The 72,089-nt window shown below is 33.3% G+C and overlaps 2 protein-coding genes across 8 annotated transcripts; both read left to right on the forward strand.

Annotated features, from left to right (window-relative positions):
• Positions 1-1,766: 1,766 nt before the first annotated feature.
• Positions 1,767-28,120, forward strand: LOC123205479 (tRNA threonylcarbamoyladenosine dehydratase-like). Of its 6 annotated transcripts, none has more exons than XM_044622430.1 (12): positions 1,767-1,925; positions 2,032-2,060; positions 2,527-2,632; positions 3,565-3,712; positions 8,023-8,235; positions 8,862-8,996; positions 9,280-9,414; positions 9,645-9,860; positions 24,556-24,680; positions 26,427-26,484; positions 27,293-27,443; positions 27,773-28,120. In XM_044622430.1, the coding sequence occupies exons 1-11, from the start codon at positions 1,834-1,836 to the stop codon at positions 27,401-27,403; spliced, it is 1,368 nt and encodes a 455-aa protein (XP_044478365.1). In that variant the 5' UTR covers positions 1,767-1,833; the 3' UTR covers positions 27,404-27,443; positions 27,773-28,120. The 6 variants fall into 6 exon arrangements, 4 of the variants coding, with proteins under 4 accessions (XP_044478365.1, XP_044478366.1, XP_044478367.1 ...); XM_044622431.1 differs by having other exon boundaries at positions 2,551-2,632; positions 27,819-28,120; XM_044622429.1 differs by having other exon boundaries at positions 1,768-1,925; positions 27,819-28,120.
• A 21,276-nt stretch (positions 28,121-49,396) lies between these two features.
• LOC123205468 (tRNA threonylcarbamoyladenosine dehydratase-like) lies at positions 49,397-57,513 on the forward strand. Of its 2 annotated transcripts, none has more exons than XM_044622415.1 (8): positions 49,397-49,555; positions 49,662-49,690; positions 50,159-50,264; positions 51,197-51,344; positions 55,655-55,867; positions 56,494-56,628; positions 56,912-57,046; positions 57,277-57,513. In XM_044622415.1, exons 1-8 carry the CDS (start codon positions 49,464-49,466, stop codon positions 57,496-57,498), a joined length of 1,080 nt encoding a protein of 359 aa, XP_044478350.1. In that variant the 5' UTR covers positions 49,397-49,463; the 3' UTR covers positions 57,499-57,513. The 2 variants fall into 2 exon arrangements, with proteins under 2 accessions (XP_044478350.1, XP_044478351.1); XM_044622416.1 differs by having other exon boundaries at positions 50,183-50,264.
• The last annotated feature ends 14,576 nt before the right edge of the window (positions 57,514-72,089 follow it).

Raw genomic sequence — 72,089 nt, forward strand, 5'->3', positions numbered from 1 at the left:
TTTTCCCTCCCTTAGAAGTTATTCTTTGTTTTTTAAGTTCCTCTTTGTAATATTTGCTAATTTTTTTGGCATCTGAAAGTGTTATATCTGAAAGTCCTGCTTCTACCTTATGTTTACCTTCTTTTTTTGAAATAAAGTATTCCTTTTTTATTGCTTTTAAATATAAGTTTTCGACTTTTTCCCAATCTCCTTAGGATACCTAAGCTACAAAGTTTGCATATCTCAGTGATAGACTAGGATACTTACTTTGTAGGTTGACAGTGAATTGTTTGAGTGTTTCCTCGTCTACCATGCTTTTCTTAGTTAGGAAGTAAGATAGGGGATATCACAAGTTCTTCTGGATTTTGAGACCAATATTCTATAACAACCTCTACTTTATCTAACCATTTATTTTGAAACTCTAGTTCATATGTTTCAGTAGTTGTAATCTGGGTAGGTATAAACTGGGATATCATGGCACCTTATCGCAAGACTTTATGAATTGCGTCGAGTAATCTTCTTACTCTTAACCACTCTAAATAAGCTTGTCAAATATGTAGGTTCTCATTACAGATATCAAGAATACACTGTCTAATCTCTTGTTTAGTATATCCTTCAACACAGTATACTTGCTCTATATCACTAAGGGTTATTGTCATAAGGTAATTCTCTATCTTTATGATAGTATCCACAAAAGCAAAACTATCAACGAACATTCCGTATTTACCTATTTAGTAAAATAGTAAGAACACATTTTAAAACTATTATCCTTTATAAATCAGACCCATGTTATTAGTAAACCATAATTAATCAAAATTTAATGATTTAATAATATTATAATTAGATAGAAAATAAAATTGTTTGGGATGTCATTAGTGGACGTTAGAGGACTTTATTGATTTTTTTTATAATAATATTATGAACAATGAACTAAATGGAATCAAATGTTTAAATAAATCTTATTTTCATTTAAATCATGAGATCGAAAATAAATTTGTCATAGGTTTGTTGAATGCTATCATAGATAAATCTAAGGAGTTAAGTGTGTGTGTGTGTGTGTGTGTCTGTCTGTCATAGGTTTGTTGAATGCTATCATAGATAAATCTAAGGAGTTAAGTGTGTGTGTGTGTGTGTGTGTGTGTGTGTGTGTGTGTGTGTGTGTGTGTGTCTGTGTCTGTGTCTGTGTCTGTGTCTGTCATAGGTTTGTTGAATGCTATCATAGATAAATTTAAGGAGTTAAGTGTGTGTGTAGAAATTAATGATTTTAAAAAGTTTAAACTATAATAGTCGAATCGTGTATTAAAAGTTAAATTATCATATCATATGTCGTGTATTGTATCGTATGATATACTTTTAAAAAATAAAATAATTAAAAATTATAATTGACATGCAATCATTTAGAAAAATATTACAAACATCTTTAATATTTTAAAACATTTTCCATACACCTTAAAAAATTGTCATATCATCTTACTGTATCATATAATATATTTATTGTATCATATTAATTTGATACACTTTATGATACGTATCATTTTTCACTTGCGTCACATCGTATTATAGGATATGTATTATATATTGTATGATACTAATAACTATGATTTAAACTGTAATCTAAACATAATCAAACTGTATTTTTTCAACTTAATTTAGTTTAGTTTAGAAAATTTTTGAACTATTTTTTTATTTTAAGTTAAATAAATTTTCAAACGGTAACAAATTGGATCATGCATATTACTGTGCAGAAATAAATTAAAAAAAAGTGGGAATTCTTATAAATTATGACGGGCTAAAAGCCGCGTGTCGCACAGTTAGGAGTGTTCGGGACGGCAAGATAGTGGAGAGTAAAAGAAAATGGAGGAGAAAGTGAAGTGCTTGGCATTGGTAGGAGCTGGCGCTCTATTGGGCTCCGTTTCAACTGTTATTCTCTATAAACTTCTTTCAAGGTAAAACTAATGGCTTTACATTTTCATTTCTAAATTAATTATCATTTTGTTTATATATCTCTTTTATAATTATAATAGACAGTAAATTTGTGATATTTGATTGCAGATATATGGCAGACACAAGCTCTGAAAATGGTATTCAATTGAATGTTAATTTCTTTCTAAAGTTTTAAAATTTTGATATTCTTCTTGTTTAACTGTACAAAGACAAGTGGATTACTGTTTGATTTCTTCCGTCAATTGTTACTTTGGGTATTGCTGCGCAGATTTCTTTTTCGAAAAAAATGTTCCTTGGATTGAAAAATGGGGAAAAATTAAGAGTGTGCTTGATCGGATAATCCAAAAACAGGACTTTGAGAACAATAACAATGATAATACTTTTGGTCTAGAGCAACAGAAGGAGAGTTCTGTTTTCATTTGTTTTTAGAATCGTTTATTTTGAAGCCACTGAAAACATCTAACACCAGCATTATTATTGATTTTTTTTTTTTTTGTAAAATATGTTTGTGGATTTCAAGAAGCTTTTTTTGGGTAGGTACCTGATGGCATCCCAAATTCTTAATCTGTATATTTTTATTTTTCTAATGATAACTATTAATAGGTAAAGAACTTGTATCTACTACAGCAATTGGTTCTTGTGCGATGAAGGGTGAGATGCCAGGTTTAGATATCCTGAAAGATGAAATAGTTTCTGAACAACTGACCAGGTACCATTCTTTTTCTTTTCTTAATTTAATTTTCTCTAACTTTTTCTTACTGTCAAACTTATTAAAAATAACACTGAAGATGAATTTATCTTAAGCAAAAGAGTGCAATCAAAACAGCTTGATTAGTTACTTGTGACATGCCAGTTTTAGCCTCTATAGCTGGGTTTTGATGCCAACTTTGGCTTGCCATGAAAATCAAATAGTTATTGGATAAGTTATTAGTTAGTTTTATTTATTGCTTAATTACCTTACTATTCTTGATGGGAAAATTGGAAGGATATAATTATGAGAGAAGCAGTAATAGGGATGAAATTTGGTGATAGTGGAGATAGGGAAAATTCAAAAGTATTTCAAAGAAACATGGAATCTTGTGGAGATAGCTAGTATTTATAATGCAGTTCGTATTTCAAGTCTTAAAGAAAACAAATTAGACGTTTAATATAGGCCACGGACCTTATTGAAACAAACCTTAGAAGTAAAATATCATAAAAGTTCAAATTGGCTCTAATGAAGAAAACCCTAAATAAACTAAGCAATATACTTGATGAATTCTATACCATGCGTATTGTTTCTTATATCAATTCTTATACTGATATTAAAAGAATTTGATATGCCATCATTGAATGTTTAGGAGTTTAGTTTTCAATTCTTGTGTGTTATACATCAAAATGTTTGTGTGAACCTAGTTTCACATTTCTTCACTACTAAAGATATTAACATGTGAATATAATCTTTTAAAATTTTTGTTAGAGATCTTAGAAATTTATGGTTTTATCACCATGTAGTTCATGCTTTCGTTAAGTTCTACTTTCTGGTAAATTTCTGTGTTGCATGAATTGAGCTTGAGTCATCCCTTGTTGACATTGGTGTAATTTCAATTTAAAGCTAGTATTTTTAGCATGATTGTAAGTTATTATTTGTTTCAATATTAGGAATATTCAATTCTTTGGCATTGAGTTGCAGCAGAAAGTGACTGCATCATATGTTGTTGTCATTGGTCTTGGAGGGGTTGGGAGTCATGCAGCTTCTATGCTTTTGAGATCAGGGGTTGGCAGGCTCCTCTTGGTGGATTTCGATCAAGTATTTTCTCTATAAGTGTTTTTTTTTTTTTAATCTCTGGTTAATTGAGCTACTAATTTTCTAGTATCCTCCAAGTAGTTGATAGCTGAACTTAGTATCAGTTTTGACTACAATACTATCTTGGACTCTCATCTCATTTATAGAGGTCACTCATCCAATGTTCCCTTTTGCTGATAATATATATACATGTGTGAAGAGAAAAAACATTCTTTTATGTATTGAACTGAATATTGTTTTACTGTATATACCAAAGGTTTGGAGATTATATTCTGATATCTTGGGAGAGAAAATAATACAGGAGATCAAAAAATGTACAAAAAGGTAAGAAGAAAAACAAAATAAAAATCTCCTAAAAATTAGGAATCAAACATAAATGAGATATAATTAGGAATATTATCCCTACGAATCTCCAACAATTTTCAACACTTCCCTCAAGCTAGTGAGTGGATATCTTCTATTTCCAACTTGTTAATCCTTGAAATTGTGGGAAGTCCCTTAGTTAGGACATTTGCTAATTGATCATATGATGACACATATAGAGTGCTAATCATCCCACTCTCAAGCTTCTTTTTATGAAATGTCTATCAATCTTTATGTGCTTAGTTCGATCATGTTGAACTAGATTGTGTTTAATGTTGATGGCTGACTTATTATCACAATAGAACTTCATAGGGCCACTTCTTTTAATTCACAAATCTTCTAGAATTATTTTTAGCCATAACAACTCACAAATCGCATAAGTTATAGCCTTGAATTCAGCTTCAGTGCTTAATCTAGCAGCCATAGAGTACTTCTTGCTCCTCCAATTCACAAGATTACCTCATAGAAACATGCAATAACCTATAGTAGACTTTCTGTTTACATGTGATTTTGCATAGTTTGAATCTGTGTAAATATCTACTGTTAACCTGCCACCTTTTTTGGATAATAAGCCTCTCCTAGGTGTAGTTTTGAGACACTGAAGTATATTCTGAACCGCTTGCAGATGTTCTTCCCTAGGATCATGCATAAACTGATTGCATAGGCTATATTTAGCCTTTTGTGTGATAGGCAAATTAGTTTTCCAACAAGCTGTTGGTAGCTCCCTGTTATCAACAACATTACCTAATTTTTCATTGCCTAATCTGTGGTTTTGTTCAATAGGGACATTTGCTGATTTGCTACTGAGCTTTTTAGTCTCCTTTAGTAAATCTAAAACATATTTTCTTTGAGAAATAAAGATTTCTTGTTTGGTACAAGCAACCTCAATCCCAAGAAAATATTTCAATTTTCCCAATTTCTTAATCTCAAATTCACAGGCTAAGCAATCTCTAAGACTCATTTTTTCAATTTCATCATTTCTAGTAATGATTATATCATCAACATAAACAATTGGGATAATTACATTACCTCCCTTGGTATGTTTAATAAACAATGCTTGGCTCCCTTGACTTTGCTTATATCCTATTTTCTACATAACTTTTGTGAATCTTGAACTGTTTTTGGTATGTTAACAGAATCTAAAGTGGTAACAAAGGTTTTATGTTAAGGGGACAATGAATTTAGTGACACAAAATTAGATATGAGAGGTTGGATGCATTTTCTCGTTCATTTTCTAACTCAATGTGAAGATCAAGGTTAGATTGCTTGTTAATAAATGAGGGAGAAGGTGTTGTTTTAGTACCTAGACTTCGTTTAGAGTCATTAACATGCCTTTTTGGGATTGGGTTCTACATGCCTTAAATAAACTTTCAATTCTTTGGATGGTTGATTTAGTTGTGGTTGCTGCTGTACCTGAGAAATATTTTGAGATTCCAGTTTTGATTGGGGTGGTTTTAATGGCTCGGATTTTGAGATTTCTTTGTTATTAGTTGTGTAAAATGTGGGCTGTTGCATCGGAAGTTCAAGTGTGAGTGTTGGTAGTGTGAGTATGGGCTGTGGTACTGAAATTTTGAGAAAAATCAATTTTGAATCTTTCAACTCATCCAAGCTCTCATCTTCCTTGGAGGACTTTCATTGAAGATGAGAGAATTGAATTGATTAGTATGGATTAGCTTTAAAAAAAGTGACATCCATAGTGACAAAGATTTTACGGCTGGGTAAATGGTAACATTAGTACACAAACTGATGACTATAATAACCAATGAAGACAAACTTTAGTGCTCGAGGATCTAACCTAGTGCGATGTTGTTTATGGACATGAACATATGAAGTACAACCAAATATTTTTGGGGATAAATAATTTAGATTGACATTTTCTAGAGAAAACTGAGACAACATACCTCCAACATTCTTCAAAAATATCTATATCCTATATATATTTACGAAAAACTTAACTTTTTAGGTTTGGATTCTCAACTTAGGGTATCCATAAACCGTTTATGTTATGGTGTTCGGTTGGTGGCTTCTTGTCGAATACTTCTTGTCATAGTCAATTAAATTTGATGATGAATGATGCATAGATATTCTTGTCCTATTTATTATTAAGAATAGAGTTTGATTTGGGTTGCAACTTGAGAATCTGATGTCTGAATAGGGCCACATGTCTTCTTTCTTGTCTAATGCTTCAAATACTTGCAATGCATGACCTTCAAATTAAAGATATGTGCTCTTCTAATTTTCAGGTTTTATGAGACTGTTAATCCTTTTAGATTTCTTCAGTGTTCTGGGCTGTTTAAGAGCTCAAAGATTTGTCCTTACATGTAATTGTTGAAATTTGGTCATTAAGTGCCTAGTAGGAACGCTGGTGTCAAAATTGGAGTCAGAATGAGATTTGGTTTCATTTGTAATACAGACTGCAATTTTGATGCAATGCTGTAGGGTTGTAAGGCTCCAAAATTTAATTAAAGCTTTTGGTTAAACTAGAGAGCGCCTTCAATAAAAATTGGTGCCATTTTTGGACATGTTCATACTAGAGGAGATGTTATTTTTGACTTTATATTACTTTCAATGAAAAGAGTAATTGGAAGCAGCTCAAAAAAGGTAAAGAGCTTGATTTCCTCATCCACCATGTGATCGTGAATAAAAAATTTCATGATCCTTCATTTCTTTATTTTTCTGGGGATTACATGTCTCATACGGCTTACTTTCTATCTGAATTAAAAAAATACTGTGCTATTATATACTAATAATATTATTTTATAATTTAGGTACTTTTTTGTGATAATAAAATAGAATTGAAATATGGTCGGATTTGTTTGGATAGTTCTTGTAAAATTAAACAAGTTATTTCATGATTGCTTTCTGTTTTTGTTGTATGAAAACAACAACATAAATTTAAACCTTTTGTGATGCCAATTTTGACTATGTTGATATATGGAATAACAAATAAAATATTTTGACGATGGGTAGTGTTTTAAATTTATGAGATTCATATGTTAGATATATAAAGAAAAAGAAGAAAAAAATCAAAGTTTAACATGCTTAAGATGGTGTACAGAGTAACTGTATTGTAGTAAAATTATACTTTTATCTCATGTTTAATACTAGAAGAAGAAAATAGGTGATTTTTGATTCCTAAATATGTTCATTGCATTTATTTAGGATATTCATAGATAGCAATATTTAATAGCAGATTCTAATTTAAGAAGAAAATGTACATATCTGGTCTCTTATTTTTCGAGCTTATGATTATGTACCATTAATATTTGGTTCATATAATTATTTTCCTTTTATGGTTTCAGTACAAATGACTTTTTATTTGATATCTTAGGAGCAGATAGGCAGAATAAATTAAGAAAAACTTTGCTCTCACCTGCACTCCTGTGCTTAGTAAAAAATTACAAGTATTTGTTCATACACATGTTTTACTCTTTCTGGTCTTAGTACAAATGACTTTTCTGTTTGACATATTAAAAATGTTTTATTTGAGTAGAAGTAGGAAATAATAAAATTAGGAGAAAATAGGCTCAAGAAATTAGAAGAAGAGCTTTGCTTTCGCCAGCCCTTCTACTTTAAATTTATAGGCACATGTCTAATGGATGCACTGATATTAATTTAATATATGAATTCCTTATAGACCATTCAGCACCGACCAACACATAATAAAAAAGAAAGGACTTCTAACAGTTTCCTTCAGCTTTTTGGGATTTTAATCCTTAATCACCTAGTAATAATATTTTGAAGGTATTGGTAGTAGAAGTGCCGATTTTAATTTCCTTTCTATTTTTTGTTTTTTTTGCCACATGGCAAGAATAGGACTAAGACACCGCAAAAGATGGATAATTTTAAAGGACTTTTTCTTTTTGAATTTTTATTTGCAAAAGTTAACAACATTAGATTTTATTTAATTATTTGCATTTGATATGTACAATTTTTTCTCATGTGAGAAGGTATCACTTTCATCATTAAATCGACATGCTGTTGCAACCCGAGCCGATGTTGGTACTCCAAAAGCTCAGTGCCTCAAAAGGCATTTCTCATTGATCTTCCCAGAATGCTGCATAGAGGCAAAAGTGCTGCTCTATGATGCAAAATCCGAAGAAGAAATTCTTTCAGGCCACCCTGATTTTGTTCTGGACTGCATTGATAACATTGATACAAAGGTACCTTTTCCTGCTTACGAGTATGGTTTTCTTGAAAACTAACTTTGATTATCAGTGAAATTATATCTTTAATTTGGGAAAAGACAGTACTAGTATTTTTCATGTACAAATTACATTTGAAGATTTGTGATATAGGGTGAAAGAAAATCCTTCAATATGCCTTTTAGCATCTTATACATGATTAAATAAGGTCTCATGATCATCTAAAGTTACCATACTTCATGAGTAATGTCTTCTTAGGATTTAGATACTATCTTTTGGCATTTCATGTGTTGAGTTTTTAAATTATGGTTATTAAACATGATATTTGGGCTTATTCAATTTAGAAGTCTTTTGTTGGAACCTAGAAAAACCTCCCAGTTTGTTAATTAGATTACATCTTAGTGTTTGTGTTTCTATTTTTGTGGCAAGCTTGTCAAATAAATTTAGCCAACATTGAACATTATGTAAGGTATAAGCTTAATCTTCTGGAATTATAGTTTTTCAACAAGGCTAAAATAAAGGTATTGATAAGCCAAAAGTATTTCATAACGGTCACTGCTTACTCCTATTATATATTGTTATCTAAGATTATGACATTGGATAGATGCTTAAATTATAAAATACTCGATTTTCATATACCATAGGTAGCACTTCTTGCTGCTTGTGTACGTAGGGGTTTGAAGGTTCTATCTGCAACAGGAGCTGGTGCTAGAGCTGACCCTACAAGAATTCGTGTGGCTGATTTAAAAGAGTCAACAAATGATCCACTGTCTCGATCTGTAATGCTCTGGCTTTTTTATTTATTGTCTCTTTAACTGTGTGGCTCATTTTTAAAAAGTGGATGCTGATTCTTATGCATTGGCTTTAGAGTGTAAGTATTTTGTGTTTCATATGGGAAAAAATCAATAACTCTCCTTCAGTTTTAGAAAGTGTTGGGACAGTGAGTAATTTAAATCAAGTGACTCCCCAAATGTTTAAGTTATTGTATCATGTAAGTATGCAACAGTAGTTATGACTAATTGTGTTAGTTTTAAGGTCCTCATGTTACTGCACTTTTTTCAGGTAAGGCATCGTTTGAAGAAAGATTATGGCATTGAAGGTGGTATTCCCGTTGTTTTTTCCTTGGAGAAACCTAAGGTAAAGCTGCTCCCATTTAAGGGGCCAAGTGGAGCAGAGGAAAATCCTTTAGATTATCAAGTAAGGATTTTGAACTATAAGTTTGAATTAGTTTTTACTTTTTGCTATAATAATATTGATCATTTAACCTTCAGATAATGAAGTTGATATATCTTACATATCAAGGATGAATCATCGAAATCTTCTTTTTGCCTTGCATTAAATTCAAGTTATCTTCATTTTGATTTGCAAAACAAGGTTTTAACATCAAATCTCTTTGTGATTTGACATTCAACTTATTATGTTATCAGATGGTACCTGGGTTCAGGGTTCGCATCATACCTGTTCTAGGTAGCATCCCTGCAATTTTTGGACAGGTCATGGCCTCCTATGTTGTGACACAGCTATCTGGATTGAACGTTCAAACGGAGCCCATAGTAACCTTAGATAGTGATCATTACCAGGTGCTTCACCAACGCCTTATTGAGCATGAAGAATCCCTCTATGGCACAAATGAGGAAGTCCAGGTTTGAAAATTTTTTAGTTAATAAATGGTTGCTGAAAGATGTACTTTTGATAGATTTTATGTTAATTGTTTGAGTCAAATATTTTGAGTTTTCTTCAAGAGTTTTTTAACCAAATACTATGAAGTTGATTCAGGTTTTGTTCATGTATGCTTTGCATGTACTTGGTTTACCGGGCATTTGGTGGATTTTGATAATCTTCTTCACAAATTTGTATGTATTATTCTATGTTTGAAAGGCAACACTGTTCTTAAGATGAACATTAAAATTGAAAGCTCCAGAATTGAGGAAAGTTGAAGAACTTTTTTTCATATGAACCTGAAAGTCTTTGCTACCATGTGCTAAGTTAAGAAATTTGTAATTAGAAGATTTAAGAATTTTATTTCACTTCCTTTTTCAGTGATGATATTTGAACTGTTTCTTATTTCTAATATATATATATGTGTGTGTGTGTGTGTGTTGAGATACAATTTTTCTTCTTATTTAGGAAACCATAGATTATTACTATTTTGTTAGAGATTTATTTCCAATTTTATTATTCAGTTTATTTTCATTTACTTTGTTTTCTACTTTTCGATAAGAAGGTCAATAAAATCTATTCCTAGTTTCCACAAATAGTTTCTAGTTTCAAATTATATATATCTATTATCACTTGTATATAAACCAAAATTATTTCTGTAGAATTAAAAGATTAATTTACCGTTTAATTTGTTTGTTGGTGTCATTGCCCTAAGTTCATTGTTTTTGGACTGGATTTTTTTTTTATTTTAATCTTCAACCTAAACACCTCTCCTAATATCACTTTTAATATTGCAAAACTATTATGGACATAGACTTGACAAGCAACATGTTGGAAACGATGAAGACAACTATGTTCTTTAAAGGAGATGTCCCAATCTAGAGTTGCGAGTTGTAGAACATCCAGATAACGTATAAGCTAAATGAAAAGAACTATTTGAAGTGGTCTCAATTGGTTTGCACATTCTTGAAGGAAAGAGGTAAAGTGGGTCATATACTTGGAATTGAGCTTGAAAAAGGGATCCAAAATTTCTTACTTGGGATGAAGAAGACTATATAGTGATGTCTGGGCTATGGAATTTGATGGTGCTATAGACAAGTGACTTGAGTTTTGTTAGAGAGAGTTGAGAAGTTGTCAAGGTTATGTATTCAAAAGTTCCTGATGTTGCCCAAATTATGAGATCATGATTGAAGTGACAATTACCAAGTAGGGGACTTGTTTGATCATTGCTTACTCCAATCTCTTGCGGACTTTATGGCATGACATGGATTGTTATAATGAATCCGAATGAATTGTAGTGATGATGCATCCCTCCTCAAAAGGTATGTTGAAAGGGAGAGAATATATGATTTTTTTGCTAGTATGAATTCTAAATTTGATGCAATTTGAGTACAAATTCTTGGGAAAGAGGAGTTGCCCTCCTTAATTGAAGCCATTACCATTCTTCGTTCTGAAGAAGGAAAGAAAGGAGTAATGCTCGAGTCACCTACTGTGAAAGGATCAACCTAGGTATCTTTGGTATCAAATGCAAAGAATTTTGGTTCTGATCAATATTTTGACAAATATAAGAAGTAATTTGACCCATTGAAGCCAAACAATAAGTACTTTTTATGGTGCAGTTATTGTAAAAGCTCATCACATGGTAGATAAGTGTTGGAAACTTCATTTTAAACCTCTTAGGAATGGACAATCAAAGAGGCGGGGGCAAATATATGTGACAAATATTGATCAAACGACTGAAGAGAGTTCTCATGCACTTACAGGAATAGTTAAGTTATATAGAGTAGAGATTGAAAAATTGAGAAGTTTTTTAGAGTCATTAGAGAAACCAACATGAATAGGTAGTTGCATTTTGGCATTCACAGGGATGTTTTACTCTTCTCATGCATTTAATGCTTCGCATATAACCCACCCAAAAGTATGGATAGTTGACTCAAGAGCCACAAACTCTATGACTTGTTTTTCCCACAAATTTGTTTCATATACACCATGCCTAAGAAATAGGAAAATAGCTATTGATGATGGTTCAATGACCATTGTTGTTGGTCAAGGAGATGTTCATATAGATAATTATCTCTCTAAAAATAATACTTCATTTGCCTAGACTGTTTACTAATTATGTGTCAATACAAAAGCTTACCAAGGTTCTAATTAAATTGTTATTTTTATTCCATCCATTCCATCCTTGAAGAAACCAGTAGGCAAGTTAATCCAACGATTGCTTCGCCCTTATCATCTAATGTCGAGTCATTCAAATCTAATAAAGACAAAATTTGTTTTCACACCTTCATCTTGATCATTCCTCCTTTGGTATTCTCAAAATGATGTTTGTTTATTGTTCAAAGGATTAGTTATTAACGAGTTTCATTGTGATGTTTGTGAATTTGTAAAACATATGCTAGTTTAATCCCCAATTAGTAATAAAAAATCTCTATGTCCTTTTACAATTGTTCATAATGACATTTAAAGGCTTGATGGTTTGTTCCTTTTATTAACAATTGTACCCGTGTGACATAGTTTTTACTTTTGAAGCATAAATCTGAACTAACCTTAATTTTTTAAGTCTTTCACAATATGATCCAAACATGATTCAATATTGCAATTAAAAATTTTCGTTCAGATTTTACAAAAGATTACTTTATTCAGCCTTTAGCTCTTTATTTTCAAGAAAAAAGTATAATTTATGAGTCATCATGTCTCAATACACTTAAACAAAATAAGGTTGTTGAAAAGGAAAATGAATATCTTCTAGCTTATAAGAGCACTTTTATTTCAGAATAATGTTCCAAAACAATTTTCGTGGAACATAGTTTTGACAGCTACTTATTTTATAAATTGATTACTCTTGAAAAGTCTTGATTCCAAAAGTCTTGTACTCTCCTTACAAAATTTTTTCCCAGTTCTAGGTTATGTGTCTTTTGTACATATTTGCTCTCAAACTAGGGGCAAACTTGACTCATTGGCCCTTAGATGCATCTTTATTGCTTACTTTTTCATTATAAAAGAATATGAGTGTTATCACCCTCAAACAGAAAAATTTTATATTTTTATTGATGTCACGTTTGTTGAAAGGAGCATTTTTTTTGCTAGTCTTTCTCTTCAGGAGGCATATTACTCTTGGAAGAGAAAGAGAATTTATGTTGTCCAAATTTCCAAAGTCTTTGATTCTAGTTTATATTCTCAAGTTTTTTCTTTTGAAGTATAAATCTGAAGTAACCTCAGTTTTATAAGTCTTTTAAAATATAATCCAAACATAATTCAATGTTGCAATTAAAAAATTTTGTTCAAACAATGCAAAAGATTACTTCAATCAATCTTTAGCTCTTTATTTTCAAGAAAAAAGTATAATTCATGACTCATTATGTCTCAATACACCCTAACAAAATAAAGTTGTTGAAAAGAAAAACGAAATTCTTCTAGCTTAAAAAAGCATTTCTTTTTCAAAATTAATATTCCAAAACAATATTGGGGGAAAGCAGTTTGGCAACTACTCATTTTATAAACTGATCACCTTAAAAAAGTCTTGATTCCCAATGTCTTGTGCTCTCCTCACAAAATTTTTTCCCACCTTTAGGTTGTGTGTCTTTGTTAGGTACTTGGAGGTGAGCCTCAACTACGGTTCGTCGCTGTTGTTCCACAGATGTCAAGCAGTGGTTGCTTGCTGGATTTAGTAGCTCCTATTTGGAGATAAATTTGTAATGGTTATAGTAATTATAAAGTGTATATTTGGCTCAACAATGTGATAATAAAGGATTGTTGTATTTGAAATGTAGTAATATTAATGAAACATTTCCATCAGCTTTAGTCTCTACAATCAACGTAATATTCATAAAAAGAAACACTAATACAGTGACTTTCAATTGGAATTTACTAACAAGTAAGCAACTAATGATAGAACCCTCAAACACTCAATACTCAGCTTTCCAGCATTCGAAAGGCTGGGACTCTCCTGATTTCCTTAATACATCAAAAATCTTCTCTCCCTTTTTCTGTTCCCAGCACCTTCTTTTCTTTCCACTCAACATTACAACTTTTCCAATTAAGTGGTGCCACATAAGCATGGGATAATTTTGTGGTCCCTTCTTTAGGCAATTGGTACTAACATGTTAGTTGTTTGTCTGTTGTATATGTTGCATGCTCATAAGCTGAATGAGTGCCATTTGTCTTCTCTTCAGAGTGCCCATCTATGTTGTGCGTTTCTACAGCTTGGTGGTCTAAATTGTATCTTACTCTTCCTTTCCTCCTCTTTATTTATACTTGGGCCCTAACATTACGCCTCCTATCCAAAGGCACCTTGTCCTCAAGGTGCAAATAAGGAAAGAGTTGAATCATATCTTTGTATAACTCCCACAAATTGTCGTAATCGGCCAACCCATGCCATTTGATCAATAGCTCCAAATCACCTTGTGGAGAATACCTGAAACCCAAAACTACTTCAGGTTGCATTTCTAATTCTCCTTCTTCATTTAAACAACTGGGAAGAGGGTGGCTATGCACAGTTGGTCCTATGCATTTTTTCAACTGCGATATGTGGAAAACAGGATGAATTCTCACTGATTCTGGAAGGTTTAATTGATAAGCTACTGCTCTTATCCTTTCGTCAACTTTATATGGCCCATTAAAACGAGGACTCAACTTCTCATTCGGTTTCAAAGCCAAAGAACGAAATCTATAAGGTTGTAACTTCAGATATACTTGCTGACCCACTTTTAGCTCAACTTCCCTTCTGTTTCTGTTAGCCAAATGTTTCGTTCTCTCTTGGGCCCATGTGAGGTTTTCCTTAACCTTATCCAAGATTTTATTTCTCTTTTTTATTATCACATCCACCTTGGCTACCGGTGGAGCTTCTTCCACCAATCTTAAAAGGGGTGGAGGTTCTTACCCGTACACGGCGTTGAAAGGATACATGCCCGTTGATCCATGGAAGGTTGTATTGTACCAGTATTCGGCCCAAGATAGCCAGTTAGGCTAGCTCTGTTGCTTCTCAAAACAGAAGCATCTTAGGTAAGTTTCAAGGCTTCGATTTACTACCTCGGTCTGCCCATTAGTCTGCAAGTGATAGGCTGAACTAAACTTCATTTTTGTGCCTGTTGCTTTAAATAATTCGGACCAAAAGTGGCTCATGAAAATTCTATCGCGATCTGATACAATTGTGCGAGGGAAATCATGGAGTTTAACTACTTCTTTGGTGAACACAACTATGATATCCTTCGCTGTGTAAGGATGCTAGATGGTGATGAAATGTGCATATTTGGTTAAACGATCCACCACAACCAGTAATGTATCAAATCCCCTCATTTTCGGTTACCTTGAAATGAAATCCATTGACAAATCCTCCCAAACCTTGGATGGAACAAGGAGAGGTTCCAGTAGTCCCGTTGGCGATGTTGCTTTGTTCTTGGCATGTTGACACACTTCACATCCAGTCACGAATTGCCTCACATCATTTTTCATGCCTTCCTAGAAAATTACAGATGAGATTCTCTTATAAGTGCAAAAGAAACCCCAAATGCCTGTCGAGAAGAGATGAATGAAAGTCTATCAAGAACTGTTAGATGAACCTGAAATTCTTGGGTAATACTATTTGACCTTTATGCAACAACCCACCATTTTTTAGAGAAATTCTGTATGAGAATTTGGGTTTTTTAGAAGGTTTTATATAATTTGTCGTAGCCTGTCATCCTTCATAGCCTCTGCCTGTATGTCGTCTGTACTAATTGGATTGCCCATAGAAATAGATTGTAACTCCATGCCTCTGGATCTCCGAGATAAGGCATCTGCAGCTTTATTTTCCAAACCTGGTTTATACATTATTTCAAAGTTGAAACCTAACATTTTCACTAACCATTTCTATTGCTTAGACCTTATAATTTTCAACTTTGTTAGGAATTTTAAACTTCGTTGATCCGTTCTCACTTTGAAATGTTGACCTAAGAGGTAATGATGCCATTTCTGCAGTGCCATAACAATGGCCATGAGCTCTTTCTCGTACACAGACTTTCTTTGATTTTGTAGCGATAATGCCTTGCTCAAATAAGCTACCGGCCTCTTTTCTTGCATGAGCACCGCCCTTAGTGATGATCTGGAGGCGTCAATCTCTACAACGAACTCTTTAGAGAAATTAGGCATTGCTAAAACTGGAATTGTCACCATTTCTCTTTTTAGTGCCTCGAACGCCTTTTGTGCCTTTTCACTCCACTAAAATAATTTTTCTTCAATAGATTTGTCAATGGCTCGGCGATCTTCCCATATCCTTACACAATTTTTTTGCAATACCCCATCAGTTCTAGAAAACCTTCTGGTCTTGTATGTCCCTCGATGTTGGCCAGCTTTCCATATCTCGAATTTTGCTAGGGTCAGCTTCTACCCTATTTTTAGACACCATATGGCCTAGATACTCCATTTTGTCGCGTCCAAATTGACAATTTTTTTAAGTTAATTACCAATTGAAAAAGCTCCAGAAGTTTAAGCACCTCTCTTAAATGCCTCGCATGATCATCAATCCCTTTGTTGTAGACAAGGATGTCGTCAAAAAATACAAGTACGAATCTTCTCAAAAATGGGCGAAAAATATCATTCATCAAACTCTGAAATGTGGCTAAAAGCATTTGATAATTTGAACGACATTGCAAAAAATTCATAATGGTCGTGGTGACTCCGAAAGACTGTCTTTTCGATGTCGTCTTCTCTCACCCTAATTTGATGGTAGTCGGATCGTAAATCAAGTTTACTAAAAATTGTTGCACCTACTAACTCATCAAGCAGTTCATCAATTGTAGAAATGAGAAATTTGTCTGGGACAGTGACATGATTGAAGGCCTCGTAATCAACGCAGAACCTCTACCCTCCATATTTTTGCGAACCAACAGTACCGGACTTGAATACGGACTAACACTAGATTGAATTATTCCCGCCATTAACATTTCTTTCACGATCCTCTCTATTTCATTCTTCGGAAAGTATGGGTACCTGTAAGGCCTTAGGTTTGGTGGTTGAGCCCTTTCAATAAGCTGAATAAAGAGGTCTCTATCCCTCATAGGTGGTAAGCCTTGTGGTTCCTTAAATAAACTCCTAAATTCTTCTAATTAGGTCACTAGTTCTGGGTGGATTTCTTGACTATCACTTAGTGGAACATTCGTGTCAACTTACATTTTCAAATAAAAACCATCACCCCCACTATTAACCAACTTCCATAAAATTCCTATAGATGACTCCAATTTTGATAACGAAATGTTGCCTTTAATCTCCATTTTTTGCCCATCCCATTCGAACTTCATCGTTTGATTCCTCTAATTTGATTTCACATCTCCCAATCGACTCAATCTAGATTAAAAGGTAAAAAATCTTGCACCACTTTAATCCCCTGGAATCTCAATTCCACTCTTTCACATTTTTCAGTTTGATTTTTCGATTATCTCCCAATACTACTGAAAATTGAGTTGGGCTCACTAGAATACTTAACTTTACTACAACCATTTTTGAAAGGAAATTGTGAGTTGCTTCGCTATCTAAGAGTACTAATACATTCTTTCCTCTTATCTCCCCAGGAAATTTCATGGTTTTTGGAGAGTCAATCCCTACCATTGAACTAGAGTTCAAATTTACTTTTAGCTTCTTGTCGTTGGATGGTACCTCTACCTCAACGTCAATGTCATCCTCCTTTGACTCCCCTTCACAGGCTATCATAATACGAAGCTGTCGATATCGACAACGGTTCCTCGGAGTAAACTTTGTCACATCTGAAACATAAGCCCTTTTCAATCTTAGATCTATACTCCTTGTCAGTTAAGCGTTATGAATTCCCCTCTCTCTACCGGTTAGTTGACGAAGCTCCAAAATTCGCAAGAGCTCTAATTGTTGAAGAAGCTACTGGGTATTGGGGTGTAATGTTGGATTGCGTTTGTGCAAAAAGGCGTGGGTTGTTTTGTGTTTTTTCTGGGTTGGGTATAAAGGTTGTTGGTTGAGTGGTTTGGCGGGCTGATCTAGTCTGAAGTGGGTTGTTAGGCCTGTAGTTCAGATTGGACTTAGGTTTGAAGAAAATAAGTACCGTGTAGGGTTGCTATAGGACTTCTGGTTGGGTCTCACAGGTCAGTTACTCATCTTGCTGTCTATAACTGCGTTCTTCTTCTCAATTTCCTGTGCTCTTTCCATCGTCTCTTCCAGCGTCGTCGGTTAGAATAATCTCACTTCCTCTCAGAGTTCCTCCGTCAAGCCATTCATGAAGATCACTAACAAAGTCTCTTCCAATAACCCGTCAACCGTTGTCAACAAAAGTTCGAAACGACACCTATATTTATGTACAGAATTGTCAATCGTAGAGAGAACAACTCCTCCTGATTCGTGTGTTCATCCTCTGGTCAAAAATGTTTCAGTGCTGCACCTTTAAATTCCTCCTAGTTGGAGAATGGTTGACGTTTCCCTTTCCATCAAAACTAGTGGAATGCAGATCCTTCCATGCATACCCCATTGCCATTAATCTTTCCTCTTCCCCCAACTGGTTGATATCAAAATACCACTCTACTTTTTCCAACCATTCCAGAGCATTTTATCTGTTAAATAAAGGCAAGTCTAATCGACAGTACTGAAGGTCCCTGTGCATTCGTCCTTGTTGCTCTTCTCTTCCTCAACCACGTTCTGTTGTTTGTTCTTCTCCACCTATCTCCTCCGACCTCTCCAAAAGGGATGTCCAATGCACGCCAAAGGGTGGAGGGTTGGATAGGGAAGGGTCTTGATCCATCGAAGCCTTACCCTTGTCTTTCGTTTCTCTTCCGACCAATGATTCTTTAAGGTCCTGGAGATACCCTTTCATGACCTCTACACTTGCTTCAACTCCTCCCATCGTTGCATTCATCTCGCCTATTTTGGACTCCAACTCTCTGTTCATCTCTCCCATGTGGTTACTCACTTTTTCTAATTTTTCTTTCACTATTGTTAGTTCCTTGTCCATCGTGTCCACCCTCAACTCCATTCTCGTTATGCTCTGATACCAATTGTTAGATACCTAGAGATGAGCCTCAACTACGGTTCATTGTTGTCGTTCCACAAACATCAAGAAGTGGTTGCTCGTTGGATTTAGTAGCTTCTATTCGGAAATAAATTTGTAATAGTTACAGTAACTGTAAAGTATATATTTCGCTCAACAATGTGATAATAAAGGATTGTTGTATCTGAAAGGCCAAACGACTATTTCCCACCCAAGGTTTAGCGTTTTCTCAAAAGTCCCCCCTTTAACTATGGAAACACCAAACACCCACCCATGGCCGGTTAGATTTAACTAAACCCTAACGGTGGTAAGGGTAAAATCGTCATTTTTGCTATAATATTAAAAATAAACTAAAATAGAATCTAATTTTGCCCCCCTAAACTTTAAAAACTGAAATTTTCCCCCAGCCTAAGTTTTAAAAAATTGCAGTTTCACCCTAGGGTTTGGTTTTGAAATCTCCGGCGACCTCTCCGGCTCCGTTGCCGACGGCCGCTCCCTCCCGAAGCAACCTCTCCTTCCGGCGATCTCTTTCCTCCCATTTGGAGGTCCGATCGGCGCCCGGAGAGCGACAAAGTTCTTCGTCTTCCCAGAAGAAGACCTCTGGGAAGACGACCGTCTTCCCAGATGAAGACGACGGCGTCGGCTTCGTCTGGGAAGACGAAGAACTTCGTCTTCCCGACGAAGTTCTTCGTCTCCCACGGTGCCTCCGGGTGTCGATCGGATCTCCAAATGGGAGAAAAGAGATCGCCGGAAGGAGAGGTTGCTTCGGGAGGGAGCGGCCGTCGGCAACGGAGCCGGAGAGGTCACCGGAGATTTCAAAACCAAACCCTAGGGTGAAACTTCAATTTTTTAAAACTTAGGCGGGGGGAAAATTTCAGTTTTTAAAGTTTAGGGGGGCAAAAGGAGATAAAATTTTCAGGCGTTAGGGTTTGGTTAAATCTAACCGGCCATGGGTGGGTATTTGGTGTTTCTATAGTTAAAGGGGGGACTTTTGAGAATACATCAAACCTTGGGTGGGAAATAGTCGTTTGGCCTATCTGAAATGCAATAATATTAATGAAACATTTCCATCAGCTTCAGTCTCTACTATCAACGTAATATTCATAAAAAGAAACACTAACACAGTGACTTTCAATCGAAATTTACTAACAAGTAAGTAACTAATGATAGAACCCTCAAACACTCAATACTTAGCTCTCCAACATTTGAGAGGCTAGGACTCTCTTGATTTCCGTAATACATCAAAAATCTTCTCTCCCTTTTTTTACTCCCAACACCTTCTTTTCTTTCCGCTCAACATTACAACTCTTCCAATTAGGTGGTGCCACATCAACATGGGATAATTCTGTGGTCCCTTCTTTAGGCAATTGGTACTGACATGTTAGTTGTTGGTCTGCTGTATTTGTTGCATGCTCATAGGCTGAATGAGTGCCATCTGTCTTCTTTGCAGAGTGCCCCATCTATGTTGTGCGTTTTTGTAGCTTGGTGGTCCAAATAGTGTCTTGTTCTTCCTTTCCTCTTCTTCACGTATACTCAGGCCCTAATAGTCTTTTGTACATGTCTATTATCAGACTAGGGCGGGCCCTCAAATGCATCTTGTTGCTTACTCTTCCATTATAAAAGAGTACAAGTGTTATTACCCTTAAACAGAAAAAATTTATGTTTCTATCGTGTCACATTTGTTGAAAAGGAACATTTTTTATTGTTAGTCTTTTTCTTCAGTGAGGCATATTACTCTCGGAAAGGAAGGACAATTCAGGTTCCTTGTGTAATTTCCTAAGTCTTTGATTCTAGCTTCTATTCTCATTATTTCTCAGACTTTGACTCCACTTGAGTTTGAATCTCTTGTTTTACTTGAGTTCGAGTCTCTTAATGTTACAACATCCTCTAAGTCAACTACTTTTCACATCAAATCACAAGAGTTGATAAAGGGAAAACAATTAGATATGACTTGTCCACTACAGGTGCATTCAAGGATAAAGGCATTAGATACTTAATTTGGGTAGGTTCAATTGCTTGAATTTGATCCTAATTCTAAAATTGTCGAGGTAAATACTGCTCCCAAATCTAATGAAATTAAAATTTTTGATCCCAATTATTTAGATATTCCTATTATATCATGCCCCAAATATCCTTTAGATTTGTTTTGAATTACAAAAACTTGTCCCTTAAGCACAAAACTTTTCTCACCAACCTAAGCACAATTCTCATTCCCAAGACTTTATTTGACATAATAGTTGAGAAGGATCGGAAATTTGCCATGAAGGTGGAGATGGAGGCTCTAAGGAAAAAAAAAAAGAACATAGGAGTTGGTGAAATTGCCAAGTGGAAAAAAACCTATATGGTGTAGATAAGTGTTCTCCATTAAGTATAAGTCAAATGGAATATTAGAACGATACAAGGCAATGTTAGTGGCGGAGAAGTACACATAAACATGTGGGGTATATTATCTTGAAACATCTGTTTCGGTGGCTACGATGAAGAATACTATACGAGTGTTATTGTTTTTAACTGCTAACTTGAACTGGAAACTACAATATTTTTATGTGAAAAATACATTCTTGCATGGTGATCTAGGGAGGAAATTTACATGGAAGTGTCATCAAGTTTTGAGTAAAAAACAAACAAGGATGTAGTGTGCAAATTGAGAAAAGCCTTGTATAGGCTAAAACAATCTCCTAGACTTTGGTTTGGGAGTTTACTAGGTACCAAACATGCTTGGTATGGGATATAGAGAACGTCAGGATGATCAAAACCTGCTTGTGAAACACTCGGTTTTAGGGGAGTAACAACATTATTGGTGTATGTGAATGATATTGTAATGATGGGAAATGATGCAAATGGAATGAAGAACTTGAAAAAGTGTTTGAAATCTAGGAACTAGGGAGATTAAAGTATTTTTGTGGGATTGAAGTTGCACATTCTCAATAAGGGATTTTTATATCCTAACATTAATGTCTTAGATCTATTGAATGAAACTGGGAAGCTTGGAAGCAAAGTAGTTGATTCACCAATAGCGCTTAATCTTTGACTTGGAGATGTCTCAAATGATACTGCAATAGATAAAAGCTCTAACCAAAGACTTTTTGGAAGACTCATTTAATTGTCCTATACTAGATCGAATATGGTTTATATTGTGAACGTTGTAAACTAATTCATATATAATCCTAAGAAATCACATCTCAAGGTAGTTCACCGAATTTTACATTATCTAAAAAGAATATAGATTAAAGGAATTTTATTCAAGAAGAGAGAGGAATTATCACTTGAAGCCTATACTAATGTAGACTATGTAGTATCCATTATTGATGGGAGACCAACATTCGAGAATTGTATTTTTTTGGGGAGGCAATCTCATAACATGGAAGAATAAAAAACATAACGTTGTAGCTCAATCAAGCATAGAAGCCGAGTTCAGATAAATAGCATTGGGAATTTGTGAGTTATTATGACTTAAACTAATCTTGGATGATTTGCAGATTAAATGGAAAGGTCTATGTTAGGATTGAGACACTTGTCATCAATCCAATGGCCCATTTTTATTATAAATGTATGTTTTGAGTTTTGAAAAAAGGAGAGAAGAAAAATATTAGGGTTTGGGTTTGAGGGCAGCCACCTTTGGCTGATTTAGGGAGGTCTCCAGCGCCTCGAATGGCCGGAAAATGGGAGGTCCCGAACTCCTCGAATTGTTCGGTTTATCTTATAATGTTTTAATTAATGAAATATTTTAGTTTATTATGTTTTTTGTGTTTTGGTTGAATAAGAGCTGGGTTCCTAACAAATGGTATCAGAGCGCGTTCGATCCAACGGAGAAGATAGATGATGGTCGGAAAAGTGATGAGTCGTCGGAAAATGTTCATGGAGGAGGCTGACTTGAAGAAAAATCATCACAGGGGGAAATAAGTCCGAAAGCGCTAAAATAGAAGAAGAAGAAGAAGGAGAAGAAAATGAAACGCCGGCAAAAGCGAAAAAGAAAAAAAAACAGAAGACAGAAGGAAGAAGAAAGAAGGACGAAGGAGAAGAAAGAAGAAAAGAAAAAGACAAGGAGAAGAAAGAGAAAGGAGAGAAAAAAAAGTGGAGGCCAGGGTGTTGGTTTATTGGAAAAAGGGAAAGAGAAATATGGCTGACTTACAGGGGAAGCAAAAAAGAAGGCAGTAGCTTTGGGAAGAGAAAAAGAAGATGTGGGCGTTGGAAAGAGAAAAACAAAAAAAGGATGAAGATGCAATAGGAGAGAGAAAAATATATATATATATTAAAGAAGAAAAAAAAAAAGGACAGCCGTAAATGAAAAAAAAAATTGTTGAAAAGGTAAAAACAGTGGCGGGAAACAGCTTTGGAAGGCAGAGACAGTTTAAAAAAAAAAACTCATTTTGAGGACAAGATGATTTTGAAGGGAAGGGAAATGTAAGGATTGAGACACTTGTCATCAATCCAATGGCCTATTTTTATTATAAATGTATGTTTTGAGTTTTGAAAAAAGGTGAGAAGAAAAATATTAGGGTTTGGGTTTGAAGGCAGCCACCTTTGACTGATTTAGGGAGGTCTCCGGCGCCTCGAATGGCCGGAAAATAGGAGGTCCCGAACTCTTCGAATTGTTCGGTTTATCTTGTAATGTTTTAATTAATGAAATATTTTAGTTTATTATGTTTTTTGTGTTTTGGTTGAATAAGAGCTGGGTTCCTAACAGTCTATTGAGACTTTATTGTGACAATAAATTAGCTATTAACATTGCTCATAATCTTGTAACACGACAGGACAAAGCATGTTAAAGTCGATAGATATTTTATAAAGGAGAAGTTGGATAGTGGCTTAATATGTACTCCATTTATTAGTGGTTAAGTTGCAGGTTTTCTCACAAAAGGGTTGTCTATTGTGGTTTGTTAAAAGTTAACAATCAAGCAGAATGAATGACATCCACTCACTAGCTTGAGAGGGAATGTTGGAAAATACAATTTTTCCTTTTATTGAGGAAAAACGTAGATTGTTACTATTTTGTTAGACATTTAGTTCCTATTGAATTATTCATATTATTTTCCTTTATCTTTCCTATTTTTTGATAAGAAAGTCAATCAAACTAGTTCCTAGTTTCCAGTTCTATGTTTCTATTCTCAGTTGTGTATAAATCAGGATTCCTAAAGAATAATAAGATTTTAATTTACCATTCAATTTGTATCAATATATATATTTCTAGGTAACTAGCAAAGCTTATAATTGTTGGAACCTTTACTGTTATCATCCCAGGAGAACCATTTAGTTTCTTGAGATGGTCAATGAAATTTTCTATTCTAGAAGACATATAAAAGGTTTTTGCTAGGTTGTTTTACCCTTATTTCTGGAAGCATTCAGCAAATTTTAGTAATGACTTACCATTTGATTTCGCTAAATTGTATCTAGTTGCTTGGCTTTGAATGGATGCTCTTATTACAGTGTAGTGTGAATTAACACAGTTTTCATGGTTATGTTAATCAGTATAGCAGTTAATATGTGTTAATTATTCTTATTTTGTTTCTTCTTTGAATACTGTGATTGTTCAATGTTTCCATTTGTAAATAATTTGTGTTGCTAAATATTTAATTTTTGTTATGCTGTTATATTAACCTTTAGCTTTTGGCTCATTGATGGTTCATATTGTCTCAAATTACTGTCCTAGTTTTCCGATGTAACATGTTTTCTGTTGCTGCCACGACCTGTTACAGGTAGATGTTGAGGAAGTTATGTACATTGCAAAAGAACTATGGCATGGCAGAAGTGCAAGGGAGCAATCCGCAAAAGATGTAGGGCGTGGAATGTGGCGATCAGTTAATGAGTTAATGCTTGTGAGGTGTGGTTTGTGTATACTTTTCCTTTGGCAAAAACTCATATACAACAAACTCTCTTGCTAGTGTTTTTGCCTTTCTGGAATGTAGTTTAATATGTTTGATCTGTTGTTCTCTAACCAAGGACTGATATATATGTTAACTGTGCAGTGTGTAATTTTCTGTAGGGAGGAACCTTCATTCCTATTTGAACAGTGTGTTCATGGAATGACCTAATTTGCCTGAGCCAATATGTTATATTAATGACTATCACTAACCCTACAATTTCTCTATTATGCATCCTAACTGCTTGAATTTTTAAGAGATTGATGTTAGACCTTGATTCCTTTATGTTTTTAATTTATCTTGTTCATTGAGATTCTTTTAATCAGAATTATATTTTATAAAATCTGAAGAAATCATTTTTATCCACTGTCCACAAGTTCCTTGCTAAGCCCAAATAAAGATTTTAATCTTTCAACTTAAAAAATCTCATCAAAAGCTTTCTACTTCCTATAAGAATTTGAAATTGTAAGGATAAATAGAGTTTACGTTAATCTTAGTTACACTTGTCAGCTTATTATTCATCCCAAATCTTTTATTCTACGAAGTAAACTTAATCAATTATTTTCTTTTCCTTGTTTCTTCTTTTTAAAAGAACAAAAACCATTAAATGGCATATGTTAACAGAAGAGGCAGCAGTTGTAGCTAAAATTTAAATATTATTAATCTTTTTTTTTTTTTTCTTATTAATTTTATTATTAATCTATTATTCTGTTCTGTGCTGATTCCAATAAGATTTTGTGATGACCTATATTATTTTTTTCAAAATAAACTTAACTTCTAGTGTTGATGTGATAATATAAATTCTAGATTTTCTTCAGTAGTTCTATTACCATCATGTTTTACATCTTTCATGTCAATGTGTTCTTCAATCATGTGTCAATTTCTTAATTTTGTCTAAATTTATAGAAGTGGAAAGGGTTTAGTACTGGTCAAAAGAATTGAGAACTGTGGGACTTTAGCTTTTTGTGGGATGAAGCTTCCTTGTCTTATTTCCTCGTATTTGTGTGATAAGTTGTAAGTTTCATTTTGTTCTTTTATATATCTATAACATTATCAAATATGTTGGGAATCGTGTATTAGTGATATATATATATATATATTTTGGGCAGGTGAATATATGTGTCTAGGGGTTCTTTTGTACATGGTATCTCTATTTAGTCAATGAGTTTTAAATTTAGTAACATAACGTATATGAAAGAAAAAGGAAATTATGAACTTGGTTGTTAGACTGTAAAGTGCACTATTAGGTTACCAAATTAAACAATTTTTTATGTTAGTTTTTATGGTAACTTGTCGGTGAAATTTAATTAATTTATTTATCAGGTTTACATCCTTGATTAAAATGTCTGAGAGGAGAGTTTTACAGTTTAAGTTTGACTATCTGGGCAATCATTAACTCTGGTGTGTAATCTTGTGTATAATATCTTTGTATAGTGATTATAGAGGCATGTTATGTTGTAGATTTAGTATGCTGTGGAAGTTTGAAATGCACTGTAACTTCAACAGTTAAAGCCTAATAACCAAGCTTGGATAGCTGCATCTGTCCTTTTTGCCGTTTTGTTATTTTCTAGGGTTTCATCTGTTACATTATCACTAATCATGCCATTCATCAATAGCTCAAGGAATGACCTGTTATTGGATCAAAGTTGCCTTCATAATAGTTAACTCGTTCTAATTTTAGGGCTTTTATGCATCATTTTCTTCAGGTGGGACAGAACGAAGCCTGCATCTGTATCAAACTTGATTCTTTTGAAATTTAAAGAGGTATATTTGTTGTATTTTACTGCATAACAAACAAATGGAGCTTTCAGGCACTCCACAAACCTATGATAGATTATACATGGCATCTTATCTTTTCTTTAAATTTATCATAAAGCCTTTTGCTAATACATCTGAATCATTTTTAGTATCAGATGTTTGATTCTACATTTTTGTCACTGATGTTTAACAGAATGGCCAGAATACTGTCCTTGTTCTGTTGTTCTTAAGAATATGGGCCAAGATTGATTTTGAAGGCTGCTTTGATCCCTAATGGGAGGGAAGTGAAAGCAAGAAAATGTTTGACTGATATTACCATATGCCATATAGGAGTGGATTTATTAGTTCTTGGAAATTTTCTTAAAATTCCTTTGATACATTACCGTTCAAGCCTTTGTTAATATCCATGGCTTCATGGTCTGTTTTAATTTTTTGCCATTCCATTCTCCCATTTAGTAAGTTTTCCTGCGTAAGAAAAATTATTGATGCATTATGTTTAATTATTGGAAGAGCTCGGCCTATCTTTAGTCTGTACAACCAAATATCAGTGACATCCAATTTATACACATTTACACATAAATCATCTTAGATTTTATCTTGGTCATTTATTTGATAATCTGAATCCAATTTAGAGAGAGAGGAAAAAATGTATCCAATGGGAAGAGATTTATCATGTTATTGACTTGGCAAAACCCTTTGCAGTTTATTATAGGTATGATTTAGAGTCAGTTGAACTGCTGGATGAAAGCATATAATGCTGTTGAAATATTTTTTGTTTTGATTCCAAATAACATTATTTCCTTACTGTTTATAGGCAGATGAACATGAATCAAGGACTCTTGATGATATCAGGGAAAAGGAACCTGAATTTTTTAAGAGGGTGACATCAGTGCTAAAGCGGGCTGAACTGGACTTTGGCTTGTAATTGTTAATGACTTTGTAGTCACACATATTCTCTATGGCAGGTCCATCTCTCACTCCCTTTCTTTGATATCTTCGGGTAAACTAACTTTTTCAAATTTTTAAACTCATGCGTCGTACCTGAAAATATATTCAATTGACTTTGTCTTCTTTTTGTTTTGTTTTTCTTTCTTTCTTTCATTTTTTTAATTTTTTTTTTTTTTTTGGGTTTGTATATTCAAGTGGATATTTGTTATTCTATTGTCTCTTTGCCTTGTTCAATATCCATAAAGGATATTCAAAAGCTTTAACCATTTATTGGTAAGATTTCACATATGCAATTATCTATGAAGCATATTTTGCTGCAGAATATATGATTACATATTTCTTCTAGTATGAAGCTAATACAGATTTTTGTCGAAAAATGAATCGGAATTTAGTAACCTGACGATTACAAGGAGCCGAGCTGGATTTTGATCAATATAATGGACCTACTTTCAAAGTTAAAGAAGAACGTCAGGCCTTGTACCCATGTTTGCTGCGATTTTTTCTAGTGAAGATTGTGCTTTCTGTAGCTATGTTTTTGGACCCTTGTATATGTAGCAATATGCCTAGAAAAATAATGGACTCAATGTAATGCCCTTGGCTTTCAGTGAATTTTGACTATATCCGGGGATGGTAGAAATATGCAGGTTTTTTCTTCATAATTATGGTGAATTCCAGGTATATTTGTTTTGTTTGTGTCTAGGAATGGAGTATTAGGATCTCTGTCAGTTCATCCCTCTGATTAGTGCAACATTAATCGAATTTGTTTCTTGCTAAATAAATAACAACTTACCCGCGTAGACACAATTTGGAACTCATGCTGATTTTGATGTAATCATAATTGGTTGACTGTACATATGCTCGTAAGTTCATTGTTGAACACGTCTCAACTCAATTAATCCTTCAACTTCAAGTTCTGAATCCAAGCCGCTTTTCATGTGCAAGATGGAAACATAAGTGCATTATTGAACGCTTACCATGGAAGACAACAATATTAGGTACCTCCAATTTTGAGTATTTAATGAGATATTCAGATAATATGTTATTATGTGATTAGATATTATTTTATTTTAATTTAAAGTAATTCAATCTCATAATAACACATTATTTGAATATCCAATTGGATATTCAAGACCGGGTTCTCATAGTTTAATTATATGGAATATCGATGGTTGTTTAATTAACAAGGGGAGTGGTAGTAAAGATAAAAGTTTTTAGAATCTGACTAGATATTGATCCAATCAAAGGGTTAGTTTGCAGTTTGAATGGTTTGATTGATTGGAAATATCAATAATGTCATATGATATAATTAAAATTTTAAAAAATATAAATAATAAATATAATTATTAAATAATATTGAACAATAAATGTTTTCAATCTAGTGTCTTTTTACACCTTAGTTTCGTGTCAATTTGACATTTTGTGTTGTATTAGTTCAAATTTCAAGTAAAAAAATATAACCTTAAATTGATTTGTATTAGAGTTGTATCAAAATCTCTTAATTTTAATTTCACTTAAACTATGTTTAGCTTAAGTTGATATATCTAAATTGATCTAAACTATATGATTGGTGGAGTTGTGTCAAAAACAATTTGGTTGACCTATTTGATATGAAATAACAGGATTTGTTATTAAAACGATATATATATTTTTTAATAAAATAACACATTTTATGAAAATAAATTATTTTATTTGAATTTTTTAACCATCTATTTATTTTGTTTATTAGACATAAAGGTTTTAAATAAAGAAATTATAGCTCGCTACACACATATATAATAAAATTATGCAAAAATATAAATATATCAATGAAATTTAAAAAGCACATCAATCGTGCATTACATAAAACATAATTAAGTACCAATGTGCATGTATATTTAAGAAGTTAATTATAAAGAAGTCATACACAAGTATAATAAATTCGAATCGATAATACTAAGAGTACACCATCAAACTTATAAACATAAAAAGAAAAAAAATAAACTAGAATTTAATTAGGGCAATTCAGGTCATTTTATGTTTTATTTTTTAACAATTAAGTCAGTTTAGGTTTGTTTTGTGTCAACCCCAACACAAACTAATTCAATTTTTGGATTGACTTGAACATGATCCAAATTATATTTCCTATTTAAAAACTCAATCCTATTTTTTTTTTGTATATTGTGTCAAAAATTATTAGTTCAAATCTTCATTTTGAATCTTTTTATCCTCAATTTCAAATAAATAATCAATATGACAATGACTAATTGACTCGAGGTTGACATGAGGGACTAGAATGATTAGTCTGATCCAACACATAAATAAGCAAGCTATATGCACTCATTTTTTGATACATAAATAAATACATATATGATATATCACTAAATGAGTGAATGTTACTTTATTTTTAATTTAAAATGACCTAATCACTTGATGACACATATCAAATGTGTACTTATTTATATACTCAAAATGATTATGCCTAATTTTATTGTAAATAAAGTATAGAGAAATTATTTTTCCCATCCAATGTTTGGCCTAAAAACACTTTTCCACCCATAGATGGTATAAATAACACTTTCTCAATCAAAATCAAATTCTATTAATGAAAAAAATTACACAATATTAGAAAGTGAAATTACCAATATATCTATATTATTTAATTTTTGAAATTTATCATATAACCCTAAATTAACAAAAATTAAACATAAACATTTTGAATATCCAAGTTACATAGGAACCCACATATTTCCTTTCCCTTTCACCACACCTCCTTTTTCCTCTTTTATTGTTTCAAGTTGCTATCCATTTCACCATCTTCCTCTTCTTTTTTATTCCTTTGTTCCTCTTCTTATTTTCGATTGATTCATCAATTTTAGATTAATTCACAAATCAATCAATGATGAATCGACCATCAATCAATTTAGCAACGAATCAATTAATTCATCAATTAAAAGCTATCATTGATGATGACTTTCAGTTTATTGATTTGACTGTTATCGACGACAACTATAAATCAACAAATGAAGTGACAATTGTTAATGGTGAGATCATGGTAGTGGTGAAAAAGTAGTGTCAACATTAAGGTTTTTGAATAATTCTAAGAACTGATTTGTAAGTTGTTAAACATTTTTAAGGGTTAAACCGTCATATTTAAAATGTTTGGGTATGATATGTAAAAGAGTTATTTTTATGGATGGTGAAATAATATTTTACCCATGATTAAGATTGAATTCAAATCGAGTTTGTTTGATCTTGAAAATGAGTTTAACTCGAATGAGCCTAAAACAAACTTAGCTCAAACAAACTTAAGCCTGAAAGATAAAAACTTTCAGGGAGTGTTCAACTTGCAAAACTCGCAAGTTTAGAAAAATTTAACAAATAGACTAAAATAATGTTGTTTTGACACATACGCAACAAAAAGACATTATTTTTCATTATTTTTGTTTGGCTACAGGTGCAAGCCAAGCTCTAAGCTTAACTTAAGCTCGACTAGACTCCACTCAAGTCGAGCTAAGCTTAAACTTGGCTTGAATCGAATCCAACCTTATTCATAATCGTTCATGTTCTAGTCAACATGATGACCATACATATCCTCAAATGGTTATTCCTGTTCCTCTAACCTCAAATTCACAATCGTACATTGCTCAATAGGTAGTTTCATCTTTTTCACTCTTATGAACAATCACACACTCTTGCAACTTATCTTACATGTCACGAAACATTGCATATGTCCTCTATATGATTACCCATTATGGATTGATGACTTTACTCTAATAGTTGAACAATTGTAATTGTCCTTTACACGGTCATTTGTTTGCATATATAACCATAATTTTAGGTAATGCAACCTTGTCCTTGTAAAGGTTGTTCCTATATGTTTGGAACAAAATATGTTAGGTGTCTATACTAGCTTTTAACACCAAAAAACCAATAAACAAAGTTCCAAGGTCTCTAATGCATTTTGGCTACGAAAGACACTGAAACACCACCAAATAAACAAATCGAGGTACAAAGAGCATTCATGAGACATTATTTAAAAATCACCACAATACATCAATTTATATACGAATTCTCATATAAATCAATCATACAACATATCCTAAATCATATTCTACTCCTAGGTTCAAAAGAATAGTATAGTGAACACATTTCAAATCCAACCTTTCTTAATCCTTATCCATTATATTCTTCTTACATAATTGTTTACCACATATTTACACATATAACATCCTTGTTATTCATTCAAAATCAACAATAATATGATTAAATCTTTTTTTTTTTGGTAAGTAAGAATATATTAACAAAAAACCAAACTAAAGCCTCAAGTGAAGGCTACATGAAATGGTTGAAACTCATCTTGACCTAAATAAATTGAAGCAAGATAGGAAAACTAACAAAAATGTATTGTAAAGCACAACTCTAGGTTACACCGTTTCAAAAAAAATAAATCACCTTCTCTTGAAAGCCTATCAAAGTTCCTATAGAGATAGAATTCAAAAGAAAACACCAAACTAACCATAAAGTTGTACAAAAATAAAAGACAAAGCAACTCAATAAAGAATTCAGTCCATAACCAAAAAAACAACCTGCTAAGCCTAACTCTAATATTTCTTTCTTGGAAAATAAGGCCTCTGCCCAAGAACACATCCCAAATGAAATTATCATGGTAGCTTATCCACAAGGATAACTGACACTAGAAGCCAAAACTTGAAACAAAAAATAAGTCCAAGTAGCATTTAACAAAACATATTAGCCCATGATGCATGAAGAGATCATCATTCCAAGTAGTAGGGTTTGATAAAAGCAATACGAAAATCACTTCACAATTCTTGAAATCAACAAATTTGGACATTGCCTAGTAGGGAAAGATATTCATCATGTGTGAAGAGAAGGATGTAATAATGGTAGGATGTAATACCCTCAAGTATGATTTAGGGGTATTAGTGTTTTTTTCTAAAAAAAATTTAAATTTTGGGTTCAAAACAGATTCAAGTTGAATCTAAGTTAAATTCAAAACTAAAACTTTGATCAAGTTGAAAGTAGATTTGAGGCCTTGTTTGGGCCCGATGGCTAGCCCAAAAAAAACAAAGGAAAAAAAAATTATGTTGTGTATATAAGCAGCTCCCTTTTCTCAATTTTTGGTTAAGTCCCACCAACTTGATTCAAAGAAAAGAGAGAGCCAAAGTCTAACAATTTTGGGTTAATTTCTATTAGCCAATAAGGTGAGGAAAAAAGGAAGAAAATAAGCCAAAACAACCTAACTGAACTAGCCACACCTTTTTGTTTTTGGAGTCTTAAAAGAAAGAGAAAACAGGGGAGAAAAAACAGCCACTAGTAGCCAAGAAGAAGGCTATCAACAACAACACAAATGGAAGAAAAAAATGCATCTTTTATTGTCATTTCTTGTTGAAAAATCAAAGGTAAGTGGGATGATGTAAACTTGTAGTTACATCTCAAAGGCAAAATACATTTTATTCATGAGTATATGATGTAAGCATGATTAAATTTGACTTCTAAGTCAAAGTGTAAGTTTTGGGAGACACACGATCGTGTATAGAGAGGTCATACCCGTGTGTCATGCCACATCAACCAAATAAGATTGATTCTATGTAAATTCAAAATTAATTGACACGCGGTCATGTGCTTTGAACACATGCTTGTATGTGTGTAACTTTTTTTCAGTTTACATATGACACATTATTACATTTTTGGGATTATTATCTCATAATTTCTAAACATATGAATTCCCTAAAATTTGAGTATAAGAGAGAGCTTGATCGTCTAATTGTTGTGCAACATCTCCAACAGCTTGGTTTTGGTGATTTGTTGAAAGAAAGTCTTGAAAGAAGGAGGTTTATTTGTATTATCTTCCTGCTATGAATTTGCAGTAAGTAGGACTTGCCCTTTCTTTATGATATGTTTTGAGGTTGTTTGATGGTTAATCATGATTTTTGATGGTATGGAAAGTTAGTATAAAATCATGTGATTGACTATGATGAGAAGGAATAGCTAGATTGCATGTTATGAATCAAGCATTGATTATTGAGTAAAATTTTGTTATCATGAGATATGTTATGGTTTAGAAGAAAGGTATGAATGTTATCATATGTTGTGAGACACTTAGAAGAGGTGTAACCAAAGAATTGAAGTGTTGTAATGTATGTTTTCTTATTGGCATGATATGTTCCTTTATACATTAGGGTCATTCAAAGAGTGCCTTAGATGTTGATTTGAAGATTTCAATCTTAGTGTGATTACAGTGTTTTGATACTCTCTTATGTGAATAAGATTATGTGGAATCGATGGAATTGGTATAGTGGTATTTAGAAACCAAATATTAGGGTTCTCGGTATGTTTTCTTGGTTTATCACATGACCATATAGTATGAGACACACAACTACGTATGCAATCCTCAAAATTCATGTTGGGTTATTTTAGCGTTTTGATGACTGTTGGACTCATTGATTGGTTAACAGTTAACTATGACACATGTGTAGCTTAAACATGACTGTATATGGGATGAAATGACTAGAAGACCCCTATAAAGTGAAAGGGCATACACTTGTGTTAGCTAAGATACACACCTGTGTATCTATCAATAGTAGCATAAGAAGAAAAGCCATGGGGAGGTGCCTATATGTGAGTAAAGTAACAAGACACACTTTTGTGTGTTAAGACATACAAGCACTTGTGTATGAGGCAGACAAATGAAAAGAACAAGAGATTAGGCTAGAGATTTAAGGGATGTTTTGAGTAATAGTATAAAGATTTTATATATGTAGTAATTATCCATGTGCCTAAGAGTGAAGTCAAAGTGTGACACGAGATATATCGTTAGGTGGAAGTGAAAGAAAACTAGAGTTAGTTAAGGTTTCAAATACATGCATGTTAGACATCATATGATCATTATAAGGGGATATTATACGTATATATTCCTTATACTACCCACAATAGGACACTATACCTACAATAAGGTATTTGCTCGTAATAAAGCCTTGTTAAGATATAGTTTTGATGTAATAGAGTAGAGAGATAGCTCACATGACTAAGTTGTCAAATCCCTGTATTCGATCCAAACTGATTAGCTTAGTACACAACTTTAGTTACAATTTTTAGAATTAGGTGTTTTTACAAAGTTAAGTATGGTCACACTAGATAGAAATTTAGGGGAGTAATTTCTAAGTAACCGAATAGGATATAGTTTGCCTTGAGAGTTATGATATATAGCTTAGACAGTCTCTAAAGTTTAGTATGAGCACATAATTAGTATACAAATTTCATTATTATCCATAGAGGAGTTTGATACTAACTTTGGATGACAAAGTTAGCATGGGTTGAGTTTAAGGGTATTTTAGAGATTTTGATAAAATTTATCAGTATGGTTTTCTACTTACTAAGTGTTTTATCACTTACTCCCCTCATTTCATGTATACAGGTACAAGTGATTATGATGGCTATGTCAACAAATAAAAATTCTGTCTCAAACACCAATTTGAAATTCCTACAGGTTATATTAACTACATGGTGAGTCTTACACAATGTCACAACTAAATCTTAGCATCTCTCTTGAGAAGGAAATTGGCATACTAGACTTTCTTCTAGTTTGTCTTCTCAAATAGGCTCATCACACTCTCTACTAACTTTAGCCATTTCTTAATCGGAAGAGATCTAGTCCTTGTGACTCTTTTAAACTCTACAAGTTGATGTCTAGTAGCCAAATTATAAATAAGGTAGAGTTATCCTCTGTTGACACCCATTATAGTAGTCTTCTGCACATCATTGCCCACTTTATCCTATTGTGGTAAATCCACAACTAGTAGGTACTACTCAGTGATGAGAGGAACCTGAACTGGTTATCCTATACTCTTTAAAGCCTCTCAGTTCTCCTGATGAATGTCTTACATGATCTGTTTGATGAATAAGCTATCAATACGAAGCATTGCAGTTGCGTAAGAGGTATGTCCTTGCACCACTCCCTGGTTACCTTCTTAACTAGCGACCTTATTGCCATTAACATTATCAATCAATCTCTTGGATCTCCGCAACCTAAAACCACACATATAAAAATAGATAGATATACCACAACTTAATTATAGGTTAAACAATACTTACAACGATTGGTGCATAAGAGAGGCTAGTGTTGCATAAGGAGGCTATTTAAACACTTAGGCACATTCAAACACTTAAAACTTTTAGGTTTTCAAAATCATGCTCTAATACCAAAAATGTAACACCTTTTTCTAAGTACATACCCTAACTTGAAAAAGACGTGTTAACTTACACATCCCATGAAAATGCAACAATTATAAAATATGCATCGTCTTTAAAAATTAAATCCCATAATCTCAAAAATGTATTTAATGAAACATGGTTATTATTATTATTTCAATTGAAATGATGTGTCTGAAAGTCAAATAATATCAAATACAATCCCATAGTGCATATTGAAAAACACACAAATCCAGTGACATAACAAATAATCATCATAAGCTCAAAATGGCCAAACTACTGCTTGCTCATGCAACGTCCCGTGCTAACCCCCTAGCTCCTCCATCGCCGCTTTACTGCTCCATAATCCCAGCTATAAAATCACAAAAGGAACATAATTAGTGAAACATACTCTGTAAGTAGGTGGCCTCACGACACCAATCACATAACAGAAATCATAACCATAACCAACAATTTGTGTCTTATATCAAATCCCTATATTGTATTCTAGATGTTTTTTCAATATTTTAAATGCCCATTTGAATTATCCTAGTGTCTAGCACCCAAGCTCCAATGGCAGTGTCATCCCAAATGACTAATGTCATATGATTTATGTCGACATCTTTGAAAAAACCTTTTGAATGGCCAAAATGAACCTAGAGGAGGGATGAATATGTTTTTTTTTTTTTTGGTAAGTAGTTGGGGTGAATATGTTCTTTGAAAAACAACGAATGAATTCTTTTAAACAAACCAAATTTATACAAAAGAACAATTAAATAATCAATTTTAGCAAAATAAATTAGCATGAACAATTTAGAGCACACAAGCAATTAATGCAATTAATTAACAAACAACAAACAATTAATGTGAGCATAAATAAATAATAGAATTTAGAAAAGTTTAATTTAAAATGGTTTGAAGTTTTCTCTTATAACTCTCTTATATTTACTTCTTCAAACAAACCATCTTGGAGTTCTATTATTACTTGGAAAACTTCTTTACTCTTAGTTTGTTTGGGATTATGCTCAATATACTAGTTAACAAAAATTTCACCCATAAGTATTGAAATACAGAGTTTTGAGCTTTAAATGCCTCATAAAGGCTGGAAATGTGAGTTTTACACAAATATACTTTCAAATATATTAGTTCAAGCTTAGTGAGAGATTCGAAGAAAGGCATAGAGAATGATCAATGAAGGAGGATCAAAATTTTCTCTATTTGATTTTTCTTTACTCTTTGTAACCCTTGTCTCTTCAAACAGAGCTCAATTTATGGAGCTTAAGTGATAAGGCTGAGCAATGTTTCTATTGGGCTAAGTCACCTTAATAAAAATAGTCGTTTGTTTGCTAAAAACGACATTTTACTCTTAAAAATCTATAGGCATGGTTGACATGTCTAAAGAGCACAGTTGGCATATGAATTTTATGGCTAAGTTAACCTCAGTCAGAGTTCCTAATGGATAGCTTTAAATGCACTAAGCATGAGTGAAACTTCCAGAAGCTTGAATCACTTCTTTGCCGACTTGTGCACGGTTAATGTACTAGCTTGATTTTATAAACAACACGCTTGGCACAATTAAAGCATGACTGGACATTGCACTGCATATGCATGGTTGGTAAAACACTTTGCAAGGTTCGACAAAGTTGAAAGTGCACGATTAGAATTATGAATGTTGCACAGCTGGAATTATGAATATTGCATGGCTAGACTTCTGAATGTTACATGGTTGGAATTATGAATGTTGCACAGTTGGACTACTGAAGAAATGGCACAGCTAGAATATCCTTGCATGGATACCACAACTTGAAGAAGCATGGTTGGATTGAAAGGTACATGGTTTCCAACCAGAATTCACACTTAGAGAATTTGGCATACAATTTCTTTTCTCTCAATCTTTATAGCACAAATCTCAAGTGTTCAGTATGTTCTTCTTCTGATCTGGAGTATATCAAGATATCATTAATAAATACCACCAAGAATTTGTCAAGGCAATCATGAAATACTCGATTCATTAAATCCATAAAAATTGTTGGGGCATTAGTCAATCCAAAGGGCATCACCACAAACTCGTAGTGCCCGTAACGGGTCTGAAAAGTTGTCTTTGGAATAACTTGCTTTGTAATCCTCGCCTGGTGATAACCCGACCTCAATTCAATTTTGGAGAACACAGAAGCTCCCTTCAATTGATCAAATAAATCATCAATTTAAGGCAACGGGTATTTATTCTTCACTGTCAGTTTATTTAACTCTCTATAATCTATGCACATACGGAGTGACCCATATTTCTTTTTGACAAATAGTATGGGTGCTCCCCAAGGAGAGTGACTAGATCTAATAAAACTCTTATCTAAAAGTTCTTACAACTGTTTCTTTAATTCTTGTAATTCAATTGGAGTCATCTAGTAGGGGACCTTTGAAATTAATGTTGGGCCTTAACCCGAATCAAATATTTTATGAAAGTCATTTACATTAGAATCATGCATGCAAGCTTATATGGCTAATAAAAAGTTGAGAAAGATGTACGATCAAAAAATAGAAAAGTCATAACACTCATACATGTATAAATCATAACAAGTGAATCATATTTGTATAGTAAGGAAACGAATAAATGGGTGAAAGAAGAGAATTATGATATGTGTTTAATGCATGTTCTGTGCTAATTATTTTGTATGTGAATAGCCCAGACACGTTAAGTATAGAAGAGTTAGTACTGGTATGAAATGCTTTGAGTATTGAGTATGATCTTCTTATTGAGCCATAGTCGCTCACTCCATTTAATTTAATATTTTACAAGTAAAGAGTTGTAGCAAAGGTTCCCGAGAAGCACTAATGAGACATGAGGCTAAGAGAGAAAGACACTATATTTTTGTTGATTTATATGTTTTGATGTATATGTGAATATATGTATATATATATATATATATATATATATATATATATATATATATATATATATATATATATACTTGATATAGATATTGATGGATATGTATATATTTTGTTTCCTATATGTATATATGTGATTGTGTATATATGTATCTATATATGTATATATATATGACTAGTCATTGAAATTGGTTATAAAGTTTCTGTGAGCGGTAATTTTTATGATAGTTATTATTAGATATTTATTTTGTTAATTGTGATTAGGTTGATGAAAATCTAGTCGGTTGGTAGGATTGGTTTGTGTGAATTGCTAATTAGGAGTGTTACAGGGCATTAAAAATAATAATAAAAAATTTCCCCAGGCCCTTTAAAATAAATGAACTCTTACCGTTTTTCTGTAATACACATATTGGTTATAAGAGGTTACAATATACACCCGTGTATATTTAGGGAATTTGGAAATAAAAACATTTGGAATTTATGAAGAATATATGAAGCTTTGTTATGAATAAATGGATTAGAAAAATGATAAATTTACCCCCTATAAGGGATGTTTATAAAAGAAGGTCAATGATAAGGCCTTAATGAGAGTTAGTAGTAATGGAAACCAATAAGGGTCTATCTGACTATGTGGACAATGACACATAACCTAATCGGATCATTTTTCAATCGAAAATTTGCATAAAATGTACAATAATGTCGTAAGCCACCGAACTCTGTGTAAAGTGATAATGAAAGCAATGGGGTTAATAAATCTATGTGATTCCACATCGACGATGAGCGTTATAACATTTGGGATACGTGTGTGTAGATAGGTGAGGAATGTTTTCTCAACAGCTTAACTCTAATTGGCACATGTATCAATTGCACATAAGAATGACATTCATGATGTCATATGTTTTCATATGACATTTAGGAGGTTGATGTACATTGTAAGGGTTAGTCATTCAAGTTGACACCTTATTATATTAGTGTGGGCACTAAGCACCGAAATAACCTGGATGGACATCTAGGATGCTAGAGAATACATCCATGAATTTTCTTAGGAAGGAAATAACACCATTACATATATTACTTTTGCTAGTTACTAAGTGCGAATCCACTCACGTGTTTTCTATATGACTTTCCAGGTAGGCTTTTTAAATAACAAGGTGGCGAAGGAGAGACTAGTGGTATGACTCGTTACAGTACATGAGGGCAAGGGACTTGGATGTTTTTCATTATCATTCATAAAACCTTTATTATACTCTTATGGATACTTTATATGTATTAATGCATGTGGATTTGACTGTTATTGGTTTGGATTGATTTTTGTAAACTCATACTCACGTTTCAATGGTTTCATTCTTATTAGCCAGATAATGTTTGAATTATAATACTTCATTCTAGTTCACGTTTCAGATAGTTGGTTTGATTAGAATGTTTTATATTTAATAATTGTACTAGCATACTATAAAAGTTTGATAAGTCACGTCTCTGGGGGTGCAAATTCCAAATAGAGGTAAATGCCTTAAGTGGTGTTACAATTATAGATAAACTTGAGGAGTTAAATATCAAGATACATAATCTAGATAGGAAACTTAATTACACGATTTATTGAATATTTTTTGTAAGTTAAGAACTAACGAAGATAGAGGAATTAATCTCTTAAGTAAGTTCTGATTTACAAAGGATAATAGTTCTGGAACGTGTTCTTACTATTTTGCTAAATAGGTAAACTCGAAACATTTGCTGATAATTTTGGCTTTGCATATATTATCACAAGGATAGGAAATTATCCTATGTCACTAATCTTTAGTGATATAGAGCAAGCATACCCTGTCAAGGGATAATTTTGGCTTTACAAATATTATCATACAGATAGGACAAATTTATCAGTTCTTATGGTCTACAATATATGAAGCTTTTGGATGAGCCTAGAGGCTAGCACCGAAATCTTAGATAAGGTAAGGGACTTGAAGAATCATGAAGGAATATTTGCTTTTTCAAGGATATGCTCTCAAGGAAGTTTACTAAGATAATAATATCTAATAGAAACCTTGCAGAAGTTGTTGTTTTAAAAGCTTTAACAAAGTTTCGTCTTTGTGACATGTGCCAATTCAAAATTTTCATCTATGAATATAAACAATATTTTTATCAGTTACCTGGAGGCACATAAGAGATAATGAAAAATAGCCAATGAGACCTTGAAGCTACTTTTAGAAAAGAATCAAATAGTTGATTTTTTAGGAGGAAGAATCAAAGTTGTAAGACAACTAGTGAGAAAAAGATTTCTGAATGCAAAGCTTGGCAAAAAGGCTAAAAATAAGTCGAATGAACTTTAAGGGAATCCTAAGACAATATTGTTGTATTAAAAATAAACCGGATAAACTTTAAAGTAGGAAAACTCATAAGAGGAGAACTAAGTTCTTTAGAAAAGATAAGTTCAAGCCTAAGAAATTTTGGACTATGAGGAGAAAACTTGTCTATAATAAATCAAAAATTTTTTGACCACGGAAGATTTATGAGAAAGACAAGGAAAGCTTTGTTGACAACAAAGGAATGAGAACCCAAAAAGTAATGCACCACTTGTCCCTTAGGGAAAAACATAAAAAAACTGCAACTTTTGTTCAATATGTGGTAGTACAAATCACTATACAGATAGATGTCCAAACAAGGCTAAGAAGAAAGTTAGTGTTAAACTACTCAATATAGATGAGAACACTAGATCTTTTGAATACAAACTTGTATTCACATACAAGGTAAACTTGGATGATGAATCAGTCTATGAATTGATTTTGAAATACTTTGAGGAATCAAAAGATACCTTGTCATTTGACGAGGAATACTTATTAAGATATGATGAGGAATCATCAACTCTTCGTAGATTAAATATCCTTATGAATAGAATAGAAAATTTGATTAAGTCTTCTAATCTATTCAACAATGATGAAGAACTCATATTGCTAGATAATGAGGCATCTCTTAACTCGATTATAAGTTCTTCTATGAGCTATAAGGATACATTAGTAAACCTTAATGAATGAGTGATTCCAAAACTATCTTCTCGAGAAGTTTTTGAAAAATCTTAATGATAGATATTTCAAGCTCGAGAACTAGAGGATGTACATGAAAAACCTGTAAGAGTAACCCTAACTTAGTCAAATGAAAGAGAAATCATTCTATCGAATAATGATTAGCTATGAAAGGTGCATGAACTTGTAAAACAGACAAACAACAAGTATCATTATATCCAACTAGGAGCTGTACAAGTTCATGTACAAGGATTATTTTGTGGTGGTATGAATGTTCCTCTTCAGGTAGCATTATTGGATAAAAGATAGACTACCTTTAGTGAAACATTAGTTGGAGGATTTCATGCTAACTTAGCTTGAAAATACTATTATGGAATGATCCGACCAGGATAAATGGTCAATCTTAAAGATCCAAACCTTTAAGGAATAATGGTGTTACTTCTCACCACAATATAAGAATCAATCAACCAAAGTTAATTTTCATCAAATTTTAATTATCATTTTTCGTTATACCATGCATGCATCTCAATGAAAATTGAACAAGTATATTATTAAATGTATCATCATAATATAATTGGAAGATATTTAAGAGTACCTTGATTAATTCTTCAAAATATTTGAAAAAGCACAAGTTTGAGAAGAATTCCTCTTAAATTTTATACTCTTGAATGATTTACATCCTTTCTCAATTTATAGAAAAGAGCTAAGTTCAAGATTCTAAAACATTTGGAATTTATTAGAAAGAATAATTAAACACTTTAATAATTCTACAAAAGTCTTATCCTAATAGAATTGACCAATGCAAAATGACAACTGACACTGGGGTATTTGTCTCCAACATGTCTTACACTTTGACTAAAGTTAATATAATATAATATAATAGACATTGAGGTCTTTGTCTCCCACGTGTCTTACACACTTTATTTGTTATTATTCTTACTGGAGTAATATGGGCAACTTCTTATCTGTTTGGCAATGTTTTGTCTTTTCATTTGTTTTTCACGTATTTTGATACACACTACGTTCTATGGGGTTGATCATTTATTTTAAGATGATCATATCTCCTTTTGGGCTTAGAAAGACGTATGGCTGCCTATTAAGCTTGTAAAATTTCAAAAAGCATCTTCGTCTTTATCCTTAATTGGGTTTCTACTTCGATTTGGGCTTCAGCTTCTTGAGTTAAAGTTAATTGAAAAGTATCTTTTGTAGTATTCATCAAAGCCTATTGGGAAATATTTTGGATTTTGAATCTATTTGTCATTTCTCATAGCCGAGCTTGATTTGGCTTGAATAGAGTATCTTGAACTTTTGCATACTTGTTTGGTAAGGTTACTATAATTCTTTTATTTATATAAATTGTAGTTCTTCTCCTAAGAAGTTTATCTAGTTTAGCTTGGACTTGTAATAGTTTTCCTATATGTACCATAGTCCAGTACCAATCCTCTTTATCAAGTTTCTCTTTCATTTATTATAGTGCAAACTGTCCCATAGAGATGTCCTCTCAAACCATTATGTGATACCATGGTTCTCCTATAACAAATTCTCATATCTATACAGGTTGTATATTATCATCTTCTTGAACAGAAGAAGTAATAATATATGTGAATGTGTGAAACCTTTAAAGGCATTTTCATAAACTTCAAATCTTTCCTTAAAGTAAATTCTTGATTGATTACGAATAACTAAAATCTGTGAATACGTTTTTTGGCCACTAAAACCTCATTTTTGTGAGTAGGGTAATTTATTTCCAAAGTAGAGAATTTTCATGAGACATATCAAACTATTCGTTCAATACCATTAATTCCCTTGGCCTTTAGAACTCCTCCTTAATAATAATCAAAAGCATCACTCTCTATTATTATAGAGTCTGAGTCTTCTGGGAGAGTTAAAAATTGTATATTCTTGGTCAAGTCTTTCATTCGGATAACGCAGTTGGTATCCTCATTGGTCCATTCCTATGCATCTTTTGAGCTTACTTTTTTTATCAGTCGATTAATAATCCTAGCCAAATTTGGGACATATTCCCTCATTTGATTTACTAGTTTAAGAAATTATTGTAATGTGTCTAGATTCTATCACATTAGGAAAATCTAACAACATCTTTGAAATATAGTCTTGGAGTTGGATTCCTCTTTCTCCAAATTCCATTCCTAAAAATTTTACCTAAGTCTAGAACCATTCTATCTTTTTGTTCAGATAAAATCATTCAGTTTTCAAAGAACCTTTTTGTTATTTGTTCTAGATGATTAATATGATCTTTTCTAGTTTTACTAAAAACTAGTACATCATCTACATAAATAACACAAAATTCAGATAAGTCAAAGAACAACTTGTTCATTTTCCTTTGGAATATTGACGGTGCTTGCTTTAGTCAAAAAAACAAGACCAACCATTCGTATAATCCCTTTGGAAAAGTAAATGTCATCAAAGGTATATTTTCCTTAGACATTTTGATCTGCCAAAATCTTAGACTTAAGATCAAATCGAGAAAAAAATTTTCTAAACCTTGTTTTATTTAGTAAAGTAGATTTGTTAGGTATTTTGTAAGCATCGTCTATAGTTTTACTATTAAGTATCCTATAGTAGATAACCATCCTAGCTTTTTCGCTTATCTTTTTAGCTCTATTAATCACCATAAAGGCTAACAAAGAGTATGGGCTATTATTTTCCTGTATTGGTCCTTTAGCTAGTAATTTCGGTATTTGCTTCTTAAATTTCTCTTCCACATCTAAAGAGTATTTGTGAAAGTCTATTTTGACTCTATTAGCAAGATTTTTTAGTTCAATTTTAGCAAATATACCATTCCTTTCCCAAAGTTTTAATGGCATTTCATCAAAATAAGGAGAAAGTTTCTCTTTAAATTTTTTGATGTCTTCATGATTTAAAGAGTTATTATGACTTCCTACTACTTCAGAATGTTATTTCCTTCTTATTATATCCGTGCTCTTAGGGTATGCTCCAAAGGTGCCTTCCTCCTATGATCTACCTTGTGCGATCTAATTTTCATGATGAATAGGAAATTTTTGAAGTATTCTTTTACAAGTCATTTTCCTATCTCTTCTTAGCTTAACTTTTTTTATCCACTACTTCTCTTTAGGTTTTACAAATAAGATTATGTGGTTTGTTTCAGGCCTTAATTTCTTTGGTTTAAAACCATTTCTAACTTTAGAAACCTCAAGCCTTGCTAAGATAAGAATAGTGTAACCTCTAAGAATAATATGATCATTATCTTGGATGAATGATCGCACTTCTGCCTATCCTGCAAAAATGAGTTTCCAAGAATAAAGTCAATTTCTAAGTAATCTAATAGTAAGACTTCTTCTAGAATAAACTTTTTCTTGTTTAACAATATGATTACGTTTTGAACATATTCCATAGTTACACTTTATCCTCCATCAGCAACGGTATTCATGATAGGTTGATCAAGTTGTTTCTATAATTCTTGTGGAAAATAATATTTTCACATTATACATTTCGTCGCTCTTGTATCCACCAAAATATCTAAGGAGTAAGGTTCATATTCTCATAATTCCAGTTCTACTATGACACAAGTATCAATTGTACCTTGTACCAATATATGACAATGAATTTTGTGATTCATTATCATTCGTGTAGATGAAGGATCTTATTCTTCTTCATATACAGGTATTTGTATAGATTTGTAACCAACTATCCTCTTAGTTGAAAAGTTCCTCGAAATGTGACTTTTTGCTTTCAAGTTGTTTGGTTTATCCTTATCTAATATATTGATTCTTGGTGCACTTGGCCTTACATCTTCTTTTATCCTCCTTTTAGAAATTGAATTTTTCGGGGAATATAAATTCCTTGGAGTTGAAAAAGTTATGTCAACCTAGTCATTTCCTCAATTCTAATCCCAAGGTTTATTTCCATTTCCACATACTTAGTTGTGGTATAAGTGTTAAAACCTAATTCCTCGGCCATGTAAGTTGTCTTGGTTTTACCATGGTCAGGTTTATTAGAATGATTGAGTTAGATCCTAAGCCATGCATTTCTGTATTTGACTAGGAGTGCATTGATATAAGATTGACAAAATTGACCAAGCTGTAAATTATCTTATATTGGATTACAATTCCATTACTGGATTGTAATAGATCTTCCAATCCAAAGGTATGAATTCGTAGCACCATTATTCTCCTAAGGTTTGGATCCTTAAGGTTGACCATGTGACTTTGGTCAAATCATTCTATAAGAGTCTCGTAAAGTTAAGTTGACATGAACTTATCCAATTAATGTTTTACTAAATATGGTCCATTCCCTTTCCAGTAATGCTACTTAAACAAGAACATTCATACCACCACAAAATAATCACTATACACGAACCTGTACCGTTCCTAGTTGGATATAGTGATACTTATTGTTTGCCCGTTTTTCAAGTTCACATACCTTTTGTAGCCAATCATCATTCGATAAAATGATTTCTCTTTTGTTTAATTGAGTTAGGGCTACTCTTACAGGTTTTTCATATACATCCTCTAGTCCTTGAGCTTGAAATATTCATCGTGAAGATTGTCCAAAAACTTCTCGAAGAAATAGTTTTGGAATCACCCATTCATTAGGGTTTATCGATGTATCCTCATAGCTCATAGAAAAACTTATAATCGAGTTAGAAGATGCTTTATTATCTAGCGATATGAGTTCCTCATTATTGTTGAATAGATTAGAAGGCTCATTTAAATTTATATTCTATTCATAAAAAATATTTAACCTATGAAAAGCTGATGATTCCTCATCATCTCTTGATGAATATTCCTTGTCAAAAAACAAGTTATCCTTTGATTCCTTAGAGTTTTCTGAAATTAGTTCATAGACTGATTCATCATTTGAGTTTACCTCATATCCAAACACAAGCTCATATACAGAAGATCTAGTGCTCATAACTATATTAAGCAGTTTAACACTAGCTTTCTTCTTAGCCTTATTTGGACATCTTTCCGTATAGTGATCTGTACTACCATATATCCAACAACAGTTGTAGTCTTTTATGTTTTTCCCAAAGGGACAAGTGGCACAATACTTCTTGTCTTCTCATTCCTTCGTTGTCAATGAAACTTTCCTTGTTTTTCTCATAAATCTTCCATGGTTAAGGAGTTTTGATTTATTATAGAAAAGTTTTCTCCTTACAGTTTGAAAGTTTTTAGGCTTGAACCTATCCTTTTTAAAGAACTTAGTTCTCTTCCTATGAGTTTTCCTACTTTGAAGTTTATCTAGTTTATTTTTAATACAACCGTATTGTTCTGAGACTACTTCAAAGTTGTAATAGTAAGTGTCATCAAAACTAAGCTTTTTAGCCTCTTTGTTAAGCTTTGCATTCAGACATCTTGTTCTCACAAGCTGCCTTACAACTTCGATTCTTCCTCTTAAAAAATCAACTATTTGGTTCTTTTCTAGAAGTAGCTTAAAAGCCTTGTTGGTTGCTTTAACCCACCCATTGGGCAACTTGGTGAAAAAGGTATTTTTCATTATCTCTTGTGTGCTTTCGGTAACTGATAAAAATATCGTTTATATTCATAGACAATTTTTGAATTGGCACGTCACAAAGACAAAGCTTTGTTAAAGCTTCTAAAGTAATGACCGCTACAAGGTTTTCATTGGATTTTGTTATCTTAGTAAACTCCCTTGAGAGCATATCCTTGAAGAGGGCAAATATTCCTTCATGACTCTTCAAGTCCTTTACCATATCTATGATTTCGATATTAGCTTCTAGACTTATCTAAAAGCTTTCACAGTGTAGATCGTAAGAATCGATAAATTTGTCCTAGGTCCAATGACTTATTTTGCATATGGACCCAATTTACAGTTTCCTAATTTTCGATAACATCAGCCATATTACTGACACAGTCAATATTTTGGAAACTTTTGCTAGATGGTATTTCCACCAATCTATGTGTTAGGTTAGACGTAAATTCTGACTTTATCTTTGTAGGATAAGTCGTAGGTATGTACTCAAGCTTTGAGATTTATTGTAAAAACCCTTCAAAAGAGTGTAAAGTGCTTTTCATTCCTTTTAAGGGATCATTTTTAATCTTCGTTTTCCTGAAATTAGAGATTAGATTATCTAGATCTTCCATTTTTAGTCCTAGAGAGATCTTTTTAGTTTTCCCTCCCTTAGAAGTTATTCTTTGTTTTTTAAGTTCCTCTTTGTAATATTTGCTAATTTTTTTGGCATCTGAAAGTGTTATATCTGAAAGTCCTGCTTCTACCTTATGTTTACCTTCTTTTTTTGAAATAAAGTATTCCTTTTTTATTGCTTTTAAATATAAGTTTTCGACTTTTTCCCAATCTCCTTAGGATACCTAAGCTACAAAGTTTGCATATCTCAGTGATAGACTAGGATACTTACTTTGTAGGTTGACAGTGAATTGTTTGAGTGTTTCCTCGTCTACCATGCTTTTCTTAGTTAGGAAGTAAGATAGGGGATATCACAAGTTCTTCTGGATTTTGAGACCAATATTCTATAACAACCTCTACTTTATCTAACCATTTATTTTGAAACTCTAGTTCATATGTTTCAGTAGTTGTAATCTGGGTAGGTATAAACTGGGATATCATGGCACCTTATCGCAAGACTTTATGAATTGCGTCGAGTAATCTTCTTACTCTTAACCACTCTAAATAAGCTTGTCAAATATGTAGGTTCTCATTACAGATATCAAGAATACACTGTCTAATCTCTTGTTTAGTATATCCTTCAACACAGTATACTTGCTCTATATCACTAAGGGTTATTGTCATAAGGTAATTCTCTATCTTTATGATAGTATCCACAAAAGCAAAACTATCAACGAACATTCCGTATTTACCTATTTAGTAAAATAGTAAGAACACATTTTAAAACTATTATCCTTTATAAATCAGACCCATGTTATTAGTAAACCATAATTAATCAAAATTTAATGATTTAATAATATTATAATTAGATAGAAAATAAAATTGTTTGGGATGTCATTAGTGGACGTTAGAGGACTTTATTGATTTTTTTTATAATAATATTATGAACAATGAACTAAATGGAATCAAATGTTTAAATAAATCTTATTTTCATTTAAATCATGAGATCGAAAATAAATTTGTCATAGGTTTGTTGAATGCTATCATAGATAAATCTAAGGAGTTAAGTGTGTGTGTGTGTGTGTGTGTCTGTCTGTCATAGGTTTGTTGAATGCTATCATAGATAAATCTAAGGAGTTAAGTGTGTGTGTGTGTGTGTGTGTGTCTGTGTGTGTGTGTGTGTGTGTGTCTGTGTCTGTGTCTGTGTCTGTGTCTGTGTCTGTCATAGGTTTGTTGAATGCTATCATAGATAAATTTAAGGAGTTAAGTGTGTGTGTAGAAATTAATGATTTTAAAAAGTTTAAACTATAATAGTCGAATCGTGTATTAAAAGTTAAATTATCATATCATATGTCGTGTATTGTATCGTATGATATACTTTTAAAAAATAAAATAATTAAAAATTATAATTGACATGCAATCATTTAGAAAAATATTACAAACATCTTTAATATTTTAAAACATTTTCCATACACCTTAAAAAATTGTCATATCATCTTACTGTATCATATAATATATTTATTGTATCATATTAATTTGATACACTTTATGATACGTATCATTTTTCACTTGCGTCACATCGTATTATAGGATATGTATTATATATTGTATGATACTAATAACTATGATTTAAACTGTAATCTAAACATAATCAAACTGTATTTTTTCAACTTAATTTAGTTTAGTTTAGAAAATTTTTGAACTATTTTTTTATTTTAAGTTAAATAAATTTTCAAACGGTAACAAATTGGATCATGCATATTACTGTGCAGAAATAAATTAAAAAAAAGTGGGAATTCTTATAAATTATGACGGGCTAAAAGCCGCGTGTCGCACAGTTAGGAGTGTTCGGGACGGCAAGATAGTGGAGAGTAAAAGAAAATGGAGGAGAAAGTGAAGTGCTTGGCATTGGTAGGAGCTGGCGCTCTATTGGGCTCCGTTTCAACTGTTATTCTCTATAAACTTCTTTCAAGGTAAAACTAATGGCTTTACATTTTCATTTCTAAATTAATTATCATTTTGTTTATATATCTCTTTTATAATTATAATAGACAGTAAATTTGTGATATTTGATTGCAGATATATGGCAGACACAAGCTCTGAAAATGGTATTCAATTGAATGTTAATTTCTTTCTAAAGTTTTAAAATTTTGATATTCTTCTTGTTTAACTGTACAAAGACAAGTGGATTACTGTTTGATTTCTTCCGTCAATTGTTACTTTGGGTATTGCTGCGCAGATTTCTTTTTCGAAAAAAATGTTCCTTGGATTGAAAAATGGGGAAAAATTAAGAGTGTGCTTGATCGGATAATCCAAAAACAGGACTTTGAGAACAATAACAATGATAATACTTTTGGTCTAGAGCAACAGAAGGAGAGTTCTGTTTTCATTTGTTTTTAGAATCGTTTATTTTGAAGCCACTGAAAACATCTAACACCAGCATTATTATTGATTTTTTTTTTTTTTTGTAAAATATGTTTGTGGATTTCAAGAAGCTTTTTTTTGGGTAGGTACCTGATGGCATCCCAAATTCTTAATCTGTATATTTTTATTTTTCTAATGATAACTATTAATAGGTAAAGAACTTGTATCTACTACAGCAATTGGTTCTTGTGCGATGAAGGGTGAGATGCCAGGTTTAGATATCCTGAAAGATGAAATAGTTTCTGAACAACTGACCAGGTACCATTCTTTTTCTTTTCTTAATTTAATTTTCTCTAACTTTTTCTTACTGTCAAACTTATTAAAAATAACACTGAAGATGAATTTATCTTAAGCAAAAGAGTGCAATCAAAACAGCTTGATTAGTTACTTGTGACATGCCAGTTTTAGCCTCTATAGCTGGGTTTTGATGCCAACTTTGGCTTGCCATGAAAATCAAATAGTTATTGGATAAGTTATTAGTTAGTTTTATTTATTGCTTAATTACCTTACTATTCTTGATGGGAAAATTGGAAGGATATAATTATGAGAGAAGCAGTAATAGGGATGAAATTTGGTGATAGTGGAGATAGGGAAAATTCAAAAGTATTTCAAAGAAACATGGAATCTTGTGGAGATAGCTAGTATTTATAATGCAGTTCGTATTTCAAGTCTTAAAGAAAACAAATTAGACGTTTAATATAGGCCACGGACCTTATTGAAACAAACCTTAGAAGTAAAATATCATAAAAGTTCAAATTGGCTCTAATGAAGAAAACCCTAAATAAACTAAGCAATATACTTGATGAATTCTATACCATGCGTATTGTTTCTTATATCAATTCTTATACTGATATTAAAAGAATTTGATATGCCATCATTGAATGTTTAGGAGTTTAGTTTTCAATTCTTGTGTGTTATACATCAAAATGTTTGTGTGAACCTAGTTTCACATTTCTTCACTACTAAAGATATTAACATGTGAATATAATCTTTTAAAATTTTTGTTAGAGATCTTAGAAATTTATGGTTTTATCACCATGTAGTTCATGCTTTCGTTAAGTTCTACTTTCTGGTAAATTTCTGTGTTGCATGAATTGAGCTTGAGTCATCCCTTGTTGACATTGGTGTAATTTCAATTTAAAGCTAGTATTTTTAGCATGATTGTAAGTTATTATTTGTTTCAATATTAGGAATATTCAATTCTTTGGCATTGAGTTGCAGCAGAAAGTGACTGCATCATATGTTGTTGTCATTGGTCTTGGAGGGGTTGGGAGTCATGCAGCTTCTATGCTTTTGAGATCAGGGGTTGGCAGGCTCCTCTTGGTGGATTTCGATCAAGTATTTTCTCTATAAGTGTTTTTTTTTTTTTAATCTCTGGTTAATTGAGCTACTAATTTTCTAGTATCCTCCAAGTAGTTGATAGCTGAACTTAGTATCAGTTTTGACTACAATACTATCTTGGACTCTCATCTCATTTATAGAGGTCACTCATCCAATGTTCCCTTTTGCTGATAATATATATACATGTGTGAAGAGAAAAAACATTCTTTTATGTATTGAACTGAATATTGTTTTACTGTATATACCAAAGGTTTGGAGATTATATTCTGATATCTTGGGAGAGAAAATAATACAGGAGATCAAAAAATGTACAAAAAGGTAAGAAGAAAAACAAAATAAAAATCTCCTAAAAATTAGGAATCAAACATAAATGAGATATAATTAGGAATATTATCCCTACGAATCTCCAACAATTTTCAACACTTCCCTCAAGCTAGTGAGTGGATATCTTCTATTTCCAACTTGTTAATCCTTGAAATTGTGGGAAGTCCCTTAGTTAGGACATTTGCTAATTGATCATATGATGACACATATAGAGTGCTAATCATCCCACTCTCAAGCTTCTTTTTATGAAATGTCTATCAATCTTTATGTGCTTAGTTCGATCATGTTGAACTAGATTGTGTTTAATGTTGATGGCTGACTTATTATCACAATAGAACTTCATAGGGCCACTTCTTTTAATTCACAAATCTTCTAGAATTATTTTTAGCCATAACAACTCACAAATCGCATAAGTTATAGCCTTGAATTCAGCTTCAGTGCTTAATCTAGCAGCCATAGAGTACTTCTTGCTCCTCCAATTCACAAGATTACCTCATAGAAACATGCAATAACCTATAGTAGACTTTCTGTTTACATGTGATTTTGCATAGTTTGAATCTGTGTAAATATCTACTGTTAACCTGCCACCTTTTTTGGATAATAAGCCTCTCCTAGGTGTAGTTTTGAGACACTGAAGTATATTCTGAACCGCTTGCAGATGTTCTTCCCTAGGATCATGCATAAACTGATTGCATAGGCTATATTTAGCCTTTTGTGTGATAGGCAAATTAGTTTTCCAACAAGCTGTTGGTAGCTCCCTGTTATCAACAACATTACCTAATTTTTCATTGCCTAATCTGTGGTTTTGTTCAATAGGGACATTTGCTGATTTGCTACTGAGCTTTTTAGTCTCCTTTAGTAAATCTAAAACATATTTTCTTTGAGAAATAAAGATTTCTTGTTTGGTACAAGCAACCTCAATCCCAAGAAAATATTTCAATTTTCCCAATTTCTTAATCTCAAATTCACAGGCTAAGCAATCTCTAAGACTCATTTTTTCAATTTCATCATTTCTAGTAATGATTATATCATCAACATAAACAATTGGGATAATTACATTACCTCCCTTGGTATGTTTAATAAACAATGCTTGGCTCCCTTGACTTTGCTTATATCCTATTTTCTACATAACTTTTGTGAATCTTGAACTGTTTTTGGTATGTTAACAGAATCTAAAGTGGTAACAAAGGTTTTATGTTAAGGGGACAATGAATTTAGTGACACAAAATTAGATATGAGAGGTTGGATGCATTTTCTCGTTCATTTTCTAACTCAATGTGAAGATCAAGGTTAGATTGCTTGTTAATAAATGAGGGAGAAGGTGTTGTTTTAGTACCTAGACTTCGTTTAGAGTCATTAACATGCCTTTTTGGGATTGGGTTCTACATGCCTTAAATAAACTTTCAATTCTTTGGATGGTTGATTTAGTTGTGGTTGCTGCTGTACCTGAGAAATATTTTGAGATTCCAGTTTTGATTGGGGTGGTTTTAATGGCTCGGATTTTGAGATTTCTTTGTTATTAGTTGTGTAAAATGTGGGCTGTTGCATCGGAAGTTCAAGTGTGAGTGTTGGTAGTGTGAGTATGGGCTGTGGTACTGAAATTTTGAGAAAAATCAATTTTGAATCTTTCAACTCATCCAAGCTCTCATCTTCCTTGGAGGACTTTCATTGAAGATGAGAGAATTGAATTGATTAGTATGGATTAGCTTTAAAAAAAGTGACATCCATAGTGACAAAGATTTTACGGCTGGGTAAATGGTAACATTAGTACACAAACTGATGACTATAATAACCAATGAAGACAAACTTTAGTGCTCGAGGATCTAACCTAGTGCGATGTTGTTTATGGACATGAACATATGAAGTACAACCAAATATTTTTGGGGATAAATAATTTAGATTGACATTTTCTAGAGAAAACTGAGACAACATACCTCCAACATTCTTCAAAAATATCTATATCCTATATATATTTACGAAAAACTTAACTTTTTAGGTTTGGATTCTCAACTTAGGGTATCCATAAACCGTTTATGTTATGGTGTTCGGTTGGTGGCTTCTTGTCGAATACTTCTTGTCATAGTCAATTAAATTTGATGATGAATGATGCATAGATATTCTTGTCCTATTTATTATTAAGAATAGAGTTTGATTTGGGTTGCAACTTGAGAATCTGATGTCTGAATAGGGCCACATGTCTTCTTTCTTGTCTAATGCTTCAAATACTTGCAATGCATGACCTTCAAATTAAAGATATGTGCTCTTCTAATTTTCAGGTTTTATGAGACTGTTAATCCTTTTAGATTTCTTCAGTGTTCTGGGCTGTTTAAGAGCTCAAAGATTTGTCCTTACATGTAATTGTTGAAATTTGGTCATTAAGTGCCTAGTAGGAACGCTGGTGTCAAAATTGGAGTCAGAATGAGATTTGGTTTCATTTGTAATACAGACTGCAATTTTGATGCAATGCTGTAGGGTTGTAAGGCTCCAAAATTTAATTAAAGCTTTTGGTTAAACTAGAGAGCGCCTTCAATAAAAATTGGTGCCATTTTTGGACATGTTCATACTAGAGGAGATGTTATTTTTGACTTTATATTACTTTCAATGAAAAGAGTAATTGGAAGCAGCTCAAAAAAGGTAAAGAGCTTGATTTCCTCATCCACCATGTGATCGTGAATAAAAAATTTCATGATCCTTCATTTCTTTATTTTTCTGGGGATTACATGTCTCATACGGCTTACTTTCTATCTGAATTAAAAAAATACTGTGCTATTATATACTAATAATATTATTTTATAATTTAGGTACTTTTTTGTGATAATAAAATAGAATTGAAATATGGTCGGATTTGTTTGGATAGTTCTTGTAAAATTAAACAAGTTATTTCATGATTGCTTTCTGTTTTTGTTGTATGAAAACAACAACATAAATTTAAACCTTTTGTGATGCCAATTTTGACTATGTTGATATATGGAATAACAAATAAAATATTTTGACGATGGGTAGTGTTTTAAATTTATGAGATTCATATGTTAGATATATAAAGAAAAAGAAGAAAAAAATCAAAGTTTAACATGCTTAAGATGGTGTACAGAGTAACTGTATTGTAGTAAAATTATACTTTTATCTCATGTTTAATACTAGAAGAAGAAAATAGGTGATTTTTGATTCCTAAATATGTTCATTGCATTTATTTAGGATATTCATAGATAGCAATATTTAATAGCAGATTCTAATTTAAGAAGAAAATGTACATATCTGGTCTCTTATTTTTCGAGCTTATGATTATGTACCATTAATATTTGGTTCATATAATTATTTTCCTTTTATGGTTTCAGTACAAATGACTTTTTATTTGATATCTTAGGAGCAGATAGGCAGAATAAATTAAGAAAAACTTTGCTCTCACCTGCACTCCTGTGCTTAGTAAAAAATTACAAGTATTTGTTCATACACATGTTTTACTCTTTCTGGTCTTAGTACAAATGACTTTTCTGTTTGACATATTAAAAATGTTTTATTTGAGTAGAAGTAGGAAATAATAAAATTAGGAGAAAATAGGCTCAAGAAATTAGAAGAAGAGCTTTGCTTTCGCCAGCCCTTCTACTTTAAATTTATAGGCACATGTCTAATGGATGCACTGATATTAATTTAATATATGAATTCCTTATAGACCATTCAGCACCGACCAACACATAATAAAAAAGAAAGGACTTCTAACAGTTTCCTTCAGCTTTTTGGGATTTTAATCCTTAATCACCTAGTAATAATATTTTGAAGGTATTGGTAGTAGAAGTGCCGATTTTAATTTCCTTTCTATTTTTTGTTTTTTTTGCCACATGGCAAGAATAGGACTAAGACACCGCAAAAGATGGATAATTTTAAAGGACTTTTTCTTTTTGAATTTTTATTTGCAAAAGTTAACAACATTAGATTTTATTTAATTATTTGCATTTGATATGTACAATTTTTTCTCATGTGAGAAGGTATCACTTTCATCATTAAATCGACATGCTGTTGCAACCCGAGCCGATGTTGGTACTCCAAAAGCTCAGTGCCTCAAAAGGCATTTCTCATTGATCTTCCCAGAATGCTGCATAGAGGCAAAAGTGCTGCTCTATGATGCAAAATCCGAAGAAGAAATTCTTTCAGGCCACCCTGATTTTGTTCTGGACTGCATTGATAACATTGATACAAAGGTACCTTTTCCTGCTTACGAGTATGGTTTTCTTGAAAACTAACTTTGATTATCAGTGAAATTATATCTTTAATTTGGGAAAAGACAGTACTAGTATTTTTCATGTACAAATTACATTTGAAGATTTGTGATATAGGGTGAAAGAAAATCCTTCAATATGCCTTTTAGCATCTTATACATGATTAAATAAGGTCTCATGATCATCTAAAGTTACCATACTTCATGAGTAATGTCTTCTTAGGATTTAGATACTATCTTTTGGCATTTCATGTGTTGAGTTTTTAAATTATGGTTATTAAACATGATATTTGGGCTTATTCAATTTAGAAGTCTTTTGTTGGAACCTAGAAAAACCTCCCAGTTTGTTAATTAGATTACATCTTAGTGTTTGTGTTTCTATTTTTGTGGCAAGCTTGTCAAATAAATTTAGCCAACATTGAACATTATGTAAGGTATAAGCTTAATCTTCTGGAATTATAGTTTTTCAACAAGGCTAAAATAAAGGTATTGATAAGCCAAAAGTATTTCATAACGGTCACTGCTTACTCCTATTATATATTGTTATCTAAGATTATGACATTGGATAGATGCTTAAATTATAAAATACTCGATTTTCATATACCATAGGTAGCACTTCTTGCTGCTTGTGTACGTAGGGGTTTGAAGGTTCTATCTGCAACAGGAGCTGGTGCTAGAGCTGACCCTACAAGAATTCGTGTGGCTGATTTAAAAGAGTCAACAAATGATCCACTGTCTCGATCTGTAATGCTCTGGCTTTTTTATTTATTGTCTCTTTAACTGTGTGGCTCATTTTTAAAAAGTGGATGCTGATTCTTATGCATTGGCTTTAGAGTGTAAGTATTTTGTGTTTCATATGGGAAAAAATCAATAACTCTCCTTCAGTTTTAGAAAGTGTTGGGACAGTGAGTAATTTAAATCAAGTGACTCCCCAAATGTTTAAGTTATTGTATCATGTAAGTATGCAACAGTAGTTATGACTAATTGTGTTAGTTTTAAGGTCCTCATGTTACTGCACTTTTTTCAGGTAAGGCATCGTTTGAAGAAAGATTATGGCATTGAAGGTGGTATTCCCGTTGTTTTTTCCTTGGAGAAACCTAAGGTAAAGCTGCTCCCATTTAAGGGGCCAAGTGGAGCAGAGGAAAATCCTTTAGATTATCAAGTAAGGATTTTGAACTATAAGTTTGAATTAGTTTTTACTTTTTGCTATAATAATATTGATCATTTAACCTTCAGATAATGAAGTTGATATATCTTACATATCAAGGATGAATCATCGAAATCTTCTTTTTGCCTTGCATTAAATTCAAGTTATCTTCATTTTGATTTGCAAAACAAGGTTTTAACATCAAATCTCTTTGTGATTTGACATTCAACTTATTATGTTATCAGATGGTACCTGGGTTCAGGGTTCGCATCATACCTGTTCTAGGTAGCATCCCTGCAATTTTTGGACAGGTCATGGCCTCCTATGTTGTGACACAGCTATCTGGATTGAACGTTCAAACGGAGCCCATAGTAACCTTAGATAGTGATCATTACCAGGTGCTTCACCAACGCCTTATTGAGCATGAAGAATCCCTCTATGGCACAAATGAGGAAGTCCAGGTTTGAAAATTTTTTAGTTAATAAATGGTTGCTGAAAGATGTACTTTTGATAGATTTTATGTTAATTGTTTGAGTCAAATATTTTGAGTTTTCTTCAAGAGTTTTTTAACCAAATACTATGAAGTTGATTCAGGTTTTGTTCATGTATGCTTTGCATGTACTTGGTTTACCGGGCATTTGGTGGATTTTGATAATCTTCTTCACAAATTTGTATGTATTATTCTATGTTTGAAAGGCAACACTGTTCTTAAGATGAACATTAAAATTGAAAGCTCCAGAATTGAGGAAAGTTGAAGAACTTTTTTTCATATGAACCTGAAAGTCTTTGCTACCATGTGCTAAGTTAAGAAATTTGTAATTAGAAGATTTAAGAATTTTATTTCACTTCCTTTTTCAGTGATGATATTTGAACTGTTTCTTATTTCTAATATATATATATGTGTGTGTGTGTGTGTGTTGAGATACAATTTTTCTTCTTATTTAGGAAACCATAGATTATTACTATTTTGTTAGAGATTTATTTCCAATTTTATTATTCAGTTTATTTTCATTTACTTTGTTTTCTACTTTTCGATAAGAAGGTCAATAAAATCTATTCCTAGTTTCCACAAATAGTTTCTAGTTTCAAATTATATATATCTATTATCACTTGTATATAAACCAAAATTATTTCTGTAGAATTAAAAGATTAATTTACCGTTTAATTTGTTTGTTGGTGTCATTGCCCTAAGTTCATTGTTTTTGGACTGGATTTTTTTTTTATTTTAATCTTCAACCTAAACACCTCTCCTAATATCACTTTTAATATTGCAAAACTATTATGGACATAGACTTGACAAGCAACATGTTGGAAACGATGAAGACAACTATGTTCTTTAAAGGAGATGTCCCAATCTAGAGTTGCGAGTTGTAGAACATCCAGATAACGTATAAGCTAAATGAAAAGAACTATTTGAAGTGGTCTCAATTGGTTTGCACATTCTTGAAGGAAAGAGGTAAAGTGGGTCATATACTTGGAATTGAGCTTGAAAAAGGGATCCAAAATTTCTTACTTGGGATGAAGAAGACTATATAGTGATGTCTGGGCTATGGAATTTGATGGTGCTATAGACAAGTGACTTGAGTTTTGTTAGAGAGAGTTGAGAAGTTGTCAAGGTTATGTATTCAAAAGTTCCTGATGTTGCCCAAATTATGAGATCATGATTGAAGTGACAATTACCAAGTAGGGGACTTGTTTGATCATTGCTTACTCCAATCTCTTGCGGACTTTATGGCATGACATGGATTGTTATAATGAATCCGAATGAATTGTAGTGATGATGCATCCCTCCTCAAAAGGTATGTTGAAAGGGAGAGAATATATGATTTTTTTGCTAGTATGAATTCTAAATTTGATGCAATTTGAGTACAAATTCTTGGGAAAGAGGAGTTGCCCTCCTTAATTGAAGCCATTACCATTCTTCGTTCTGAAGAAGGAAAGAAAGGAGTAATGCTCGAGTCACCTACTGTGAAAGGATCAACCTAGGTATCTTTGGTATCAAATGCAAAGAATTTTGGTTCTGATCAATATTTTGACAAATATAAGAAGTAATTTGACCCATTGAAGCCAAACAATAAGTACTTTTTATGGTGCAGTTATTGTAAAAGCTCATCACATGGTAGATAAGTGTTGGAAACTTCATTTTAAACCTCTTAGGAATGGACAATCAAAGAGGCGGGGGCAAATATATGTGACAAATATTGATCAAACGACTGAAGAGAGTTCTCATGCACTTACAGGAATAGTTAAGTTATATAGAGTAGAGATTGAAAAATTGAGAAGTTTTTTAGAGTCATTAGAGAAACCAACATGAATAGGTAGTTGCATTTTGGCATTCACAGGGATGTTTTACTCTTCTCATGCATTTAATGCTTCGCATATAACCCACCCAAAAGTATGGATAGTTGACTCAAGAGCCACAAACTCTATGACTTGTTTTTCCCACAAATTTGTTTCATATACACCATGCCTAAGAAATAGGAAAATAGCTATTGATGATGGTTCAATGACCATTGTTGTTGGTCAAGGAGATGTTCATATAGATAATTATCTCTCTAAAAATAATACTTCATTTGCCTAGACTGTTTACTAATTATGTGTCAATACAAAAGCTTACCAAGGTTCTAATTAAATTGTTATTTTTATTCCATCCATTCCATCCTTGAAGAAACCAGTAGGCAAGTTAATCCAACGATTGCTTCGCCCTTATCATCTAATGTCGAGTCATTCAAATCTAATAAAGACAAAATTTGTTTTCACACCTTCATCTTGATCATTCCTCCTTTGGTATTCTCAAAATGATGTTTGTTTATTGTTCAAAGGATTAGTTATTAACGAGTTTCATTGTGATGTTTGTGAATTTGTAAAACATATGCTAGTTTAATCCCCAATTAGTAATAAAAAATCTCTATGTCCTTTTACAATTGTTCATAATGACATTTAAAGGCTTGATGGTTTGTTCCTTTTATTAACAATTGTACCCGTGTGACATAGTTTTTACTTTTGAAGCATAAATCTGAACTAACCTTAATTTTTTAAGTCTTTCACAATATGATCCAAACATGATTCAATATTGCAATTAAAAATTTTCGTTCAGATTTTACAAAAGATTACTTTATTCAGCCTTTAGCTCTTTATTTTCAAGAAAAAAGTATAATTTATGAGTCATCATGTCTCAATACACTTAAACAAAATAAGGTTGTTGAAAAGGAAAATGAATATCTTCTAGCTTATAAGAGCACTTTTATTTCAGAATAATGTTCCAAAACAATTTTCGTGGAACATAGTTTTGACAGCTACTTATTTTATAAATTGATTACTCTTGAAAAGTCTTGATTCCAAAAGTCTTGTACTCTCCTTACAAAATTTTTTCCCAGTTCTAGGTTATGTGTCTTTTGTACATATTTGCTCTCAAACTAGGGGCAAACTTGACTCATTGGCCCTTAGATGCATCTTTATTGCTTACTTTTTCATTATAAAAGAATATGAGTGTTATCACCCTCAAACAGAAAAATTTTATATTTTTATTGATGTCACGTTTGTTGAAAGGAGCATTTTTTTTGCTAGTCTTTCTCTTCAGGAGGCATATTACTCTTGGAAGAGAAAGAGAATTTATGTTGTCCAAATTTCCAAAGTCTTTGATTCTAGTTTATATTCTCAAGTTTTTTCTTTTGAAGTATAAATCTGAAGTAACCTCAGTTTTATAAGTCTTTTAAAATATAATCCAAACATAATTCAATGTTGCAATTAAAAAATTTTGTTCAAACAATGCAAAAGATTACTTCAATCAATCTTTAGCTCTTTATTTTCAAGAAAAAAGTATAATTCATGACTCATTATGTCTCAATACACCCTAACAAAATAAAGTTGTTGAAAAGAAAAACGAAATTCTTCTAGCTTAAAAAAGCATTTCTTTTTCAAAATTAATATTCCAAAACAATATTGGGGGAAAGCAGTTTGGCAACTACTCATTTTATAAACTGATCACCTTAAAAAAGTCTTGATTCCCAATGTCTTGTGCTCTCCTCACAAAATTTTTTCCCACCTTTAGGTTGTGTGTCTTTGTTAGGTACTTGGAGGTGAGCCTCAACTACGGTTCGTCGCTGTTGTTCCACAGATGTCAAGCAGTGGTTGCTTGCTGGATTTAGTAGCTCCTATTTGGAGATAAATTTGTAATGGTTATAGTAATTATAAAGTGTATATTTGGCTCAACAATGTGATAATAAAGGATTGTTGTATTTGAAATGTAGTAATATTAATGAAACATTTCCATCAGCTTTAGTCTCTACAATCAACGTAATATTCATAAAAAGAAACACTAATACAGTGACTTTCAATTGGAATTTACTAACAAGTAAGCAACTAATGATAGAACCCTCAAACACTCAATACTCAGCTTTCCAGCATTCGAAAGGCTGGGACTCTCCTGATTTCCTTAATACATCAAAAATCTTCTCTCCCTTTTTCTGTTCCCAGCACCTTCTTTTCTTTCCACTCAACATTACAACTTTTCCAATTAAGTGGTGCCACATAAGCATGGGATAATTTTGTGGTCCCTTCTTTAGGCAATTGGTACTAACATGTTAGTTGTTTGTCTGTTGTATATGTTGCATGCTCATAAGCTGAATGAGTGCCATTTGTCTTCTCTTCAGAGTGCCCATCTATGTTGTGCGTTTCTACAGCTTGGTGGTCTAAATTGTATCTTACTCTTCCTTTCCTCCTCTTTATTTATACTTGGGCCCTAACATTACGCCTCCTATCCAAAGGCACCTTGTCCTCAAGGTGCAAATAAGGAAAGAGTTGAATCATATCTTTGTATAACTCCCACAAATTGTCGTAATCGGCCAACCCATGCCATTTGATCAATAGCTCCAAATCACCTTGTGGAGAATACCTGAAACCCAAAACTACTTCAGGTTGCATTTCTAATTCTCCTTCTTCATTTAAACAACTGGGAAGAGGGTGGCTATGCACAGTTGGTCCTATGCATTTTTTCAACTGCGATATGTGGAAAACAGGATGAATTCTCACTGATTCTGGAAGGTTTAATTGATAAGCTACTGCTCTTATCCTTTCGTCAACTTTATATGGCCCATTAAAACGAGGACTCAACTTCTCATTCGGTTTCAAAGCCAAAGAACGAAATCTATAAGGTTGTAACTTCAGATATACTTGCTGACCCACTTTTAGCTCAACTTCCCTTCTGTTTCTGTTAGCCAAATGTTTCGTTCTCTCTTGGGCCCATGTGAGGTTTTCCTTAACCTTATCCAAGATTTTATTTCTCTTTTTTATTATCACATCCACCTTGGCTACCGGTGGAGCTTCTTCCACCAATCTTAAAAGGGGTGGAGGTTCTTACCCGTACACGGCGTTGAAAGGATACATGCCCGTTGATCCATGGAAGGTTGTATTGTACCAGTATTCGGCCCAAGATAGCCAGTTAGGCTAGCTCTGTTGCTTCTCAAAACAGAAGCATCTTAGGTAAGTTTCAAGGCTTCGATTTACTACCTCGGTCTGCCCATTAGTCTGCAAGTGATAGGCTGAACTAAACTTCATTTTTGTGCCTGTTGCTTTAAATAATTCGGACCAAAAGTGGCTCATGAAAATTCTATCGCGATCTGATACAATTGTGCGAGGGAAATCATGGAGTTTAACTACTTCTTTGGTGAACACAACTATGATATCCTTCGCTGTGTAAGGATGCTAGATGGTGATGAAATGTGCATATTTGGTTAAACGATCCACCACAACCAGTAATGTATCAAATCCCCTCATTTTCGGTTACCTTGAAATGAAATCCATTGACAAATCCTCCCAAACCTTGGATGGAACAAGGAGAGGTTCCAGTAGTCCCGTTGGCGATGTTGCTTTGTTCTTGGCATGTTGACACACTTCACATCCAGTCACGAATTGCCTCACATCATTTTTCATGCCTTCCTAGAAAATTACAGATGAGATTCTCTTATAAGTGCAAAAGAAACCCCAAATGCCTGTCGAGAAGAGATGAATGAAAGTCTATCAAGAACTGTTAGATGAACCTGAAATTCTTGGGTAATACTATTTGACCTTTATGCAACAACCCACCATTTTTTAGAGAAATTCTGTATGAGAATTTGGGTTTTTTAGAAGGTTTTATATAATTTGTCGTAGCCTGTCATCCTTCATAGCCTCTGCCTGTATGTCGTCTGTACTAATTGGATTGCCCATAGAAATAGATTGTAACTCCATGCCTCTGGATCTCCGAGATAAGGCATCTGCAGCTTTATTTTCCAAACCTGGTTTATACATTATTTCAAAGTTGAAACCTAACATTTTCACTAACCATTTCTATTGCTTAGACCTTATAATTTTCAACTTTGTTAGGAATTTTAAACTTCGTTGATCCGTTCTCACTTTGAAATGTTGACCTAAGAGGTAATGATGCCATTTCTGCAGTGCCATAACAATGGCCATGAGCTCTTTCTCGTACACAGACTTTCTTTGATTTTGTAGCGATAATGCCTTGCTCAAATAAGCTACCGGCCTCTTTTCTTGCATGAGCACCGCCCTTAGTGATGATCTGGAGGCGTCAATCTCTACAACGAACTCTTTAGAGAAATTAGGCATTGCTAAAACTGGAATTGTCACCATTTCTCTTTTTAGTGCCTCGAACGCCTTTTGTGCCTTTTCACTCCACTAAAATAATTTTTCTTCAATAGATTTGTCAATGGCTCGGCGATCTTCCCATATCCTTACACAATTTTTTTGCAATACCCCATCAGTTCTAGAAAACCTTCTGGTCTTGTATGTCCCTCGATGTTGGCCAGCTTTCCATATCTCGAATTTTGCTAGGGTCAGCTTCTACCCTATTTTTAGACACCATATGGCCTAGATACTCCATTTTGTCGCGTCCAAATTGACAATTTTTTTAAGTTAATTACCAATTGAAAAAGCTCCAGAAGTTTAAGCACCTCTCTTAAATGCCTCGCATGATCATCAATCCCTTTGTTGTAGACAAGGATGTCGTCAAAAAATACAAGTACGAATCTTCTCAAAAATGGGCGAAAAATATCATTCATCAAACTCTGAAATGTGGCTAAAAGCATTTGATAATTTGAACGACATTGCAAAAAATTCATAATGGTCGTGGTGACTCCGAAAGACTGTCTTTTCGATGTCGTCTTCTCTCACCCTAATTTGATGGTAGTCGGATCGTAAATCAAGTTTACTAAAAATTGTTGCACCTACTAACTCATCAAGCAGTTCATCAATTGTAGAAATGAGAAATTTGTCTGGGACAGTGACATGATTGAAGGCCTCGTAATCAACGCAGAACCTCTACCCTCCATATTTTTGCGAACCAACAGTACCGGACTTGAATACGGACTAACACTAGATTGAATTATTCCCGCCATTAACATTTCTTTCACGATCCTCTCTATTTCATTCTTCGGAAAGTATGGGTACCTGTAAGGCCTTAGGTTTGGTGGTTGAGCCCTTTCAATAAGCTGAATAAAGAGGTCTCTATCCCTCATAGGTGGTAAGCCTTGTGGTTCCTTAAATAAACTCCTAAATTCTTCTAATTAGGTCACTAGTTCTGGGTGGATTTCTTGACTATCACTTAGTGGAACATTCGTGTCAACTTACATTTTCAAATAAAAACCATCACCCCCACTATTAACCAACTTCCATAAAATTCCTATAGATGACTCCAATTTTGATAACGAAATGTTGCCTTTAATCTCCATTTTTTGCCCATCCCATTCGAACTTCATCGTTTGATTCCTCTAATTTGATTTCACATCTCCCAATCGACTCAATCTAGATTAAAAGGTAAAAAATCTTGCACCACTTTAATCCCCTGGAATCTCAATTCCACTCTTTCACATTTTTCAGTTTGATTTTTCGATTATCTCCCAATACTACTGAAAATTGAGTTGGGCTCACTAGAATACTTAACTTTACTACAACCATTTTTGAAAGGAAATTGTGAGTTGCTTCGCTATCTAAGAGTACTAATACATTCTTTCCTCTTATCTCCCCAGGAAATTTCATGGTTTTTGGAGAGTCAATCCCTACCATTGAACTAGAGTTCAAATTTACTTTTAGCTTCTTGTCGTTGGATGGTACCTCTACCTCAACGTCAATGTCATCCTCCTTTGACTCCCCTTCACAGGCTATCATAATACGAAGCTGTCGATATCGACAACGGTTCCTCGGAGTAAACTTTGTCACATCTGAAACATAAGCCCTTTTCAATCTTAGATCTATACTCCTTGTCAGTTAAGCGTTATGAATTCCCCTCTCTCTACCGGTTAGTTGACGAAGCTCCAAAATTCGCAAGAGCTCTAATTGTTGAAGAAGCTACTGGGTATTGGGGTGTAATGTTGGATTGCGTTTGTGCAAAAAGGCGTGGGTTGTTTTGTGTTTTTTCTGGGTTGGGTATAAAGGTTGTTGGTTGAGTGGTTTGGCGGGCTGATCTAGTCTGAAGTGGGTTGTTAGGCCTGTAGTTCAGATTGGACTTAGGTTTGAAGAAAATAAGTACCGTGTAGGGTTGCTATAGGACTTCTGGTTGGGTCTCACAGGTCAGTTACTCATCTTGCTGTCTATAACTGCGTTCTTCTTCTCAATTTCCTGTGCTCTTTCCATCGTCTCTTCCAGCGTCGTCGGTTAGAATAATCTCACTTCCTCTCAGAGTTCCTCCGTCAAGCCATTCATGAAGATCACTAACAAAGTCTCTTCCAATAACCCGTCAACCGTTGTCAACAAAAGTTCGAAACGACACCTATATTTATGTACAGAATTGTCAATCGTAGAGAGAACAACTCCTCCTGATTCGTGTGTTCATCCTCTGGTCAAAAATGTTTCAGTGCTGCACCTTTAAATTCCTCCTAGTTGGAGAATGGTTGACGTTTCCCTTTCCATCAAAACTAGTGGAATGCAGATCCTTCCATGCATACCCCATTGCCATTAATCTTTCCTCTTCCCCCAACTGGTTGATATCAAAATACCACTCTACTTTTTCCAACCATTCCAGAGCATTTTATCTGTTAAATAAAGGCAAGTCTAATCGACAGTACTGAAGGTCCCTGTGCATTCGTCCTTGTTGCTCTTCTCTTCCTCAACCACGTTCTGTTGTTTGTTCTTCTCCACCTATCTCCTCCGACCTCTCCAAAAGGGATGTCCAATGCACGCCAAAGGGTGGAGGGTTGGATAGGGAAGGGTCTTGATCCATCGAAGCCTTACCCTTGTCTTTCGTTTCTCTTCCGACCAATGATTCTTTAAGGTCCTGGAGATACCCTTTCATGACCTCTACACTTGCTTCAACTCCTCCCATCGTTGCATTCATCTCGCCTATTTTGGACTCCAACTCTCTGTTCATCTCTCCCATGTGGTTACTCACTTTTTCTAATTTTTCTTTCACTATTGTTAGTTCCTTGTCCATCGTGTCCACCCTCAACTCCATTCTCGTTATGCTCTGATACCAATTGTTAGATACCTAGAGATGAGCCTCAACTACGGTTCATTGTTGTCGTTCCACAAACATCAAGAAGTGGTTGCTCGTTGGATTTAGTAGCTTCTATTCGGAAATAAATTTGTAATAGTTACAGTAACTGTAAAGTATATATTTCGCTCAACAATGTGATAATAAAGGATTGTTGTATCTGAAAGGCCAAACGACTATTTCCCACCCAAGGTTTAGCGTTTTCTCAAAAGTCCCCCCTTTAACTATGGAAACACCAAACACCCACCCATGGCCGGTTAGATTTAACTAAACCCTAACGGTGGTAAGGGTAAAATCGTCATTTTTGCTATAATATTAAAAATAAACTAAAATAGAATCTAATTTTGCCCCCCTAAACTTTAAAAACTGAAATTTTCCCCCAGCCTAAGTTTTAAAAAATTGCAGTTTCACCCTAGGGTTTGGTTTTGAAATCTCCGGCGACCTCTCCGGCTCCGTTGCCGACGGCCGCTCCCTCCCGAAGCAACCTCTCCTTCCGGCGATCTCTTTTCTCCCATTTGGAGATCCGATCGACACCCGGAGGCACCGTGGGAGACGAAGAACTTCGTCGGGAAGACGAAGTTCTTCGTCTTCCCAGACGAAGCCGACGCCGTCGTCTTCATCTGGGAAGACGGTCGTCTTCCCAGAGGTCTTCTTCTGGGAAGACGAAGAACTTTGTCGCTCTCCGGGCGCCGATCGGACCTCCAAATGGGAGGAAAGAGATCGCCGGAAGGAGAGGTTGCTTCGGGAGGGAGCGGCCGTCGGCAACGGAGCCGGAGAGGTCACCGGAGATTTCAAAACCAAACCCTAGGGTGAAACTTCAATTTTTTAAAACTTAGGCGGGGGGAAAATTTCAGTTTTTAAAGTTTAGGGGGGCAAAAGGAGATAAAATTTTCAGGCGTTAGGGTTTGGTTAAATCTAACCGGCCATGGGTGGGTATTTGGTGTTTCTATAGTTAAAGGGGGGACTTTTGAGAATACATCAAACCTTGGGTGGGAAATAGTCGTTTGGCCTATCTGAAATGCAATAATATTAATGAAACATTTCCATCAGCTTCAGTCTCTACTATCAACGTAATATTCATAAAAAGAAACACTAACACAGTGACTTTCAATCGAAATTTACTAACAAGTAAGTAACTAATGATAGAACCCTCAAACACTCAATACTTAGCTCTCCAACATTTGAGAGGCTAGGACTCTCTTGATTTCCGTAATACATCAAAAATCTTCTCTCCCTTTTTTTACTCCCAACACCTTCTTTTCTTTCCGCTCAACATTACAACTCTTCCAATTAGGTGGTGCCACATCAACATGGGATAATTCTGTGGTCCCTTCTTTAGGCAATTGGTACTGACATGTTAGTTGTTGGTCTGCTGTATTTGTTGCATGCTCATAGGCTGAATGAGTGCCATCTGTCTTCTTTGCAGAGTGCCCCATCTATGTTGTGCGTTTTTGTAGCTTGGTGGTCCAAATAGTGTCTTGTTCTTCCTTTCCTCTTCTTCACGTATACTCAGGCCCTAATAGTCTTTTGTACATGTCTATTATCAGACTAGGGCGGGCCCTCAAATGCATCTTGTTGCTTACTCTTCCATTATAAAAGAGTACAAGTGTTATTACCCTTAAACAGAAAAAATTTATGTTTCTATCGTGTCACATTTGTTGAAAAGGAACATTTTTTATTGTTAGTCTTTTTCTTCAGTGAGGCATATTACTCTCGGAAAGGAAGGACAATTCAGGTTCCTTGTGTAATTTCCTAAGTCTTTGATTCTAGCTTCTATTCTCATTATTTCTCAGACTTTGACTCCACTTGAGTTTGAATCTCTTGTTTTACTTGAGTTCGAGTCTCTTAATGTTACAACATCCTCTAAGTCAACTACTTTTCACATCAAATCACAAGAGTTGATAAAGGGAAAACAATTAGATATGACTTGTCCACTACAGGTGCATTCAAGGATAAAGGCATTAGATACTTAATTTGGGTAGGTTCAATTGCTTGAATTTGATCCTAATTCTAAAATTGTCGAGGTAAATACTGCTCCCAAATCTAATGAAATTAAAATTTTTGATCCCAATTATTTAGATATTCCTATTATATCATGCCCCAAATATCCTTTAGATTTGTTTTGAATTACAAAAACTTGTCCCTTAAGCACAAAACTTTTCTCACCAACCTAAGCACAATTCTCATTCCCAAGACTTTATTTGACATAATAGTTGAGAAGGATCGGAAATTTGCCATGAAGGTGGAGATGGAGGCTCTAAGGAAAAAAAAAAAGAACATAGGAGTTGGTGAAATTGCCAAGTGGAAAAAAACCTATATGGTGTAGATAAGTGTTCTCCATTAAGTATAAGTCAAATGGAATATTAGAACGATACAAGGCAATGTTAGTGGCGGAGAAGTACACATAAACATGTGGGGTATATTATCTTGAAACATCTGTTTCGGTGGCTACGATGAAGAATACTATACGAGTGTTATTGTTTTTAACTGCTAACTTGAACTGGAAACTACAATATTTTTATGTGAAAAATACATTCTTGCATGGTGATCTAGGGAGGAAATTTACATGGAAGTGTCATCAAGTTTTGAGTAAAAAACAAACAAGGATGTAGTGTGCAAATTGAGAAAAGCCTTGTATAGGCTAAAACAATCTCCTAGACTTTGGTTTGGGAGTTTACTAGGTACCAAACATGCTTGGTATGGGATATAGAGAACGTCAGGATGATCAAAACCTGCTTGTGAAACACTCGGTTTTAGGGGAGTAACAACATTATTGGTGTATGTGAATGATATTGTAATGATGGGAAATGATGCAAATGGAATGAAGAACTTGAAAAAGTGTTTGAAATCTAGGAACTAGGGAGATTAAAGTATTTTTGTGGGATTGAAGTTGCACATTCTCAATAAGGGATTTTTATATCCTAACATTAATGTCTTAGATCTATTGAATGAAACTGGGAAGCTTGGAAGCAAAGTAGTTGATTCACCAATAGCGCTTAATCTTTGACTTGGAGATGTCTCAAATGATACTGCAATAGATAAAAGCTCTAACCAAAGACTTTTTGGAAGACTCATTTAATTGTCCTATACTAGATCGAATATGGTTTATATTGTGAACGTTGTAAACTAATTCATATATAATCCTAAGAAATCACATCTCAAGGTAGTTCACCGAATTTTACATTATCTAAAAAGAATATAGATTAAAGGAATTTTATTCAAGAAGAGAGAGGAATTATCACTTGAAGCCTATACTAATGTAGACTATGTAGTATCCATTATTGATGGGAGACCAACATTCGAGAATTGTATTTTTTGGGGAGGCAATCTCATAACATGGAAGAATAAAAAACATAACGTTGTAGCTCAATCAAGCATAGAAGCCGAGTTCAGATAAATAGCATTGGGAATTTGTGAGTTATTATGACTTAAACTAATCTTGGATGATTTGCAGATTAAATGGAAAGGTCTATGTTAGGATTGAGACACTTGTCATCAATCCAATGGCCCATTTTTATTATAAATGTATGTTTTGAGTTTTGAAAAAAGGAGAGAAGAAAAATATTAGGGTTTGGGTTTGAGGGCAGCCACCTTTGGCTGATTTAGGGAGGTCTCCAGCGCCTCGAATGGCCGGAAAATGGGAGGTCCCGAACTCCTCGAATTGTTCGGTTTATCTTATAATGTTTTAATTAATGAAATATTTTAGTTTATTATGTTTTTTGTGTTTTGGTTGAATAAGAGCTGGGTTCCTAACAAATGGTATCAGAGCGCGTTCGATCCAACGGAGAAGATAGATGATGGTCGGAAAAGTGATGAGTCGTCGGAAAATGTTCATGGAGGAGGCTGACTTGAAGAAAAATCATCACAGGGGGAAATAAGTCCGAAAGCGCTAAAATAGAAGAAGAAGAAGAAGGAGAAGAAAATGAAACGCCGGCAAAAGCGAAAAAGAAAAAAAAACAGAAGACAGAAGGAAGAAGAAAGAAGGACGAAGGAGAAGAAAGAAGAAAAGAAAAAGACAAGGAGAAGAAAGAGAAAGGAGAGAAAAAAAAGTGGAGGCCAGGGTGTTGGTTTATTGGAAAAAGGGAAAGAGAAATATGGCTGACTTACAGGGGAAGCAAAAAAGAAGGCAGTAGCTTTGGGAAGAGAAAAAGAAGATGTGGGCGTTGGAAAGAGAAAAACAAAAAAAGGATGAAGATGCAATAGGAGAGAGAAAAATATATATATATATTAAAGAAGAAAAAAAAAAAGGACAGCCGTAAATGAAAAAAAAAATTGTTGAAAAGGTAAAAACAGTGGCGGGAAACAGCTTTGGAAGGCAGAGACAGTTTAAAAAAAAAAACTCATTTTGAGGACAAGATGATTTTGAAGGGAAGGGAAATGTAAGGATTGAGACACTTGTCATCAATCCAATGGCCTATTTTTATTATAAATGTATGTTTTGAGTTTTGAAAAAAGGTGAGAAGAAAAATATTAGGGTTTGGGTTTGAAGGCAGCCACCTTTGACTGATTTAGGGAGGTCTCCGGCGCCTCGAATGGCCGGAAAATAGGAGGTCCCGAACTCTTCGAATTGTTCGGTTTATCTTGTAATGTTTTAATTAATGAAATATTTTAGTTTATTATGTTTTTTGTGTTTTGGTTGAATAAGAGCTGGGTTCCTAACAGTCTATTGAGACTTTATTGTGACAATAAATTAGCTATTAACATTGCTCATAATCTTGTAACACGACAGGACAAAGCATGTTAAAGTCGATAGATATTTTATAAAGGAGAAGTTGGATAGTGGCTTAATATGTACTCCATTTATTAGTGGTTAAGTTGCAGGTTTTCTCACAAAAGGGTTGTCTATTGTGGTTTGTTAAAAGTTAACAATCAAGCAGAATGAATGACATCCACTCACTAGCTTGAGAGGGAATGTTGGAAAATACAATTTTTCCTTTTATTGAGGAAAAACGTAGATTGTTACTATTTTGTTAGACATTTAGTTCCTATTGAATTATTCATATTATTTTCCTTTATCTTTCCTATTTTTTGATAAGAAAGTCAATCAAACTAGTTCCTAGTTTCCAGTTCTATGTTTCTATTCTCAGTTGTGTATAAATCAGGATTCCTAAAGAATAATAAGATTTTAATTACCATTCAATTTGTATCAATATATATATTTCTAGGTAACTAGCAAAGCTTATAATTGTTGGAACCTTTACTGTTATCATCCCAGGAGAACCATTTAGTTTCTTGAGATGGTCAATGAAATTTTCTATTCTAGAAGACATATAAAAGGTTTTTGCTAGGTTGTTTTACCCTTATTTCTGGAAGCATTCAGCAAATTTTAGTAATGACTTACCATTTGATTTCGCTAAATTGTATCTAGTTGCTTGGCTTTGAATGGATGCTCTTATTACAGTGTAGTGTGAATTAACACAGTTTTCATGTTATGTTAATCAGTATAGCAGTTAATATGGTGTTAATTAGCCTTAATTAGTTTCTTCTTTGAATACTGTGATTGTTCAATGTTTCCATTTGTAAATAATTTGTGTTGCTAAATAGTTAATTTTTGTTATGAGTTATATTAGACCT

The sequence above is a fragment of the Mangifera indica genome, unplaced genomic scaffold, assembly GCF_011075055.1.
Source record: "Mangifera indica cultivar Alphonso unplaced genomic scaffold, CATAS_Mindica_2.1 Un_0007, whole genome shotgun sequence".
Classification (NCBI taxonomy): domain Eukaryota; kingdom Viridiplantae; phylum Streptophyta; class Magnoliopsida; order Sapindales; family Anacardiaceae; genus Mangifera; species Mangifera indica.

Excerpts from the sequence above, each read along its gene's own strand:
- LOC123205479 (XM_044622430.1), top strand. The coding sequence starts at position 1,834 with ATGGAGGAGAAAGTGAAGTGCTTGGCATTGGTAGGAGCTGGCGCTCTA. Across the intron at positions 3,713-8,022 it reads TCTTGGTGGATTTCGATCAA|GTATCACTTTCATCATTAAA; the intron begins GTATTTTCTCTA and ends TCATGTGAGAAG. Across the intron at positions 8,997-9,279 it reads ATGATCCACTGTCTCGATCT|GTAAGGCATCGTTTGAAGAA; the intron begins GTAATGCTCTGG and ends CACTTTTTTCAG.
- LOC123205468 (XM_044622415.1), top strand. The coding sequence starts at position 49,464 with ATGGAGGAGAAAGTGAAGTGCTTGGCATTGGTAGGAGCTGGCGCTCTA. Across the intron at positions 49,691-50,158 it reads AGACACAAGCTCTGAAAATG|GTAAAGAACTTGTATCTACT; the intron begins GTATTCAATTGA and ends AACTATTAATAG. Across the intron at positions 57,047-57,276 it reads AAAATCCTTTAGATTATCAA|ATGGTACCTGGGTTCAGGGT; the intron begins GTAAGGATTTTG and ends TTATGTTATCAG.